The sequence below is a fragment of the Castanea sativa genome, chromosome 2, assembly GCF_040712315.1.
Source record: "Castanea sativa cultivar Marrone di Chiusa Pesio chromosome 2, ASM4071231v1".
NCBI lineage: Eukaryota > Viridiplantae > Streptophyta > Magnoliopsida > Fagales > Fagaceae > Castanea > Castanea sativa.
Window position 1 is genome coordinate 721,842 of NC_134014.1, and position 71,553 is coordinate 793,394.

Below are 71,553 nucleotides of genomic sequence, written 5' to 3' on the forward strand. Positions count from 1 at the left end.
AGGCCAGCATGGTCTCCACAAATTCCTTTGTGGATTTCTTCCAGGATGTATTTGGCTTCTTCTTCGTCGACACACTTCAAGTAAGGCATGGAAAAGCCCCTTTTATATAAAGTTTCATTTAGGATCGTAAATCTGGCTACCCTCTTCTTGATCTTCTTGGCCTCCTTGGCATCCTGAGGGAGGTGCCCATCTTGGAGAAAAGACACGATCGGTGTCATCCAGTTGTTTATGTTTTGGATTGCAAATGTTGGAACTTCTTTGATGTTGGGGAGTTTTTGAATCTCCATGTCTAACTCCATGCTCGTTGACCCCCCCTCTGACGAGGTCATTTTCGTGATCTCGTCTACTGCCATGTTCTGGCCTCTTGGGATCTGCACGAACTCGAATTTATCAAACTCCTGGGCTAGATGTTTCGTCAGCTTGAGGTATTTCTACATTCTTTTCTCCTTTGCTTCAACTCTTCTTTGATCTACCCTACTACTAATTTCGAGTCGCTCTGGATGAGCACAGGTTCTTAGCCCTGAGTGCTTTCCCGAGTCTCAGCCCCGTCAGTATTCCTTCGTACTCGGCCTCGTTATTGGTGGCTGGAAACTTCAGTTGAACTCCATATCTAGGCATTTCTCCATCAGGGGTGTTTATGGTGACTTCTGCTCCCCCTCTCTTTTGGGCTGATGAACCATCAGTCTGGATCGTCTACTGTTCTATCTAGTTGTTGGAGTTGTCATCTTCTAGAAGGGTGAACTCAGCAATTAAGTCCACCAGAACTTGTGCCTTGATGGCTATTCTAGGGTGGTACTCGATGTCGAACTGGCTGAGCTCAATTGCCCACTGGACCATTCTCCCTACTGCCTCAGGCTTGTTCATGAACTTCTTGATGGGTTGGTTCGTCATCATCACGATGGGGTTTGCCTCGAAATACGGCCGCAGCTTGCGCGAAGCTACTATTAAGGCGAATGCAATCTTTTCAGTCCTGGGATATCTGGATTCTGCCCCTTGGAGAGCTTGGCTGACGTAGTAAGCTAGGAGTTGTTTCTTGTCCTCTTCTCAAATCAGGGCTGCGGTCACGGCTAAGGCTGACGCTACCAGGTATAAATATAAATTTTCTCCCTCCTTGGATGGGTTTAAGAGGAGTGAATTGCTCGGGTAACGTTTGAGTTCTTAAAATGCTGCTTCACATTCGTTAGTCCAGGCAAAAGCTTGCTTTAATGTCTTGAAGAAAGGTAGGCATTTATCTGTTGCTTTAGAGACGAACCTATTAAGGGTTGCAATCCTTCTTGTGAGTTTTTGAACCTCTTTGACGGTCTTGGGCGATGTCATGTCAAGTATGGCCTGAACTTTCTCTGGGTTGGCTTCTATCCCTCTTTGGGACACCATGAATCCCAAGAACTTCCCCGAGGCTACACCAAAAACACACTTGCTAGGATTCAACTTCATCTGGTATTCTCTGAGGTGGCAAAAGTCTCATTCAGGTCGTCCAGTTGACCAAACTCTTCTCTACTCTTGACGAGCATGTCGTCCATGTACACCTCCATATTTCTGCCAATTTGCTTGTTGAACACCTTGTTTACTAACCTTTGGTAGGTTGCCCCTGCATTCTTTAGCCCGAAGGGCATCACCCTATAGCAATAGAGTCCTTGACTTGTGATGAAAGCAATTTTTTCTCGATCTTCTTCAGCCATTTGTATCTGGTTGTACCTTGAGAAAGTATCCATGAACGTCAGCAACTTATGCCCGGCCGTGGAGTCCACTAGTTGGTTTATCCTTGGTAGTGGGAAGCTATCTTTCGGGCAAGTTTTGTTCAGGTCCGTGAAGTCCATGTACATTCTCCATTTCCCATTTGCTTTTTTCACTAGCACGACGTTGGCGAGCCAATCAGGACAATAAACCTCCCGGATAAAGCCCGCTGATAGCAGCTTATTAACCTCGTCTGTAATTGCTTGATTTTGTTCTAAGGTGAAGACTCGTCGTCTTTGCTAAACAAGCTTTTTCTCGAGGTCCACGTTCAGCCTATGCTAGATGACTTTTGAGGATATGCCTGGCATGTCCTCGTGACTCCATGTGAAGACGTCCAGGTTTTCTTTGAGAAATTGGACGAGCCTTGTTCCCATCTCGGGTCGTAGTGTCATCCCTATTCTTGTCGTCTTGGTTGCTTCTCCTTCGACCAGTTCTACTGTCTCTAAGGCTTCCACTTTATCTTCTTATTTCTCCTCGATCATCCATGTATGGTTCTCCTTCGTAGCCAGGATGGCTTGGTAGCATTCCCTGGCCAGTATCTGATTTCCTTTTACTTCACCAACACCATTCTCAGTTGGGAACTTTACCTTTAAGCAATGAGTGGACGTGGCTGACTTCCATCGGTTAAGCATGGGTCTCCCAATAATCACATTGTAAGACAAGGGGCATTCTACCACCAAAAAGTCCAATTGACGGGTCAACCGCCTCGGGTAGGTCCCTACTGTGACTATCAATGTCACTATGCCCTTAGAGTATACCCTGTCCCCACTGAAGCTGACGAGGGGGGAGTCAAATGAGCGTAATCTTCCAGGATCTAGCTTCAGCTACTGGAAGGTAGGTAAGTAGATGATGTCTGCGGAGCTTCCATTATCTACGAGAATCTCTTGGTATTGAACCCTTCAATCGTGAGCATTATGACCAAGGGGTCATTGTGAGGCTATTTCACTCCCCTAGCATCCTCCTTGTTGAAAGACATGTCCTGGTTCGTCTGTCTCTGCTTGAACGGGGGTATCATGCGGACGCTATTTACCTGCCTTTAGCATGCTTTCTTAAGGGATTTGAATGATCCTCCTGCAAATGGCCTTCCTGCGATCGTATTTATCTCCCTGATCAAATCCTGTGGTGGTTGGAACAGACGATCCTCCTTCTTGGACTAGGATTCTCGCTGGCTCTTATTGTTGTCTCTGAATCTACTAGGTTCTCCCTTCTTCACATACCTCTGCAATTTTCCTTTCTGTATCAATTCCTTTATTTGCTTTTTTAGGTCCAGGCAACCCTCCGTGTAGTGGCTATGATCCTTATGGAACCGGCAGTATTTGTTCTTGTCATGCACGTTGGGGGATGAATGTAATGGCCTTGGCCACTCGAGGACGTGCTCATCCTTAATCTGCGTTAAAATCTTATCAATAGGCATAACTAAAGGAGTGAATTTTACCATTCATGGAGTTCTTTCATCTTTCCTTTTGTTCCCGTCAGTAGGCTGTCGATCTGGACGCTCCCTTTTTCGTCCTTTGCAGTCGTCCTCCCTCTTTCCCTTCTCTTTTTTTTTCTCCACATCTTTTATGGCGGCTAGCGCATCCTCAGCATTCATGTACTTTTGTGCTTTAAGAAGCATCTCTGCCATCGTCTTGGGAGGATTCTTTGCAAGTGAGACTACGAACTCCCTAGATTTCAACCTAGTTTTAAAGGTTGTCAGCTGCACTTTGTTGTCTGCTTCGTCCACCTCTAGTGTTTCCCGGGTGAAGTGTTTCACGTACGACCTCATGGTCTCTTTCTCCCTTTGCTTGATGGTGAGCAAGTGGTCTGTTGGTCTCTTCAGGAGTTGTCCGCCGACAAAATGGCGCAAAAAGGCATTGCCCAACTGTTTGAAGCTATCAATAGATGACGTTGGGAGTTTTGTGAACCACTCCCTGGCAGCTCCTTTGAGAGTGGTGGAGAAGGATCAACACAGGATCTCGTCGGGGGCTGTTGGAGGCCTAGAGTCGTCTTGAAGGTGTTGAAGTGATCCAAAGGATCTTTCAAACCATCAAATGGTTTAAGCTGAGGCAATTGGAACTTCGATGGTACGGGGCACTCCAAGATTGCCGAAGTGAAGGGTGAATTTGTCGTCCTGACCATTCTGTCCAAGCTTTGGTCCGTTTTTCCTCTGATGGCATTTCTCAGCTCATCCATCTCCTTCCTCATTTCTCGAAGGGGATCCAAGTTTGATTCATCCGGAGTGGTGGGCCTTCGGCGGTCGCTCCTTCTATGGCTATCTCCCACTTCTTCGAGATTGCACCTGGATCGATCCTCCTCCTACTGAAGTATTTGCCTTATTTATTGATTCTGTCTGGTGAGCTCCTCGACGGTAGCTACAAGAGCCTGGATTTGCATAGCTAGGTCTGCAGAATCTTGGTTGGACTCCATTTGAATGTAACAGTTGATTGGAAACTATGTACTTGAATCTGGATAAGAGAAAGTCGTTCCCATAGACAGCGCCAAACTGATGAAGCAAAGGTTCGTCAGTTGTAGTGAGTTTGTCCAGATGGAGCCGGGTGTTCGCTTGCATCGCGGGGGGAGCAACAATTCCCTAAAACGGTTACCGGTGTGGTGCCTGCCACAACGCCTCCAATGCCAAAGTCAGTACAAGAGAGTTTATAACAATATGTAAGAATAATTTAGTATATCTTGTAAGTGTATCTGTACCTTGTGTTGGCAATGTGAGGACTTTATATATGTTGCTCTGGATTCTAGCCATTGTGGTTGATATTGTGATGTTAATACCTTTTTTGGTAATGCTTTTAGCTGAGTAATGAGGTTTTAATATGCCCTCAACGGTCTATCCAGCTGGTTTTGTAACTGTTTGGGGCATTATTGGTGGTGTTGAATGATCCTGATATCCCCGTCGGTGACGTGGACACTTGCTTAAGCTCGTCTCAGAGAGCGGTCTCGTCTGTTGTATTAAACTCGTCTGTAGTTTATTTCATCAGTCCCATCAATAGCAAATGAATTTATAATTGAAAATATGAAAAAAGTGGAGTCATATGTTACTTATGGGTAGGAGACACAAAACCTTTTCTTATTGCTATGCAATAAATATAAACACTTGGTCTCACTATCCTTATCTATTATGCCTCTCTATCTTCTTTAGAATGAACAAAAATATCACCAGTCTCAAGAGGATTTTCATAGACCCGATTGGGAGTTACACAATGATATATAGGAACCAATCTCATTGCATGTGATACAATACATGTGCTATAAAACTCTTTCTTTTGGAAGTTAGTGTCATAATCCAAAAAGTAGGATAACGAAAAATTATAACATTAAACCCAAAATTAAAAAATAGCCTCATCATGCGTGTCATGAGAGTGGTATTTATTTGTACTACTATTTAAAATGCTTCACTTATTTAGATTTTAGATTTCTATTTTTGTATGCACAAAATACCCTCAAATTCACCTTATTGGACTCCTATTTTTGTATGTCAAAAATACCCTCAAATTCACCTTAGGGTTAGACATGTAAAATTGCTAATTTTAAAAACTCCTTAATTTTAGTTAAATTTTTTTTAAAAGTAAATAAAATAATTTTTTCTCTCACTCACTCTCTCACGCTTTAAAAAAAATATTAAATAACCTAAATTTTATCTAAATTTTAAACAATCCATTTTTTCTAACTATTTCCCATAAAACTCTTCTACTCACAATTTTTTTTTTAAAAAATTTTAAATTAAAAGAAAAGATAGTAGAGCAGTTACTATTTTTATATATATACAAGATAGAAATTCTATTTTAGCCTAACTTAAGTGTATATATGTGTGTAAAGCTCCTGTCTGGAGACTCTCACCCCCTACACTCCACAAGTACCCCACAAATACTTATACTTGTGGAGTGATCACCGCACCAAGGGTGCACAGTGGTAACAATTACTAAATTTAAAACACTAATTCCTTATCCTTATCCCTTAAAATTAGGAACATACTAGGTATTTTTATTTTATCAATCTCTAATAGAAGTGCAAAGGCAAAAATTTCATCTGAAATAATAAAAAGCAAAAGCAAAGGTAATCTCTTTTTCTCTCTCTCTCTCTCCACTCCACTTCACATTTCCTGAATCTTTATTCCTAATACAAAAACATTGATGGTTATGCACATAGTTTGTTTGCTTTAAAGTAAAATTCAGATAATCCTTTCTTTCTTTTTGGTTAGGAACTAGACCTCATAAAATTGAAACAAAGCACAAAGAGGAAAAGAATAGATTTGACAATTCCAAATTGCTTTTTGCCATTCACATAAATGGGTGAGTTAACAATAGGGGTGTGCAGAAAACTCACCAACCTGCCAAACCCGACCCAACTCGACCCGACCCGACCCAACACACCAGGTTGGGTCAATTTTTAGGGCTTGGTGGGTTGGGTTGGGTTATAATTTTTTTTTTTGGTAGTAGGTCGGGTTGGGTTTGGGTCATAAAATTAAAAACCCGCCAAACCCGACCCACCCATATTTTAATATATATATATATATATATTTAAAATGTATTATATATTTGATAAATATTTTTTTAAAGTTAAAACCTAGCTGTAGAGCACTTCATCGATTCCTACAAACATATATAATATAAAATCCTATTAATTTCTTTAATATATATTTAAATATATTATATAATTAATAAAAAAAATATGGGTTCAATTTAATAATAATAAAAAAAAATTGTCCAACCCATGGGTTCAACCTGACCCATGTGGGTTGGGTTGGACATATGTGAAGGGTTGGGTTGGGTCAAATTTTTTTTGACCCACCATAGTGGGTTGGGTCAAAAAATTCCCTCAACCCGACCCAACTCGACCCATGCACACTCCTAGTTAACAACATTTGTGACTATTTTCTTCATTTTATCTATTGTTAATATTTTTTCCCCACTTTAATGTCTATGTTTCCCAACAAGAAGGAAATGCATCCAAGAACTAGGAAGCTCTTATACAACTCAAGATTGAGTTCCTACTGTCTCGATGAGCCGTGCAAACTCTGTTGTGTTGTCTATTTCTTATATTAATTATAAAAGGATTCTCCTTTTTGGATTGAACTTTTATGCGGTTTAAAAATACCCATAAACCTTAGTTTTACAGGGAATAAGCTTGAGGACAACCCGGTAAAAATATATCTCTAACTCCGCTTAAAATGTCTACAAAAGAGGACACTTTTCTACTAATCTATGTCTTCAAACACAAATTTTACGATTGTTGGCCCAATATTTGTAGGCCCATGGGCTACATGTCAGGAAATAATCCCCAATTGGCCTGATCCATGGTGCTTGGTAGATTGACCGTGGACTGTCTAAATCTCGAGGTCCGAACCTACTCGGGATTATCTCGTGGTATCTTAGTAATGCCTTGCGGGATATCGCCGTTGAAAAACATCTAGTGTCTATTGCAAGTCCTAAAAGCAGTAATTCCTGTTTCCAAGGTGGGGCCCAAGTTTTCTAGGAATAATCCAAATGGCCCCACTTGCACTAAAAATACTAAAACCAATCATTACTGGCCCACTAAGGAAGGCTACAAATAGGAAAAGAGTGGGAGAGGAAAGGGGTTAGACATTGGAGGGAGAGGAACTAGAGAGTGAGAGCAAGTAAGAGAAAACCTAAGAGCAAGATTGCTCGGTAGGTCTAGTTAATTGCATTTTCAGTGAGGATTTTCGCCCTCAGGAGCTTACCATTGTAGGATATCCATACACCCACTAAAACAAGTAAATTGTGAGCCTAACGAAATAGTTAGCCCATTAACCGGGATCAAGGCAAGCACAAAAACTATTATCCAAAAAACTTTTAAAAAGGGAAATTATGACACTAGACCAAAAAAAGAAAAAAGAAAAAAGAGCCTCGTCGCATGCGCAAAGCACGTGATGAGGCTAGTCTTTCAATAAAGCCTTCGTTTATGTGCACAAATAAAAAAAATCTTGAGATTTAGGAAAATCTTCAATGGTATCTTATTTATAGTAAATGAATTTATAATTGAAAAGCTGAAAAAAGTGTAGCCTTATGTTTTTGGGTAGGAGACAAAACCTTTTCTTATTGCTATGCTGTAAATATAAACACCCCAATCTTACTATCCTTATCTATTATGTCTTCCTATTTTCTTTATAATTATGTAGTAAATATAAACATCCCAGTCTTACTATCCTTATCTATTATGCCTCCCTATCTTCTTTATAATGAACAAAAAATTCATCCGTCTCAAGAGGTTTTTCATAAACACATTTGGGATTTACCCAATGATATTAAGGAATTAACCTCATCTCATAAACACATTTGGGATTTACACAATGATATTTATGAATTATCATCTTAAAAATTATGATACTAAACTCAAAATAAAAAAAGAGTCTCGTCATAAGTGTGTGATGAGGCTAGTAGCATAATAGGCTTCAAAATTATCAAAATTTTATAATTGGCCTTTGGATGAGTCTAGTTTTTTTTTTTTTTTTTTTATGAACGAAAGGGGGGGTGGGGGCGACCATGTGTGACTCATCCCCTTAGACGTGACCATAGGGGCACCCCCGCTAAGAAATGTTAGATTGAGCAATAGCTACTGTGACTGAGATGCCACAAACCTCACCCTAAGAGAACTAGCAGCAAGGCTTAACGCATGAGTGCTTCCACCTCACATCCCCGGTACCTGCCAGGGTTCGAACGAGGGATCATTGCGCATGCACGCGGGATGAGTCTAGTTCTAGTATAATAGGCTTCAACATTATTAATACTAGCTTGTAACCTTATGCATATGCATGGATATACTTAAAAGATACACATTAATATGTACAATATAATTCTTACATATATAATTTAAATATTATTGATAGTCATTCTTATATTTTTTTTAACTTTTTAAAATGTCTTGTAAGAATGTTATTAGGTAGAAAATGTAAATTATCCATTTTTTAAATATTTTTATGTTAATTAATTCTAGACTCTTAGGTTTTTGTATACAATAACTCACATGAATAGATATTTATGATATGGTCTCATATTTGATTCACAAAATTAAGAAATAAAACTCTCTTTAAAAATAAATAATTTAAGACACATGGCGCAACATTGGACTTCAATTATAGAATCTAATTGGATTTTCTCTAAACTTTACCTAATAATATATATATATATATATATATATATATATATATATATATATATGACTTATAAGTTTGAATTGTTATTAGTTATAAAAAAGGTTTATAAATATAAAATCAGTCACTCTCTTTTCCTCTAATTTTATATATAGTCTTAGATATATGATTATATTTTTTTATAATTTATTTATATTAGACTCCTCATTTTCTACTCTAAATTAACTCATTTGACATAAAAATTAAAATACTTCGATTAGATAGGACACATGCCGTAAAATTAAACTTTAATTGAAATCTAATTTTTACACAGAACTAACTAATTTCGTACAAAAATTTAAAATTTTTGATTAGATAAGACACGTGACACAAAATTAAACTTTAATTGAATTTTAATTTAAAATCTAATTGAATTTTCTCTCAACTTTACCTATTAATATATATATATATATATATATATATATATATGACTTATAAACTTAAATTGTTTTTAGTTTTACAACAAAAAGGATCATAAATATAAAATCATTCAAAAATTATGTTTTTTTTATGGTTATATTGGACTCCTTGTTTTTTACACTAAATTAACTTATTTGATACAAAAATTAAAAAAAAAAACTTAGATTAAATGAGACATATATCACAAAATTAAACTCTAATTGAAATTCAGTTTTTACATTGAATTAACTCACTTAGCATAAATATTTAAAAATTTAGATTAAATGTAACACGTGGCACAAAATTAGACTTGACACGTAGCACAAAATTACACTTTAATTAAATTTTCTCTTAATTTTACCTATTATATATATATATATATATATATATATATATAAATTTTATAACGGGATATTCGATGAGTGTAGAACCGCACCGAATACGCCCGACACAACCAAATTTCAAAAAAACATATCAGGCTTGAAAAGAGTGATTTGGGTCCAAATCTAACTTTATTGGTAAGCCGTATATATTTTGTCTAATGTGATTCCTTTTTCTTTTTTAGTGGGAATCTACCAGAAAGAAATTCTAAACCAAAATTATTTTGCCCAATATCTAAAAGGCCTAATGGACGAAAGTCTCTGGTCACTTAATTTGACTTCACACCCACAAGTTGAATCAACCAACAATTAAAATCAAGAATTGTGCTACATGTACGCAATGTTCTAAAAATACCGAATCGGACCGGCCAGTTCAACAAAGAACTAAATCTAAATAAGCTAGTAAAAACCAAGAAAATCGGTAGTTAAACGGTAACAACCACCGGTTCAACCAATAAAAACCAAACCTATTTTCAGTTCTTTGATTGTTCCCATTTTTAAAACATGTACGGATGCACACTTTTTGAAAAAGCTAAAATACAACCAGCAACACAATTCTTATTCCATATTTCCATCTATATGTAATGTCTATCAGTTTATTTTTTTAATCCATATACAGGAAATGGCAGGTAAAGATACAGTTTATATTTGTAAGTAAGCAACTGCATGCTACACGAGTATAGTAGATATAGAGGCCAGCCAAGGTAACCACACATGCATACCATACCATACCAAACCATACACAGGTAAATTTATTTTAACGAAGACATGTTTGTTTAAGCCAATTTTAGAAGCAACTGAAGATATTAGGCTGCTGCATCAACAGCACGATCACCAACTTCTTTCTCCACAAAATTTTTAAGGTATTCCTTCCTGCACAAAAGAAAACCACTGTAATCAAGGAGGCCTTTTCAATGCCCTATTGGCCACAATATACAAATGGTGCTGTTCATAGAGTAGAGAATAGATGACAACATACCTTGCAGGCAGATCATCATGAGGACGATTGAATGGAGTCCAAATTGGATCACCAATAAAGAGCCGCATTGCCTGAATAAACAAATTTATAAGAGAGATCTCACATTTATTAGAGAGTAAGATACCTTTCTTTTATAGGTATAAATAATTTTATTGAAACGAGACTGCCTAGTGAAATAGACACGAAGTAGCCTAGAGAATTATAAGAGAGTAAAGATACCATGAGAAACGTGAGATAATAAGATACGAAGAGAAACATTCAAATCATTAAAAGCATGGCCACAGGGCCATAGTGACCCATCCAAGGCATGTAACCAATGCCTTTGGATATTATAAGAATAATTAATCTTTTTTTAATTTATTTGATTACTAATTTATACAAGCAACCAATGGGTCTAGAACACCTGACAAAAGGAGGGAGATCATATTTGAACTACAGCTCATCAGCCATATAATTAATCTAATATTTCCAAAATGTACAAGTCATATGTGCAATGTCCAAAGTCTTGCTGTGTCTGTCCCAATTAAATGTTGTGCAGCATAAGGACTTGGTCAATAGTAAACTATGATTAACTAAAATACATGAGTTTTAATTTTTCAAACTACTGAATCACTAAAAAAAAAGGGGGCAGCAAAAGAAGTGAAGATAACAAGACCACTCAACAATATTCCATGTTAAGAAATACCAATGTCTCTTGACATAAGTGTAAACATATTGGCAACAATGGTGAATATGCTAATGCATATATTGAAAAACAAATAAGAATTACAGGAAACAAAGGTGTACTGATGGACAGAAGGGAAGAATAATGGAGTATGCTTGGTGGTTCATCGGTAGATTCTAGGTTGTTGTCAAACTGTTTTTTGTCAGAACAAGCAGAAGCTACTTTTTATGCTCATGCATGGATCATACCAATACCTTGATATAGTTGTCTGAATCCAGAGTAAAGCGGTGATAAATTCCAGCAGGCAAAATGATCATGCCCCCCTTCTTTACCCATACACGAATCCATTTTTCATTATGATCCCTAACATCAAAATAACCTTCACCAAAGAGAAAGCAGTCAACAACCTGAACCTTTTTGGTAATGTAGAAATTGTAAAGCATATTAAGGAACAACTAATCCTACCACTTCCTGCTACAGCATAGCGGATCTCCTCATCAGTGTGAAGATGTTCCTCAAAAAAGCTTTTGATCTTCTCTTCATAGTTAGGCAGCTTTTCTGGGGAAACCTCACAGAAGTCCTGTAGAAGAGGTTTATCTAACTAAAGTTTATTTGAAGAAAGATATTTTCAATCTGTATGTTTATTGGCAGATACCCAATTATGAGCATTCAAATGGAAGAATGAATGGGACACATATTAACACCCTTGTTCCATAGGGCCAACAGGTTCTTAAATGCAATGTCTGGTGTTTTACATCATCGAGCTAACAAATATATGTATTTAATAATTTAATTAGTTTTATTAAATAAAAAAGCAAACTCAAATACATAGGTAGTGTATTAAAATTACTCCAAAAGATTCACATATCAAATTCTTGGATTTATATAGAATAACTTTCTGTATTTCTCTTCAACAGTCAGAGAGATAGACCATGTAGAAAATCAACATATGATTCAAGCACAATATTGTCTTGCAAGAACACTCAACACACACACACACAAGGTATAAAAATGTATGCAGTGTGAAACTAAACAACTATAGTCACAAGTTATTTTGACAAACCATGTAGGAATAACCACGAGATTCACGAATCTTCTTTAACTCCTCATCAGTTTCATAGTTATCAGCATCTAGTCTCCAGCTGAGTACTCCAAGTTCTACAAGTCAACATAATGGCTCCAGCAGAAGTCAGAGACCCAAATATTAATAATTGAATGATTAACCCATTCTTTAAAGATTCTCACCAGCAAGTTGGTCTAGGGACACAAATTCCTTTGGTTCCTTGTGATGGGGGAGTCTCTGGTCTTCATCACTATCATCCATGTACCATGCCTGGAGAACTTCCTCTCTAGGATCCTGTGGATATTTAGAGTTAGAGATGATAGCTTATGACAGCGAAAGGGGACCATGTTAAACAATGAATTCAAACAATTTTGTTTAACATGAAAGTTGTGCAGTTCAAAGAACCACAAAAAAACCATCTGATGCAGGGACTCCTCAGTCCTCATTCTGATGAACACCCTTTGAATTAAAGCACTGTATTACCATTTATCATAACAAGTCATTGTGTTATGATGTGGTACACATTTAGGAATGCTTTTGAGTATAGCAGGATAAGAATTTTAGTCACGAAATTAAATGTTTTGTGGGTTTAACTCAAAAGTTCCAGCCCTAGTTTGCTGCAGGCAGCCAAACAGGTTGAGGTTCAAATGCTTCAAGACAAAAGAAAATAGAAGAAAAAGAAAGCAATTATACATAGGTTTCTTATGCAATCACACCCTCAAGAAGCTTCAGAAAAAACTGCTGGAATTAAAAAGAATGCAGCTATGACCTTAAGTCTTAATCACTTATAAAAAAAAAAAATGACCTCAAGAAATCACAATGTAAATAAAAATTTTAAATTCCTTCAGTCTATGCGCTTGCAATTCCATGAACTTCTTGCTGCCTGTATTACCATCAATCCTCACATAAAACATCTCACAGCAAAACTTTCCTAATCAATTTGTTCTGCCCATTCTTTCTAAACAACTCATGCCAAGATTAAACAGCTATAATTCCATTGCATAAACCAAAAACACCATTTATTAGCAGTATCAACAAAATACAGTGATTGATACTTGTAAATTTAAAACAACAAATACACTGCTAAAATGTTTCTGCACATTATATTCATTGGGATTTATTTGACCTAACACCTGACATCCTCGCATAAAAAAAGAGAGTTTTCAAGTCCAAAACACCTGATTCTGAACTAGGTGTACCTAACTTAAAACTACCTTAGAAAATAAAAACTTAATCATTTTCATTAATATCTGTCAAATTGATTGTAGTAGTAAATTATAGAATATCTTAACCTGCTGATCAGGTTAAGGACCTAAGATGTTAATTTTGAAGTACTAAGACAACCAGTGTTGATAACTACATAGATTTAGAAAACTAGACAAAGAGTACTCTAGGAAGGGGAAAAGAAGAAGAAGATGAGGGAGGTACATAAGGTCTTCTTTGCAATCAATATGGAGATTCTAGATCACATAGGGGGTTGATAAATCAAATCCAAACCATCCATGTTGTCCTGGTCCATTGTACCCAGGGAAGAGGATTGTTCCCCTGTTCATTTCAATCTTACATCTCACCATAACATTTATATAAATGCCAGATGTTAAAATATAAACATGTAATCTTCCCCACTATTGCATTAAGGCCCTTGACATGAGAGAAATGCTCGCCATGAAGTTGTGACTATGGCCAATAAAACTGAGCCAAATGCAACACGTATGACCTAACCCGATGACCTCATTCACATGAACAGTTTGTTTGGATGGAGGGGTAGGAGAAGAGAGGAGAGGAGACTAGAGTGAATGGGAGGGGTATGGTTTAAGGAAACTTGTTTGGATGTCAATTTATATGAAATTCCCCTCCCCTCCCCTCTCCCTACTTAATTTTTTAAACATCCAAACAAGGGGGAGGGATATCAATTCCCCTTCCCCCCTACTTAATTTTTAAAACATCCAAACAAGGTGAAGGGGTAACCATTCCCTCCACTCTCATTAGTCTCCTCTCCTTTCCCTCCTTACACCCTCTACTCTTCTCTCCCTCCAAACTTCCAAAAGTAGTGGTAGTGCAGACGGCAGAGAGTGAATCTGCTGTTGTGTTCAGCAAGCACTCCTTCAAATACAATGTATATGGAAAACGAAAATATTTCACAAAACTATGGAAAGGCTTCAAATTAAGAATAACCTTCCAAACACAACCAGCATCATCATATGTGACCGATTTTAACTTTCAGATTTACCGCATTTCATAGACAAGCAAATAACTTCAACAACAATATTAAACAAAAAAAATAACTAAGATGAAAAAGCTGTCTGCTTGCACCTATATTGATAAAGAAGCTGTCTTTTATTATATCCAAAGTTACTTTCTTTTGTTAATATTCTGTTACAATTTATTTTCTAAATTTCCAATTAAGCAACTTGTCATGCATGCTCCATCAAAGTTAATCCAATGCCAACTTTTAAAATCCCCCCAAAAAACTGATCCAAGCTGTTCACTTGAAACAATCCCATAATTTGACACCCAAAAAACCACAAAATACCATAATCAAGTAAAGTATCTCAGCTATCAAACAAGTTTCACAGCAATAATGAGCTGAAACCAGAACATTTGAAATCATAATAACACAGATTAAGCACTACAATTCATCAACTAATCACTTGAATAAAAAGCATCAGCTAAAAAACTATATGGGTTTTTGTACCATTTCCAAAAACACATCAACCCCCGAAAAAGCTTTTAAAAAATTAAGCCAAAAAAGCAATTTACAGAACATAATTCAACCAATTCACACAATCCTACATAATTCTCAACCCCAATAAAGTAATTCCCAGATACCAGATGTATCAAAATCATCTAAAAAGTAATGATCAGGAAAAAAAAAATATCACTCTTGGAGAGAAAAAAATTAAAGGTACAAATTCAATTGAATGAAATTAAGATTATATTTACAAAGAGAAGATTTTTCTCGGGAAAAATTAAAACTTTCTAGAGAAACAAACAGAAAGATATGAAATTTACAGAGGTTACCTTCTCTGGGACACCCATGGTCTGTAAATTCTTTTGAAATCTTTGTGAGCTTTTTGTTTTTTGATAATCTCTTTGTGAGCTTTGTGGCTCCGCCAGAAGCTGAGAGGGACATATAAATATTGGGTGGTAATTTTTGGAAAGACGAAAATGTCCTTAAGTTGTTTACGAAATGTGAGGGCCTGTGGTTGTGGGCTCGTCCAGGTGAATTGAATCGAGTTGGGTAAGTGGGGGTATTATAGTCATTGTGCGTTGAAAGAAAGCTATTGAGTTTGACTCGTTTAAGGCTATGTCTAGTAAAGCCCACTGAATTAAGATTATCCCAAATTCTAATCTTTGGTTTTATTTTAATCTGCGTGCAAATTGCAAAGAATCTTAAGTAAGCCTCTCACGTTGACATTAGGATCTCTCTTTTTTTTTTTCAAGAAATATTTCTCTCTCTATTTTGTTTTGACTAAATAGGCAGAAGGATTTTTATATTTTTATATTGTTAAGTTTGAGAGCTGTAGGTATAAGTATAGTTTTAAAATTTGGACCGGTTAAAGAAGTGAAAAGAAAAATAGTTTTCAGTTCAACTGGGGTCGAACCAAATGTCCAACCAATGACATTATAAATAATTTAATTAATAAATTGTAAAATTAAATAAATGTATAATATTAATAACTTATGATATTTGATAAATATATATAAATATTTAAAAGAGTTTTCAACTATTCATACCTTATGCTAAATAAGTATAAACAATAAATTAACATTACAAAAATGATAATTATTTTATAACAATATTCCCTTTATGATCCTTTACAACAATTTTCATGCCTTCTTTTTATAAATTAGTCTACTATTCTGATTTGTCAAATGTTTACGCAATTACGCTTCACATATTATAAAGAGTCTCACCCGGAAGAGTTTTGAATTCCATACATGTGGTAGCTAGTTTTATCTCGACGGGATTATTCTTGCATCCCTCTCTCTCAAGTATTTTATGAAACTTACTCAATCAATGCCAATATCGAACTAATTCGCATTAGCTGAATTGTTTTTGAGCTGCTTCTTAACCTTATTTGAATAATTATCTCCAAGGTCATTTCACATTGCAGATAAATTGAAGGTGCTATTATAATGAATTTTGTTATTGATTTTAGGGTTTTTTTTTCTCCATTTGTTTCATATTCGGTTCCTATATTGATTTATTCTTTCTGAACCCTTTCTTCAGTGGATTCAACTTCAATTCGGTTCCAATTGATATCCACCTTCAGAAGTATGTATTTGATACATTTTATGAATAAGACTCTTAATCAATCATAGCTAATCTAAAAAAAAAAAAAAAATTCAACATCTGTGTTTCTTTCTAGGCTAAATTAAGTATTTGGTCCATATCCTTTATACTATATTTCAATTTGATCCCTAACCTTTCAGTGTTATGTTAATGTAGCATTTTCTGTTATCTCTTGGATGAAAATTGCTGATATAGTCAACTGCTAAAATTAAAATAAAATAAAAAAAGTTTATTGCCACATCAATAGAAATTAATTTTTTATTTTGGCTACTAGCCATGTTAGTAGTTTCCGCCCAAAAGATAACAACATTGACTAAATTGACACGTTACTGAAAGGTTAAAAATCAAATTAACACAATTAAAAAGTTATAAACTAAATTGAAATGTGATATAAATAATAGGAACCAAATACATAGTTTACCCTTCTTTTGATTTGACGTGTTGCGTGAATGCATGCATACATGGGTGTGCAATATCAAATTTTTGTTAAGCTGTTACTTCTTTCCTACCTTATGCTACTTTTTTTGGTTTTATGAGAAAAACACAATTCATCCATTTTTGTAGTGTACCATAATTTTATGAGAAAAACACTATGTGATCGCAACCTCTAGTTAGGAGTCCAGTCTTGTTGAGGGTGCGTTTTTTGACGAGGAACCCAAATGTGAGGTCTGTCTCATGTCGTGCTTTTGGTTGAAGGGAGTCTCATTCCATTAAGATACTCAGTTTGGTTCAACTTGAGGATACATGCAGTTTCCGTTGCATGTATCCTCCCCTCACAGGTGGGTGAACCCCACAAGTATGGGCCAAAGCACCACAGAAACTGAATGCTTATCGGTGGGGGAGGCCTTTAGCAAGACTCTGATATTCTTCTAGAACAGAAGTTGCCTGCTTGAAAATTTCCTCTAGGTGGGTCTGCAATTAGTAGTGAAAAACAACACACATGTACAGCAATTATGCTTCACATATGAACAAGAGTCTCATCCGGAAGAGTTCTTTATTCCATACGTACGCAGCTAGTCTTATCCCGATGGCATTGTTCTCGCATTTCCCTTTCTCCTCAAGTATTATTTTATAGAACTCTACTCAACCAAAGCCTATGTCCAACTAATTCGCATTAGCTGAATTATCATGTCGATTTTGAGCTTCTCAACCTTATTTGAATAATCATCACTGAGGTCATTTCACATTGCTGATAAATTGAAGGTCATTTTGTATTTTGGAATGAAAAGATGATTTGTAATCAAGGATGCCTATGATTTATAATTTGTACCTTGAGAATTATTGATATCGTATTTTGTCCATTAAAACTCCAAAATGGTGAAAATCATGATTTTTAAAGCCAAAAGTGGGGAATAAATTAAAATATCTATCAATATCACATGATTATACTCAATAGAGGATAAGAATGCTTCGAAATAAAATTTAATAAGATCGGCTAAAGACTAAGGCGAAGCTAGGGTGGCCAAGGAGGTCGTGATCCCTAGTTTTTTCAATTTTCCATTAGAGATAGTATTGAAATCACAAAAAAAAGAGTAAAATTACAATAAAAATGTAATTATTGGCCCCACCTAGATTTTAGAATTTAGGCTTTAGCTCCTCAAACCTTTTGAATTAGTCTAGAAAAACCCAACAAAATAGTACTTAAAAATTTATAATTACTTTTCAAAGTTTTGAATTAGTCCAAAAAAATCCCTAAATAAATAAATTAAATTTGTAAACAAAAATACCCATTAAACACATTTTCAAAAGTTAGCCCATTTCAAAATGAAATTTTGATATCATTTTTTAAAGATTTATATGAGAAGAAATTTATTTGAAATATGGTATTCTTCCTCAAATTTAGTAGTTTTTGCAACAAGTGAAACAAAGTCCAAAAAAAGAAAAAAAAAATGTAATAACACGCAATTAAGAATGTAAATAAAATAATTAATTATTTTATTTTATGAAACAATTATTGCATTCTTGAGTAGGTAAGAAACATGCCCATCTATATCAATAACTATATCATACACTTTTAAATTTGCAAACACATATAGTATGATCAAAACACTACTTATTGTCTTTATATTTTGTCTATAAAATAAGAGATTAAATATTTACAAAATTTACAAAAAAAAAATTTATTGAAATATTGGAGGAAATTAATAACACATAGAGTTGTGATTAAGAAATTAGGAAAGATTGAGAATATCCAACGGTTGCAATTACAATAACAATTAATTAACTTAGCTACACAAATAATAATTAATATCTTGGGTGAGACAATGTATTAGAGTAATTAATATCTTTAATTGTGAAAAAAAGGAAAATAAAGTGAAGATGAGCGAGTATATGGTCCTAATGGTTTATTCAATATAGTTGATGCAAATTACTAATTTGACACCAATCGAGTAAGAATTTCCATAGCTGAGCTGCTTGACAGGGAAATGCTAATGGTAATTCCTTGTTTGTTGGATGGAAATGGAATTTAGTTGGATCAATAGGTCACCTTCTCTTCTTCGTTATTGTTTCTTGGAATTTCTTTCTTCTTTCCTTTTGCTGAACTAATTATTGTAAGTTGAGACTCTGCATTGCTTTGGCCAAGAAAGTCATCATCTGTTGTTGTTTTCCTTCTGTCTTTCTAAGTCTATCCTCCATTGATTGGATGTAAGTTTTAGTGTTTTGTTGTTGTTGTCTAAGCTTCACCAGTTCCACCATTAGAACCTGCTTGTCACGCTTCAACCGATCAACGTTTCTATCTAATCCAAACCTTCCAACTTCAACACAAGAGTACAGAGCCTGCTGTGAAGCCTGAAGTTGAAATGTCTTCCTTCTAAGAGGATTTCTTTTGGTTGCTTAACTCATACTTCAAAATGTTTTTTTTAAAGAAGTTCAAAATGTTAATGAATGTGTTGTGCCATCAATATGAGAATTTTTCAAAGCATTTTTTTTTTGTGGTGATGCTTGGTAATTTCATTGCCACTCTGCTTGAGACAGAGCCTAGATGGGAATGGTTGCACTTATTAGGAACCTCTCTTTCAAATATACTTCTACAAGTGATGTATGCAGAGATGAGTGGCTTTGGTCTCTTTTGATCACTACCTCTTAGACAATCTTCTTATTTAGACTACCTCTTTCTTACACACATTGAGTTATTCAAGATGTTGGTCTTTTTCTGCAGTTACTTTTATGCAGAATGATCCTAAATTCCAATCCAAGGGGACATTGCTTACATATAATGTTCTAATAATAATTAAATAAAAAGAGATTAATTTTGCTAGTAGGACTTGCAATTAAATCTTAAAAAAATTTATATACTCAGACACTTCTGAAGGCCTTGTCTGAATTACAAAAACCTAGACTTGCAAATTTGTGTGGAAATTGGGGGCTCTCATTTGCCTTTGTGATTGTAGAAACAGTTCCTGCAGCTTCTGATTTAAAAGACTGACAATTACAGTTTAGTACTTAGATTATCAATTTATCCCCATTCATTTCTCTTCATATGTATCTTTGTTTATATATTTAGGCAAGATGTTCCTCTGTATCATGATGAAGAATCTAACCCATTTCATTCAACTTCATGATTCTCAATGATTCACATATAATGTTATTGATATTCAATTAAATATCAGACAACTACTTTTGTAATTAGGAAAGAAAGCCCAAGAAATCTAAACTTATTAGTAAATGTGAAGAATGCATATGTGGTGAATGATATTAACAGGAGAGACAGAAGAAGTGAGAAAGAAAGAAGCTGACCTCCAACCCATGACTGCCAAGTTTGACTCTTGGAATTCCATTCTCGACAACACAGGAGCAGGAGATGAAGTTCAAAATGTTAATGTATATGTAGTGCCATCATTTTTTTTTTTTTTGTTAGGAGTGCCATCATTCCTAATCAGGCTTGATTGATTATAATGAGATATGTTACACTTTTTTTACATGTAAAATAATAAAAGAGATAGAAGTATATTGATGTAAAAAAAAAGTTACAAAAGAAAGTTTGGTAGAAGAGTTTAAGCTAAATAAGAAAAATGGCCAAACATAGTGGCCCGAAACACCCATAAAACCAAAACAAGAGAAAAACAAATTCAACGAATGTGTATCGGCCAAAGCACCACAGAAAACTCAGTGGCCCGAAACTCCCATAAAACCAAAACAAGAGAAAAACAAAATCAAAGAATGTGTACGGGCCAAAGCACCACAGAAACTGCATGCAGCATGCTTATCGGTGGGGGAGGCCTTAAGCAAGTCTCTGATATTCTTCTAGCAGAGAAGTTGCCTGCTTGAAAATTTCCTCTAGGTGGGTCTGCAATTAGTAGTGTAAAACAACATACATGTATGGCAACATACATATGAACAAGAGTCTCATCTGGAAGAATTCTTTATTCCATACGTACGCAGCTAGTCTTATCCCGATGGCATTGTTCTCGCATTTCCCTTTCTCCTCAAGCAATAGTATTATTTTATAGAACTCTACTCAACCAAAGCCAATGTCCAACTAATTCGCATTAGCTGAATTATCATGTTGGTTTTGAGCTTCTCAACCTTATTTGAATAATCATCACTGAGGTCATTTCACATTGCTGATAAATTGAAGGTCATTTTGTATTTTGGAATGAAAAGATGATTTGTAATCAAGGATACCAATGATTTATAATTGAGAATTGTTGTATTTTGTCCATTAAAACTCAAAAAGGGTGGTAAACCATGATTTTTAAAGCCATAAGTGAGGAATAAATTAAAATATCTATCAATATGACAATATCACATGATTATACTCAACACATAATAGGAATGCTTCAAAATAAAATATAATAATATCGGTTAAAGACTAAGACGAAGCTAGGGCGGGGCCAAGGGAGCCGTGACCCCCTAGTTTTTTTCAATTTTCCATTAGAGATAGTATTTAAATCCCAAAAAAGAGAGTAAAACTACAATAAAAATGTAATTATTGGCTCCATTTAGATTTTAGAATTTAAGACTTTAACTCCTCAAACCTTTTGAATTGGTCTAGAAAAACCCAATAAAATAGCACTTAAAAATTTATAATTACTCTTCAAAGTTTTGAATTAGTCCAGAAAAATCCCAAAATAAGTAAATTAAATTAGTAAACAAAAATACCCATTAAACCCATTTTCAAAAGTTAGCCCATCCGTGGCCCCTCCAATTAGAAAACCCCTTTTCTCCTTTAATAAGTAAATATGAAAAAAAAAAAAACCCTAAATTAGTCTTACGGATCACAGAGATTAATTAGAGATGCAATTATTGTGTATATGCACTAGTGCCCCACTGCCAACTGCCATTGATGTCATTTTTTTAATTAACTTTATAAGGGTCTGTTTGGTAGGGGAATTTTTGTTTTTATTTTCAAAATAGTGTAAACATTATTTTTTTAAAATTTAATGTGAAACTAATTTTCAGATAATAATATTACATTAGGTGTGTTTGACTCTCACTTTTAAGAAAAATTTAAAAATTATTTTACAAGTAATGTGCAAATGATGATGATGATGATGATGATGATGATGATTATTATTATTATTATTATTATTATTATTATTATTATTATTATTATTATTATTATAAGCTTTAAAATTGAAGTGTGTGAATAAAAATAATGTACCCTTCTTTGTTTTTTTATTTTTTATTTTTGGATAATGATAAACTTCAAATTTGAAACTTGGGAATATTTGTATGATAAAAATAAGCTCTTAAATTTACTAGATAAAAGAGTTTGGACAAATCTGTGGAGTCCATTATTTTCAATTTATTTACAACTATGTCATTAAAAATATTTCAAAATCATGTTTTGAACATGGAAAATAAGAAATGATTTTCTGAATATTGTATTTATGGTTTCCAATTTTTTTTTTAAAAATTCTCTTACCAAACAAGGGTTAAAAATAAATCTAAACATCCCTATCAAAATAATATGTTTTGAATTATGATAAGGGTTGATCATTGGTGAGAGCTAAAAAATCAACAATTTATGTACTTGTTGATAGATTAATTAAACTTGTACTTACTCTAGTTGTTTTAACAACAACCATGAAATATGTATTTTCAGCATGAAACTAATCAAAACGAAGATTCTTACCAAGATTGAAAATGTATTTCAAGTTATTACTTAATTGTGTATATAAAAAGAGGAATTGCTAAAAAAAACCTTACTTTGGATTGAGGGGGAAGGAGGGAGAATAAAGGAGAGTAGAGTAGAGTTAGCTAAAAATAGACTAATTATTTTGGGCCAAATCTATTTTATTCTACTCTATTTTCCCTTTTTCTCTTCACTTCAAACAGACTATTATAGTTTATACTAGTTGCTAGCCCATGCGGTGCACGGGATAGTTAAATAAAAATTAAAAGTATTTATTTTGCTTAAAAGTCTATAACTTAACTTAAAAAAATGTATAACTTGAAAATGAATGAAAATAAGTAATTTTTTGTTCAATATAATGATTTAGAATTTTTTTTTTTCATATCATTGGTTTCACATAACACATCCTGACATGAGTTATTCTATGGTGATGACTTCACATAATACTCAACTGTAATTAAATCTATTATCCACCACCAATTTAATTTATGTTATCTTGATAGTAGATCTATAAATTGCATTCTCATATCCTTAGAGCTTGCCACATAATTATTATTCTCTATATATAATATAAAAATCGAAATCTTTGACTTTTTGAGAGACTTACATTAGAATTAGAATTAAAAAAAATAATTAGAATTTTTTTAATTAGACCTCACGTTAGAATTTAAAAAAAAAAAAAAAAAAACTCACTTTAGGTTTCAAATTTTTATTTTTGAGAGACTTACATTAGAATTAGGAAACCATGTAGACAACTGCATATTTAGTTAGATTTCCCAACAAATAGAAACGAAAGACAATATGTTTAAAACAAGGCATTCCCAGAACAATTAGAAACCTAAAATAAACTTAAAAGCTCAAGTAACCAACACTCAATCGTGCATAAATTATAATAAGAATTTAGACATTGGCAGTTGTGGGGGGTAAAAATTCCCGAATAAACATTTGGGCTTTGGGTTTTATTGACGAGTACCAGTTTGTTTTTTATTAAGGCCTCCAGGCCCACAAGTTAGTCTATGCTGTAAAGGTCCGAGGAGGAATGTCTCCTCAGACAGGCCCGGCAATGACCCTGGGACTTGCCAAGAAGGTTAAAGGCAGAACTCTGGAAAAACTGATGGGTAAGAGGATGATCCAAGCACTCTCTAAACGCAAGGATGTGATAGAAATATCTAGAGAAAATGCTGCTACCTCCACATTAAAGACCCTGCATCTACCTTCCTGATCGCATTAAATGAGAAAATGACCTCTGAACAATAGAATTGAACCTTCCTGCTATTAATTAAAGGACTTCAAGAAGGTAGTGGAAAAAAAAGTATCTAAGGGAAAGATTTGTACATGTGAATGAACAGTGAAGAGGAAGAAGTATATATGGAGACGAGAGAGGAAAGAGAAAGGGATCGGCACTTTCTGCTAAGAATAAAATAGGAACTAAGGGCTGTAAACTTTGGCCTAAAGAGAGAATATTTATACAAATCATCCTCGGCTTACGTCCGAGGAGATCTATTTGTCATATTTGTTCATTATTTGCACAAATTGTAACACTCTAGCCTGTTAATCGAACTTCCAATATCTCGAACCTAGGTTTCAAACCCATACTCTACAAATTTTATTGTATAAGGCTCATTGGGCCTGAGCCCAGCATTCGTTTTTGGGTCCAGGTGTAATTGTGCACTTACAGCAGTCATACATGAACCCATATAAGAATTCACAAAATTAAATCCAATAACATGAATTAGACCTCATGTTAGAATTTTTTTTTTTTTAAATGACTCACTTTAGGTTTCAATTTTTTTTTTTTTTTTGAGAGACTTACATTAGAATTAGGATTAAAAAAATAATTATAATTATTTTTAATTAGACCTCACGTTATAATTAAAAAAAAAACTCACTTTAGGTTTTACAAAAAGAAAAAGAAAAGAAAGACTCACGTGTAAAAAAAAAAAAAAAACTTTGAGATTAAGGAAAAAAAAGAGAGAGACTCTTGTTAGGACTCTCTCTTCCCTTCTCAAATTTTCTGCAATTTGGTGCTATAAAATCGAAAGAATTCTATATATAATATAAAACTAAAGTCTTTGACTTTTTGAGAGATACATTAGAATTAAGATTAAAAAATAATTATAATTTTTTTTAATTAGACCTCACGTTAGAATTAAAAAAAAAAAAGTCTCACTTTAGCAAGGTTAAAAAAAAATATTTGACAGACTTACATTAGAATTAGGAAACCATGTAGACAATTGGATATTTAGTCAGATTTCCTAGCAAATAGAAATGAAAGACAATATGTTTAAAACAAGGCATTCCCAGCACAATTAGAAACCTAAAATAAACTTAAAAGCTCAAGTAACCAACACCCCATACATGAACCCAGATAAGGATTCACAAAATTAAATCCAATAACCCGAATTAGACCTCACGTTAGAATTTTTTTTTTTTTTAAAGGACACACTTTAGGTTTCAAAATTTTTTTTTTTTTGAGAGACTTACATTAGGATTAGGATTAAAAAAATAATTATAATTTTTTTAATTAGACCTCACGTTAGAATTTTAAAAAAAAGACTCGCTTTAGGTTTCCAAAAAAAGAAAAGAAGAACGACTCACAAGTAAAAAAAAAAAAACACTTTAGGATTAAGGAAAAAAGTAGGGCTATAAACAAACCAAGTTGATCGTGAACAACTCGGATTCGGCTCGATAAAAAGCTCGTTTATATTTGTTTGTTTATAAATAAGCCAAGCTTGAGCCTTAGTTTTCGGCTTGTTTTATAAACAAGCCGAGCCTAAACAAAAAAATTTGTTCGTGAACAAACTCGTGAACAATCGGGCTTGATACAATACAAATCAAGCTTAAGCTCGTGTATAGCTTGGTAAAAGGCTTGATATATATTTGCTAAATATACTAAATATTATTACATTACACATATTTTAATAATAAAATTCCCCACATGAGACCACTTTTCATTATCCATTACTTTAATTTTTTTTCTTTCCTCTTTTTCTTTTTTAAAATATTTTTAGCAAAAAAAAAAAAAAAGAAGACTTGAGACTTCACTTTTATTAATTCACGCTTTTTCTAAACTTTTCAATTTTCACTTCTAGTGTTCTCTAGTACAGTAGTACTTCATGCATGTTATGGACAGCTGGACTTCACCATTTTAGGTGTCCCTTTGTTGTCTTTTCCAATTCTTTTCGTGTGTTAACAGTTTAGTCATTTACTAAGTATCATTTCCCATCTAGTTATCTGAATACACTATATCTTAATACAGTTTAGTTTCTTCTTTCTACCGAAACTTCACAATTTAGTTCTATCATTGAACAAAAAAAAAAAAAAAAACCCAATTCAGTGTTATTCAAACTGAAGTTCTCGGCTGTCACTCAATGAGTCCATGTCTATCCTATTCAATCTACAGCCTAAAACTCTTAGGCTCTCTTGGAAGACCGAAGCTTCTTTGAGAAGCTTCAATCTTTCTCTCTTTTATCATCAGTTTCTTTCTTTTCTCCAAATTTTCACAAAGAATTTATCAGCTCTCTCTCTCTTGTGAGGCCAAGAAATTCCACCAGATCTGCCCTATATCTCTTTGCAACAAATGAACAAGTCCTAGGTTGGGAAGAGTTAGATGCTAGCAAAGAGGATTTAGAGTCCGGTGTTTACCGAATCACCATGTAATTTAAGGGTTCTAGTGGGTGTGCAAAGAGCTCCGACAACAGCTCTAGATCTGGTGTAGTATTTGGCATTACTACCATTTGCTCTCTACCTCCATCTTCCAAGATGTTCATAGCCTTCTCTCACCATAGGTAAATTTTCATGTTTATAAAATTTTTTTTTATATTTTTATAGTTGTTTGCACTATAGTTTTTTTATATTGCAAAATCGTTTTGATTTCCAAGTTATGGTTGTTTATGAAATTTCTATATAACTTAGAAAAATGTTGTTGGTTGAATTTGTTTGATAATAACTTAACTTTGTAATTAGTGGATTGTGGTTGTGGAGTTTGGTATGTAGTTTGGAATGGGTTTGTGCTTTTCTTTTCTTTTCTTTTCCTGAGGTGCAGAGTCCTCTGTGGTTAGCTACTAAAAATGTTATAGTTTCTTTGTACTTAGCTTTGTTTTGTGCTATGTGCTATGTGTTTTTAGATATCAAATTTGATTTCTTGTTTATTCATATAAACTTTGGAATGTTAATTTATTTAGATTTGTGAAGTGGAGAGTCAACAAATGGATGCTCCTGCTACTGAAAATCTAAATGTAGTAATTAATATTGAAGAGAATGAAGAATCTATAAAAAATAATGATGTTAAACTTGAAGAAGTATGAACAAATGAGTATATTATTTTCTTATTTTTGTTTACTTGATTGTCAGAGATTTGAGCACTTGATAATGCAATTTTGTTAGATTCCAAGCAAAAAAACTTGACTTGAGCTCGAGTTTGAGCTTGATGTTAAGCTTGAGTTTGGCTTGGTTTGATAAATTAATCAAGTCAAGCTGAGCTCAATCTTTTGGGTTTTCCCACGAGCTTGAGTTCAAACATTGTATTTAGACTTGTCTCGAGCTCGAGCCAAGCTTGAGCATTGATTTTTACTGATGAACCAAACTCAAGCAGGCATTACTCGCTTGAGCTTGGCTCGTTTATAGCCCTAGAAAAAAGAGAGACTCCTGTTAGAATTCTCTCTTTCCTCCTCAAATTTTCCACAATTTGATGCTATAAAATCGAAAGAATCCTATATATAATATAAAATAGAAGTCTTTGATGAGAGACTTACATTAGAATTAGGATTAAAAAAATAATTATAAATTTTTTTAATTAGACCTCTCCTAGCAAAGACAAAGCCGGATAGCATGACACATAAAAAAACTCCCAAAACAAGTAGACATCTTTTTGCAGTAAGAGAATATTAACCGACATAATTTTTTTTTTAAAGATGAACCGACTTAATGGCTTGAAATTTAAGCGACCGATATATATAAAAGGGATCCTCGCTCACACACACACACACACAAATTCGACCCACTCAATTCTTCTCTAAAAAACCCTAATTACAATATCCTCTTCCTTTAGATAAGATCTGCAAACTGCTTCTTCTAAGCATATCCCTATCTGCCAATATGACGGTGAAGGAGTCAATCACAGACCTTAGTTTGGTTTCTCGCAGCAAAAGAAGAAAAAAAGATGATCGGAATGAAGAATCGGAATCGGAACCATTGTACGAATATGAATATGAATTTATCAACAACAAACTTCCCGATGCTATGTTGTTGGAGATCCTTTATCGGCTTCCTTGTCAATACGCTGTCCAGTACAAATCCGTCTCAAAGCACTGGCTTTCTCTTATTTCCGACCCTTACTTTATTCGCGGATTCATCCACCACCGCCACCAGCTCTTTGGCAACAACTCACAGTCATGCTCCTTTACTCATGTGTTACAGTATCCAACTGAGTCTGACAATCCCAACGAAGATGATATCCGAGTTCTTTCATCTGATAATTCTTCACTGTTCAAATCCGATCGTAAGGGACTCGGTTTTCTCAACTTTCTTCCTGGTGTAAGATTAAAATACCCAACTCACATCGAGGCATCGTTTGACGACTTATTGCTGGTATCAGTATGCAGCCAAGTTCCAACGAATAGAATGGAGAAAAGAAGTGGCTTTTACAAAGAATACTACATCTGCAATCCGCTTACAAAAGAATGGCTCAAGCTCCCTCGTCTTCCAACTATCAACAACGACGCAATAGTTATGGTCGGGTTTATATGCCTTCCCAATAGCTGTGACAAAGAGCAAGGATGTATTAACAATGCCCATTACAGATTTAGGGTGGTACGCATTCGTTGTCTACATACTGAATCCAGTACTACCCAAACTCAATTACAGGTGCAGATCTTTTCTTCTGAGACTAATGAATGGTGCAACTCAGTCCTTTCATCCCCACGAGGTTTGAACTTGAATCCCTTCCTATCTATGTCTTGTCGATCTGGTGTTATTGCATGCAATGGGATGTTGCATTGGGTTTGGGTGGAAGGAGAAGGAGAAAACCAAACTATTAAAGGATTTGTGGTGTTTGATCCATTCCACAGTTCAGAGCAATGCCATTATATTGATCCACCTATTGACCTTTCGCCTCAACACTCTGTCATCTCCTTTGGATCCTTCCAAAAGCGTCTCAGAATATTCCAGAAATCTCGCTACTCTCTAGATGATGCAGGAAGTTACACTATTTGGGAACTCAAGGATTACAGTAATTTAGGTACATGGTGCATGAAACACAAAGTTCACTTCAAGGACATAGTTTTAGAAGAATTTGGGGATCCATTTAAGGAACATGGGAGATTGAAGTTGCTCTTTCCGTTCGTAATTTTCCTAGCTTTCCACCCCAATGATAGCGAAATTGTCTTCTTACGATATGCCCCTGCATATAGACGTGTCAACTACATTCTCTCGTGCAACATGCGGACAAGGGTGTTAAAAATGGTCGACATTGACAAGCGCATTCGGCCTATACCTGCAACATCTGTATTTCTACTTGTGCAACAGTTGTGGCCAACTCCAGTTCCTCCTCTCCCATTGAATGCCCTCCCGATATCAAACTCAAAGCTGGAATGCATTGGCTTAAGGGATTTATAACTTGGGCTAGTTCCACTTCACAACATAATGATCTTCTCATTTGTTAGCCTGCTTTTCAAAGCACCTCATTCCTATTTCTTCTTGAGTATTATTACTGTGTTCTCCATTTGTTTATGAGTTTTCTTTTAGGCGTTTATATATATATATATATATATATATATATATATATATATATATATATATATATATATGTTTATTTTTTTGATCGTTTTGGGTATAACTGAGGAGACATATAGTGCTCTTTTCCTTCTTAATAAAGATGATTTTTAGCTTACAAATAATGCAAAAGACACCTAGCTAACAAATTGCGAAGAAGTCATGCAGACCAAAAACGAAAGTCTAGAATTCTAGACGATGATCACTGAAAAAACTAACTTAGCAATCTTTGGTATTTAAGTATGCATTGCAGTCAGAAAAAGCAAATTTTTATGCATATCAAACTTCACATGGAGTTCATTTGATTTGTGGTGGAATAAATTATAGATAATTTGTGAATTTTAGAGGTAATTGTGCTTATGAAATAACTTTATTTTTATTATCATTTTTATTAATTAATTTTAAATTAATAAAATATTTTCTTTTAGCAATCGGTAAAGAAAAGTGTAACTGTGTAGGTTTAGTTTCTTAAAGTAAAATTTCACATGGAGACATAGTTGTCAATATGAGAATTGTATTGGGAATTAATTTTTATTTTTTCTATATTGTTTATCATATCTTATCTTATATCATAAGATACACAAATACCTAATCAAATTTATAAATATAAAAGATATATTCAACTAATGTCTAATTTAATCCTCACGTATCTTATATTATTATTATTATTATTATTATTATTATTATTATTATTATTATTGACATTTAATGCCTTTTGCATAGTATAGAAAAGAAATTCATAAATATGATTATAGTTTAATCCAAATTTTGTAGGAAAAAGAAATTAAGAGGTGAAAGTAAAATAAAATAAAAACTCATGGATGTTATATTATTGGGTCAATTAAGTAGCTCAAAAATTTTGTATTAAAAATAAGTCTATGGACTTCTTGGGGTAACATAGAACTATAAAAGCATAAATTTTAATGAAAAAAATTATTTTAACCCACATGTCTATATATATATTACACAAAACAATTCATACAATATACAATTCCATGACGTACAATTCATGAACATTTCTAATGCAAATTTTTTTATATATTATAAGTGTCTTATATCATACGATACTAACAACTATAACGACAAATTTCTTATACTGAAGCATAACTTAACCATTTGTCATTGTCAATATTGTCAATGGAGATTTATTGTTGAATATAATCGTGTTTCAAAATAATATACCTAAAATAGTATGTATTTTTTATTGTCATCAGTATAAAAATTTATGTTACAATGTTACCTATTTTATTTGCACACTTTATATTAAATTTATAAGAGAATCTGATGGCTTAGGAGGATAACGTTGCCATGTGTCAAAGATAAATAAAAAGATGACATGCCCTGAACTATTAATTTCGTGAGATGCACTACTAATTTTTTATAGGTTTTTTTTAACCAATATTTTTGTTTAAATTAGCCCATTCTATATGTATGTATGTATGTATATATATATGTATGTATGTATATATGTATTTTATTGTGTCATTTACTTAATTACTACTAAAAATGAGGTGTTGAAAATTTTAAAGGGCGATGTACCATTTTCTCAAATTGCTTAAACGACTAATTACAAAAAACCTAACAAAAATATTCTCTTAGAAATTGGAATTACACTACACGACTAATTATATATAATAACAAATAAAAAATAAAATTTTCCAAACATATTCCGTTTGGAATTTGAAAGTATAAACTACATACAAACAAACAATCAATCAAATTAAATATTTTACTTTACTTATGAGAGATTTGCTAAAACTGAATTTCTCATTCTGTAACTTAATGATACACGACCTTATATACAAAACACAGTAACTAACTTAGCAACTGTAACAAACTCTTAACAAAGCAACTAAACAACTAAAAGCTCACATGTGCAGTCACGTGCTTCACTAAACAATATACAAACCAGTAAACTATATGCAGTATAAGCTATATATAATTCTTAACTAAACTACAAGTAGCTTAGCCTAGTACAGTATGCCTTTTGCTCTGCCTTCTGCTCTGCCTCTTCATGCCTTGAATCTTGATGCTGCTGCTTTGATCTATGATACTCCCCCTCAAGATGGACACCATTGGAATGAATATTCAGAATTCCCATCTTGTTAATTAAGGTTGTGAATTGAGTCAAGTTCAAGGCCTTTATTAACAAGTCTGCCAACTGAGATTGACTTCTAATGTTCATCAATCTTATAACCCCATCTTGCACCTTATCTCTCACAATATGACAATCTATTTCGATATGCTTTGTACGCTCATGGAACACAAGATTAGAACCTATGTGGACTGCTGCCTCACTATCACTGAACAACAGAGCAGTCTTGTCATGTGCAATATTCAAATCTTTTAGCAAATAGAGAATCCATGTTACTTCACATACAGCCACAGCCATTGATCTGTACTCGGCTTCTGCAGTGGATCTAGAAACAGTATTCTGTTTCTTAGATTTCCAGGAAATCAAGGAATCACCTAGGAAGATGCAAAAACCAGTAATGGACCTTCTAGAATCAGGGCAGGCAGCCCAATCTGCATCTGCAAAGGCTTTTATGTGCAATGAAGTGTTTGATGGAAAAAATAAGCCTTGACCAACAGTCCCTTTAATGTATTGGATGATCCTATAAGCTGCCTTCAAATGAGGTTGTCTAGGCTTAGACATAAACTGACTTAACCTATGCACAGAGTATGTAATGTCTAGCCTAGTGATGGTTAAGAACAATAGTCTACCTATTAACCTTCTATACATCCCAGCATCATGCAATAACTCACCCTCATCCTTGCTCAATTTCAAGTTTACTTCCATAGGAGTTTTAGTAGGTTTGCAACCAAGCAACCCAACATCATGAACAATTTGAGATCTTCCACAGTTTGAGTAGGTTTCCTAAGTCCTTCAACTTGAAGTACTTATCCAAAGACAACTTGAGATCTTCCACAGCTTTAAGATCAGTACTAGCAATAAGTATGTCATCAACATAGACTAGAAGTGCTATAAAAAGCTTACCATGTTGCTTCACAAACAATGAATAATCTACTTTGGACTGTACAAAACCAAGCTGCAGTAGGGTAGTTGAAAATTTGGAGAACCATTGTCTTGAAGCTTGCTTAAGTCCATATAATGATTTGTGCAATTTGCAAACTAGGTCCCCCTTGCTGTGCAAACCAGGAGGAAGAGACATGTAGACGTCTTCATTCAGATCACCATTAAGAAAAGCATTAGTAACATCCAACTGTTGAAGAGCCCATCCATGCACAGTAGCCAAAGCCAAGAAAAGCTCGACTGTGATCATTTTAGCCACTAGGGAGAATGTCTCAGTATAGTCTAAACCTTGTTACTAAGTATACCCTTTTGCCATAAGTCTAGCCTTATACCTTTCTATACTACCATCAGCCTTATACTTGATGCGAAAGACCCACTTACATCCAACAGCCTTTATGTTGGGAGGCAAAGAAACAATAGACCAAGTGTGATTTTTTTCTAAAGCTTCAAATTCAGCGGCCATGGCAGCTTCCCAATTAGGATCACCAACAGCTTGATGGTAAAATTGAGGTTCTTTGAGAGCAGAAATGCTATTGCAAAAATGAGAATAGCTAGGGGATAACTTGTGAGAAGAAACAAAATTAGCTATAGGATACCTAGTGGAAAGTGTATTACACTTATAGGATTGAAGATAGGCAGGAGGTTTAGACACCCTAGAGGACCTTCTAAGTGAAGAATCAGAAGGATTGGGTAAGGATGGAACAGGATCAGGTTGCAAATGAGGATTATCAACAATATCATTAGGTAAAAACACAGATAAGTCTTCAGGAAGATCAGAAAAATGATCTTCAAGAAGCTGAGGAGGAGGATGATCAGTGTGATCAGCAAGGTCAGGAACATAATTAAATGAAAGACCATCAACAACAGGAATAGATTTAGAGTGTAAATCATCTATAGGTAAGGGTGGAGCATTTGGAGTACAAAGTTGAGACAAAGGATCAGAGGGAGAGGGAGAAGTGGAAGAAGGAAGAGACTGAAAAGGGAAAACAGACTCATGAAAAACAACATCCCTCGATATAAAAATTCTCTTAGAATGTAAATCAAGCGGTTTGTAACCTTTAACAGCAAAGGGATATCCCAAGAAAACACATTTGATAGCTCTAGGATCAAATTTAAGTCTATTTTGAGCCAATGTAGAGGCAAAACATAAACAACCAAAGACTCTAAAAGAGCTGTAATCAGGAACTTTGCCATAAAGCAATTCAAAAGGAGTTTTATCATGGAGAAGAGGTGATGGAAGTCTATTGATAAGGTGCACAGCAGTGAGAATGCAATCACCCCAATAGGCAATAGGAACATTAGATTGAATTCTTAAAGCTCTTGTAACACATAAAATATGTTGGTGCTTCCTCTCCACAACTGAATTTTGTTGAGGAGTGGCAACACAACTATGTTGATGGATAATGCCATAAGTCTTAAAGAATTCAGTCATTTGAAATTCAAGGCCATTATCAGTTCTAAAAATTTTGATGGCTGTATTGAACTGAGTTTTAATCATAGTGTAAAAGGACTGTAAAATGGATCTAGTGTTAGACTTGGACTTCATGAGATAAACCAAGTTGATCTAGTACAATCATCAACAATAGTAAGAAAATATTTATGTCCATCAACAGTAGAAACACTATAGGGACCCTAAATATCACAGTGAACAATGTCAAAAGAAGAATCTGATAAGTGATTAGGAAAAGGAAAAGGAAGTCTTTTGTGCTTTGCAAGTGGACAAATCTCACAATCCTTAGTAAAAGTACAAACAAAATCATGAAGTACATTCTTTAAGGAAGAAAGTTTAGCATCTGAGGGATGACCTAATCTAAGATGCCATATAGAAGAAGGTACAATAGTATTATTGAGTACATGAGATTGAGGTTGACTAAAAACAGACTTGAAAACAGAGTTGAAGATGGATTGAAAAACCTTGGAGTTGATTGGAAGGGCACAAGCATCTGAAGGGCTGTGTTATAGCAAGTACAACCCATCATGAACTTCACCCACACCAATCGTCCTCCAACACATAAGGTCCTGGATAAAACAGAAATTTGACAAGAAAACAAGACAACAAGAACAAGTCTTAGTGAGTTGGCTAACTGACAAAAGATTAAAAGAAAAGAAAGGAACACAGAGAACATTATGAAGGATAAGAGTGGATGAAAGTGTAATAGAACCTATGTGAGTTACCACAGCTGTTTCACCATTAGGAAGTGCAACCACACAATTGACAGTAGTGAATTCAGTGAATAAATGAACAGAATGCACAATATGATCAGTTGCCCCAGTGTCAATAACCCAAGCATCTCCATTAAAGGCTGTTCTATTAACTATACTAGACGCAGACCCGCGCAATGCGCGGGAAAAAAAAACTATTTACTATAGTGAAAAATACTATTTTAAGAACTCAAACGATAAAGCTAAAAGCTAATGATTAATTAAACCAATATAATTTTTTCCTATCAAGGGTCTTAAATTTAAGTATGAATTTCAAGTTTATGTGCTTTCTATAACAAGATGTCTCAAACAATAGGATGATTAAATAAAGATGGATTGAGTATAATATTATTAACATATATAGTTTAAAATTTTTTTAAAAAAAAAAACCAATAAGATGGACCGAAAATGTGATTGTAATAAAAGTTGAAAGTGAAATTTCAAGTTCTATTACAATCTCTCACAACATATTTGGTTCACAAACTACAATCATTGTTACTCATACGGAGTTTGGATTGTGCACCTATACTTGCAATTTAGAATTTTGACATTGAAATTGATAGATGGCAAATTCTCTTTAGAATCATGTATATCCTTTAAGACCTCAATTACTGCAAATACTTTGGAGACGGAGAAATCAGGAATGAAACAAAATTCCTATAGAATGCAATATAGAAAGAGAGGCAGAGACAAACCAACTCTTAAGAACAAAAGTGCAAGAGAGTGTCAACAAAGGATTAAGACTTAAAGAGATGCCCAAAGAACCAAAAGAGAAGACCACGATGCTTGATTAAATTTAGATTCCACTTACAACATTTACAAATCACTTAGCTACCAAGTGCCAATACTCACAACTTCAACAAATACCTACTGCCCACCAAATTGATACCAAGAGAAGGCCTAAGGCCTTGGCACAGCAACTTTGAAAAGTATTACAGGTCCTATATAGTTTATGTTTCAACAGTTTGTACCTATTTAAAAATATGCCAAGGGGAGTACAACAAACATCTATTAGACAAAATAAATACCTTACATGAAACCTAAGTCCAAAAAAAAATATATAGAATAAAAAATAAAGAAGCTTGTTCTACAAATTCTCTCATGACTTTGATAGGGAGAACCCTCAAAGATAACAATTTAGTAGTAGTCTTCCTAAGCACTTTTCAACTTTGACAGCCCATGAACATATTGGAACTTCTTCAAATTCTTACACCAAAATGAAACACCAATCCATTTGCTTTTCTTAAACTTTGAAGCTTCCATGAGGACCATGTTTTTCTTGAGAATAGGAAAATTTTTCATCTGTTTCAATGTTGTTGCATACTCTGTTTCCTAGCATTTCTCTCCTTCCAAAGGCAGCAACAGAGAGGTCCACCCCAATAAGAAATTGATTAATAAAGTCTCTTAGTTTCCGTTTAGTTAGCTTTGCCCCCACTTATTGAATTATTGTTTAAATCTATTACTGGAGAAAAGAAGAAGCAACTATTAGACAATATTGAATAAAAATAAAAATGCTATATTTTTCATCTCAATGATTTGACATACAACATTGTTCATTTTGCACGGATGATAAGTCCTTGACCCTAATTGCACAAAGATTAAACTCACATTGAATAAAGTTAGGTAAGACCCACATTCTTTTTTGCTAAATAATCAAGTGAGAGTGGCCCTTACACACACTTCAATCATTGAATTTTTAATTCCATTTTAAAGAACAAACCACTTGAAAGATAAATATTCACATAAAAAATAGGCAGGGAAGGGAAGAAGTTAGTTTAAATTGTTAAATTTTTTTTTGTATAATTGGTCTTCTCTCTTGGTTTTTTTTTTTTTTTGTGTGTAAGTTATTCTATCCTACTAATGATCTTCACACATTTCAAGTCACAATGAGAGTACAAAAATTTAACAGAAAGTCTCAAACCCATTAATCTTTCTAAACTTCATAATGAAATCTGAAGGGCATCAATAAGATCAAAATTAATTTAATCCTATAAAAGATTAAAAAAAATGTATAACCACGTCACTTCAAAAACATTTAAGGAGCAACATGATTCCTATCAAAAAAAAAAAAAAGGAGCAACATAATTGGCAATTCAAATATCACAAATAAATTAGAAGAAGATAGATGTATATTAAGTAATGAAGCACACTTGCAGCCCATGCCTCAATTCCAATATGGCAACAAAAAGAAGCCAAATTCTCAGCCTCAATACTTAAATCAAGGAGCTAATTTACCACAGATAAAGCATGACAGATTGCCCCGTAATATCACACCCAATGTCTGACTTTGTTCTTTGCAATTACCTTAGGAATATATCTTTCATTTACTTTATAACTTTTCCTTGTACAAATTACTTTATATACATGATGTAAATAGAATTTCTCATAAACACATTTCAAGCCTGAATCACTGTCCACGATTCCAACAGTATTAAAAGCATGTAAAATTTTCAAATTGATCATACCCTTTCTGGCAGAAACAATGGTGTTTTTTGTATTGCATGAACATGGCAGTAATCACTTGGACTTCTTCTTTCTAGAGCCGCTAGATACTGATTTGTAAGATGGACGCCAAAGCTAATTCGTCATATTAGTATAGTTGATTCCTGTTGCAAAAAGCATTGAATGTTTCTTAAGAGTTTAGCAAAAAGCATTGAATGTTTCTTCAAAGTTTTAAGTAAAAATTTATTTAAAATTGAAAGCGAATAAAAAAAAACCTAAACAATGAGAGATGTCAATAAGGGATTCACCATCATCGTCTAGTTTACGATTTTAATGGTGACCCAATCATCAGACCTAATAATGTTCATCATTGCTACATCTTCATGATCAACTTGAGCCCTTGCATCACTATAACACATGGCATCAATTCAAAAGTAGAAAAAAAAAATTAAGACAAACAATTTAGAATGACTGAAAAGAATATATGGCCAACCCTCTGAAGATCTATAGCCTAAGAAGCATGAGCACTCCAAAATCCCTACACTTAAAATAAAGATAAGGTACACCTAAATATATTAATTGATTTAATCACTATATCCCCAATGTATCATGGCTTAATTTTTTTAAAGAATCGACATATCACTGTGTGGTCCATGTCCATATTTCTTAGTCCATAGCCAACACCAAAATTTTGGGACTAATGCTTGGTTGATGTTGTAGTTTTAGTAAGAACAAACGATTTATGTGCACTCGGTGTGTCCATAATTACATCGAATTATCAGTTTTTGCTTTGCATATAACATAAAAATACCAACACATAAATGAACAAATCAATGTAGAATTTGATTATTAATATGAAACTAAAATTCATTTCAAAGTTAAAACTTAAATAAGGCCAAGATTAGATAAAAGTGGACATATATGTATATACCTTGCATTTCTAGGATTGGACCGTAGTTCAACATCATCAACAGTGCAATAGTGGTTGAGTTTTTGAATGTACTCATCAACTATCAATTGTACTCCAAGGGAACGCTTTTTCCCTACCGTTAATATCCATATAGGAACAACTCTCTGCCCAAAATGATAAAATCAATTAGCATTTAATTAAACTCAGAATTTGAAGGAAAAAATCAAAAATAGATTTTATTTACCACAGATTGGCCCGTGTATTTGCCTCCTAAAATATGAAAGAGTAAAGTAAAGAAGTGGAAATTATTAGTAAGATAAGAAACGGTGGTAAATGTAAGAACCTGAAAGAGGAGCAGTCAGATTGGCATAGATTGAGATAACCATCCTGCCTTCCTTTTGCTTTTGATTTTGCCTAAAAGGAGGAGGGGGAGGATAGAGAGGCAAAATTGAATCAGTTTTTTTTTTTTTTTTTTCATAATGGAATCAAAATTTTCATACGGCAAAAAAACCTAAAATAAATATCAATGCAACATTCAATCCTATGCTTATTTAATCCCAACGATTTCCTTAAGATTAGAAACAGAAGTACCCAACCTAAAATTAATATTTTTAATGATTTTTGTAATCTAAAAAAACTATCAAAAACAAAACAAAAGAAAATATCTAAAATTGAGAAAACAAAGATTTTGATAGAGAATCCAAAAACCCAAAACAAAAATGAATCAAATCTAAACCTACCCAATAAAAAAACTCAATTAAAAGTAACGTTTTATACCCAAACCTACAAAATTGAGAAAAAAATGTACCTTTGTCGATGTCAATTCCGGCAATCTGGTGGTCTAAATCTGGCAAGGGAACAGACAGTGGTGATGCAGCTTTGAAGTTTTCATTGGGAAGTGATGCGGCTTATTTCACCATTAGCGAGTAACACAATCATTTCGATTCTGAAATCTAGAATGGGAACAATTGAGAGAGAAATACATTGAAATCGGAACATTCAAAGTAGAGTACTAACAGCACCAATAAACAAAAGCAATATATTCATCCAAAGCATAGATGATAAACCCTAGATCCGAAAAAATCGAAAAAAATAAAATAAAAATCAATGTAGATCTAAGCGATCTGGAATCTAATCGATTTGAAATTGGTACCTGGTTGAACTTGAGAGTGTGCAGATAAAAATGTCAAATTGAAAAGCAAAGAGAAAAACTTAATTTGAATACCAAAATCGAAAACAATCCAAAAAAAATATCAAAACCTAGTCATAATTAATAAACAAACAAAAATCGAAGATAAAACACACCGGTGGAAGAAATTAATGGACAATTAGATGAAGAAATATGACAGGAAGTGAGAGACATCTTTTCATTCTTGATTGCAAACTGTGGAATTATTTCAATGGGCTTCTGTTTTTCCTTTTTTATCAGCAGGGAAAATCTTTTCTTTGGGTCGTTTGTGTATTTTGGGTTTCAATTTTTAGAGCGTGCAGTTTTTGATCTCTCGATCTCTCTCTCCTTCTCCGATCTCTGCCACTCTATTTCTGTCTCTCTTTGCTCTCGGTCTCTCTTTCTCCTTTCAATTGTATTTTAACCAATTAGTTTTCCTTTTATACAAAAGGTTTTTAAACGATGTTATAGCTTTGCTAAACAATACAATGTATCGCTTTTTAATTGCAGACGTGACAGGATTTAAAAAGCCAAGCGTCATAACGTGCGGTTGTACTTTTTAAAAGCTGTATACGTGTCTGAATTTTAAATAGGCAGTTATCTTATTTGTCAACACGTCCTTAAATGTAGGAACTAACTTTCTCTCAGCTTCGTCTATTATATATATATATAGATGTGCAGAAAAGATAGAATGTCTCAAATCAGAATTCCCAAAGAAGGATATACCTGACATAGTGAGAGCATTGTTAGGTTTAGTAGCAGTTGTAGAAGAAGCTGCTGGTTGATCTGAATGAGGCTTGATCACACTATTGGCCATATGAACATCTTTAGAGAGGTGGGCAGCAGCTTGTATCTGATTGCCTAGCATAGTCAGAAATTGTTGGCATTGCTCCTGAGTGAAAGTGAACTGAGCAACATCATTGGATGACTGTCCATTCTTTGTAAGATCATCTTGAACACTCACTTGATTCACCATTGAAGTCTTCCCTTTAGGCTTAAAACCAGGAGGGAACCCATGTAGTTTGAAACACTTCTCCATGGTATGACCAAGTCTCCCACAGTGAGAGCAAACAGGCCTATCCTTGCCTTTAGAATTCTTTCCTCCAGAAAAAACAGAATTGAAACCTTTCACGGCAAGAGCAGTGGACTCAACATGAGCATTGGAATTTCCCACATTCTTCTGCCTCTCTTCTTGAATCAACAAGGAATAGACTTTGTTAATGGATGGAAGTGGCTCCATTAACAAAATTTTTCCCTTGATTTGAGAATAAGAATCATTGAGCCCCATCAAGAATTGCATCACTGAATCTTGAAAATGAAAATTCTCAATTCTCTTGGACAGATTAAAAGTGCATTTTCCACAAGTACAAGTTGGATTAGGCCTAAAAATCTTGAGTTGATCCCAATACACCTTTAATTGAGTGAAAAAGGTAGTAATCGAAGAATCACCTTGATTGATTGATGCAAATCCTTTTGCAACTGAAAAATCCTAGGTTCGTTTCCTTGAGAATGTGTATCCCTAAGGTCATTCCAGATTTCCAGTGCTGTGTCTCTGTAGGTGATACTGATTCTGATTTGAGGTGAAACTGCCTTATTCAACCAAGAACCAACCATAATATCACAGTGAATCCACGCATCAACAGCTGCTGGAGTTTTTATCAATGGAGACGAAAGAGTGATAGAGCCATCAACAAAACCAAATTTGTTCTTTGCAATCAAGGCTTTCTTCATGGATCGAGCCCAGGCATGATAATTCTTACCGGTCAAAACTTCAGATACGAGCATAGCTCCAAGACTTTCAGATACAGAGGATTCGACATGTCTTCAACCAGCGCTAGATCTTGCTCAGATGAAGGGGATGAAGAAGAATTTGACATAGACGCCATTGAAGTAGATTCAAGCTTTCAAGAATGAAGCTTCGAGCTTTCAAGAACGACAAGAGCGAAGAAACACGAAATCTTCAAGCTTTCAAGAACGAAGCTTCAAGCTTTCATGGACGACAAGAACGAAGAAACACGTAACCTTCAAGCTTTCAAGAACGAAGCTTCAAGCTTTCATGGATGACAAGAACGAAACCCACGAAACCCTAGAAATTTGGGAATTTTGAGAGAACGCTCTGATACCATATGAGAGATTTGCTAAAACTGAATTTCTCATTCTGTAACTTAATGATACACGGCCTTATATACAAAACACAATAACTAACTTAGCAACTGTAACAAATTCTTAACAAAGCAACTAAACAACTAAAAGCTCACATGTGCAGTCACGTGCTTCACTAAACAATATACAAACCAGTAAACTATATGCAGTATAAGCTATATATAATTCTTAACTAAACTACAAGTAGCTTAGCCTAGTACACTATGCCTTCTGCTCTGCCTCTTCATGCCTTGAATCTTGATGCTGCTGCTTTGATCTGTGATATTACTCTTCTAGAAGAAACTTAACTTTATAGTAATTATGTAGTTATGTGCTTACCACTCTTTTTTTTTTTTTTTTGATAAACACACACACACATATATATAGAGGAATAGAGATGAAATAAAGGAATACAGTCATACGCCAACACTAACTGATATGGGATGACTTGACAATACTGAGTATTTTTTTTATTTGATAAACACACACACACACACACACATAAGGGAAAGGGATGAGATAAGGGAATACACTTATACGCCAATACCAACACCAATAGCAGTTAGTGTCACGCTTACCTATTGTACATAGGAGTTAAGTTTAAGGGCTTTTCTTGGGGATTAAACTCCTAAACCGTAATTAACCACTAGTACATTTATATTATCATTGTTTTAATTAAAAATGGCAAGCAAATAAAGCGGAAAAGAAGTTAAAGATGAGATCAATGCACAAGGATATACGTTGAAAACCTCTAAAAAACCACGGTGAAGTAAACTTTCACAAGGTATTCCTTTCTTTTACAAAAGCTTTCTATTCTCTCTTCTATTCTATTGTTGTTTTTCCCATTTTCCAAAAAAAATCCTGGTTAGCCTCCCTTTCACATGACTCCATTGGATGCTGAATATGCCAAAATGCAGGTACATTAGAGGTCGTGCGTCGTTGCTGCCAAGGGAGTGCAATGTCACGCCTGACCCGGTTGTCCTTGGCCTATGGTTGTAGCTGATGAGCCAAAGAGATTTCTGCACACATGGTACTATTCTATCCATGCAAGGAGGAAGTATACCCTCTTACGGGTGTATGTGTTTCCTCCATCCAGCAAGCTAGTGGGTCCCACTAGCTATGAGAGGAAAGAAACATAAACCCGTAACAGGATATATTTTCTCCCATGCAAGGGACTTGCCAATGCGGGCATGAGCTCAAAGTCCTTTAATAGCTGCACTTAATACATGGTATGCATAGATTGGATTGGTTGAGTTGAGAGGTTTTTTTAATCTGACTCATCATAGTTAGATTGAAAAAAATTAAACGTGGGTCCCACTATGAGGCCCACCTCCTTTGTGAGAGTCCAAAGCATTACTCTGAGACAATCTAAGTAGTCGCCGACAAAGAAGTGATAAACAAAGCTTGGCAAGAATGTTTTGAAGGATTCCAATGCTATAAAGTATAAACTAGTTATAAAAATTCATATTAGTTGCACCATATCCGCTGTAGCTGCTTGGAACTTGCATTTTGCAACATTAAGTTGCGCTTGAAACTCATTTTAATTTCACAAAGTTGAATTTCAAACGAGGCTATTTAACTAAATAACTTTCAAATGAATTTTTTTTTTGATAAAATAATTTGGAAAAAATGCATTATTTAGCAAAAAAGACCTTAAATCCACCTATATACTCTCTCATTTTACAAAAAAACAATCATTATATATATATATATATATATATATATATATATATATTATACATACAATAAATTTGAGCTGACATCATGATGTCTCCTATATTTTATTTTTTTTTATCATCAGATTAATATATTAATTAATTTTTTAATCTAGGTTCTTTATTCTACAATAAAGGACTTCATCAATTAGCTATTAAGGTCAAATGACATTTATTTTTTGTGTGCTTTCTTTCTCTAATCTACTCTTTATTTCTTCTTCTTCTATAACACAAACCATACTGATAATTTAATAACAATTATTTAAATAGATAGAAGGAGAAAGCAACCACACACCTTACAATAAAATAAATAAAATTTTAACCTTAGAAAAAACATTTAATTTGACTAATGAAGGAGGAAGCAACCACATCTCTAATTGTACAAATTTAAGCCAAAGTGAAACAATTAAAAATCAAGTTACAAACAACTCTATTTCTCAAGAAGAAAAAAGTTATAAGCAACAGATAAAATGAATAATAATTATGAAATACTAGTCTCATCGTATGTACGAAAAGGTTTTTTTTTTATAGTTTAATGTCATAATTTTTCATTTGTCCCAATTTGAGATTTACACATTTTTCCATTGATATTATACATTTAAAATTACTAAAAAAATTAGAGGTGTGATGAGATATATAACACGAAAAATTTATTTCATTCGTAAAAGTATAATATGAGTAGTGTTATTTTTTAGACTATCAAGGCAAATTATAAAAATTTGCATAAAGTGAAAATGTATAACTTGATTTTGTAATTATAAACATTCTAAAACACCTTGCGCAAATATTTATGGAAGTCATTATTATGAAGTATAGAAAATGATATACCGTTTGGTATTTACAAAAAATGATATACAGTTTGGACTTAACATTAATTTTCAACAATATCAAGTTTAAAACGACGTCGTGTTAACATCGGTTTAAAAAAAACATCATGGAACGACATCATTTTATACTAGGTTAAAATTGTACCTCTCTCTCTCTGCCGCCATTCACTAAGTGCCCCCCTCTCCTCTCTCCATTTTGTAACAACAATTTTCTAAAAATTGTTTTGATTCTTAATTCCTAGAGGCTAGGGCTATAGGTTACTATGCTTCTCCAATTCTCATTTGCTACTAGGTTTGTGAATTTATTTGATGCCTACTATGTTTTTTGGTTTTTGTGATTATGAATATGTTTGTTTCGTAATCTGACATTTTCATGTCAAACCACCTGGAATGCAGAGACAAATTCTTGCTGTTAGTAGAGAACTTCTATTAATTATGATTTTTAATGTTTCAGATTTACTAATGATCTGTCCTTCCCCCCTTCCCCCCACCTAAAACTACACAATAAAATAGAAACAGTCAAAGGGCAGAAAAATAGACATCTGCTTCCTCCATTAGGGAGATTGAAGAAGTTTGATTATTTAATTTGATTGCGATTGTTAATTTGTCATGTCTTGTTGTGATGAAAATCAAATACTTTAGAGGGGTTTTCAAACTTGGGCTACTTCCTCAAAGATTCTAGGTTTTGGATTTCCATTCTGGATATGCATTATTTTGTTATAATTATTTTAATGTGTGATGTGTAGAATTGGATCATAGGTGAGTTAGAAATTGAATTCATAGATTGATGGGTTTGAATTTGTACGAGGTTTTTATAATTCAAACTATTGGAACATTAAATTGTTATGTTCCTATCTGTGTTGTGATTTTGATTTATGTATGTTTGTTACTTTGGTTGACTAAAAATATTGTGAATTTTATATCATCCAATGAATTAGGAATTTCACATATAGAATTTGCAACCAAAAAAAAAAAGAAAAAAAGAAAAAAAGAACACAATCACAAAATCCAAGGTATCGCAAAAGATGTTCTTGAGACACGAGTATAGATATCCCAAAATTATGGAAAGGCTTCAGATTAACAATAAACTCCCAAACACAACCAACACCATCATATGTGACCAATTTAACTTTCGGATTTACTACATTTTATAGAAAATCAAATAACTTTGTTAAGTTATGATTTTTCTCATAATATTAGTGTTGACTCATTCCATGAAAAAAAATGTTGTAATTGCATTAATTTATTTCCTTGTATTTTTGTGGGATTTATTTGTAATGGGTTTAGTATTAAGTGGTGAAGATTTGATCATGACAGCTAAAGGTCACATGAGAAGTACATGCAGGAAGGTGAACAGTTAGGCTAAGTGTCCAGCTCAGTACAACCTGTCCAGGAGGTTAACTCACGACTTGGATTCATGACTGGCCCCAGTCACAAGGTTACACTGAGGGGTTCACGACTCACTAGCGAGTGAGACTTCTAGTTGTGAAAAACACTTGGAAGTTTTTCAAAAATTCTGGGTTTTTTTTTTAATTTTTATTTTCGCAACTCATTTTTGCGACTACTTTGCGAGTAGAAGTCCAGTTGCGAGGTTACTTAGAGAGGTTCGCGACTCACTGGCAAGTGGAAGTCTCAGTCGCAAAAAAGACTTAGTCAAAATTTTCAAAATTTTGTATAAGGGATTTTGGCAACTCGTTTTGGCGACTTGCTCGCGAGTCATTGGAGTCACGAAAAACGCGTGTTTTGCACAAATAAGGTTAAATTTCAGACAGTTTTCAAAAACTTTTCAATTTCCCTCGCATTACATGCATAACCCTTCGTCTTCTCCGCCTTTCCATCTCCCAAAACCGTCATTTTCACTCACAAAATCTCCATTTTCTTCTTCAATCCTCTCTTAATCTTCAAGAAAAGGTATGGGTTTTCTTTTATTTTCACTCTATTTCAAGTTTATAGCCTTATTTTTCTTGGATTTGTTGTTTATATTGAGATATTGATATATGGTTGATGAATATGGTTTTTGATGTTTTTGTTGAGTTTGATATATGGGTTTTGTTGGGTTGCATAGTATAGGGCTAGTTTTACATGTTTATTCTACATGCTCATGCATTTTGCTATGATTTGTGCTGTGTTGTGCATCATGTTGATGATAAATGTCTCCATTGAGTACAAAAATTGTGGGGATAATCATGTTTCTTTGTTTTGGAAACATCAAATGATTATGTGCTTTCACACATTTCCCTTTGCATGTTTTCATGCCCTAATTTGCACACTTTTGTGTATGATGCACACACACACACACCATTTGACATGTTAAGTGTTTAATGTCATAATTGTATCATGCTTTGATGTTTAACATCTTCACAAGTCTTTTTTTTTTTTAATTGCTCTTTAAATTTCAGTTTTTAGGGTTTAATTCGTAGTTTCTTATTTTGGTACTAACTTGTTACTAATCAAGTTTGCTACCGGCTATTATGAGCAATACTCCCATCACTTTGAAATGGCCCCAATCATTCAGGAGAGATATGTGAATCTTGTTGACCTCAAGGAATCCTTCATCCCTAACTGTTTTGAAGGACGAGGTAAGGAAAAGCTCCTCTCGTTGATCTCTCTGGAGTTTGTGAACCTCTGATTAGAGAATTCTATGCAAATGCTACACTCAAAGAAGATTTCATAGAATGCTGGGTTAGAGGTCATGAATTCACTCTTGACTTGGGAAACATTGATCGTATCCTTGGACATGGAGAACTAGATCATGGAGATTTTATTCCTTACAAGGACAAATGGTCTCTCTAGAAATGGTACAACCCCGCATTAGTGGTGCTAGGGAAGGAAAATGTCTCAATACAATCACCTTTCCTCCGGATTTGAGGTGCCTTGCCTATATCATGATGTTCAACTTGTATCTAGTAAAGAAGTTGATCACCATCAACAATGCTAGAGCCATCTTTCTCATGGAGCTTCGTGAGAAACTCTACATTGACATTGGTGCTCATATGTACACCATCATTTCTGAAGCTACAAGGACATCCTCAAGGGTAAAAATTATTCTCCCAAGTCTAATTATGAGGATCCTTCATGAAAATGGTGTGAAGACTCCACAAGACATAAGCATAATGAGTGTCTCTTCTTCCATCAACTCTCAAACAATCACAAGGAGCAAAGTGTGTCTTTCGGGTGATGAAAAAGCTGAAGAACTTGAACAAGCACCTCCTGCGGACACGAAAACTGAAGCGGAAGGACAACAACCTCCTCCAAGAAGAGGTGGCGGTCGAGGTAGGAGTGGAGCTTTATCGCCTTCACCAGTGCCTCTAGATGCTTTTCAAATAATTCTAGAAAGGATTGAGGGTCTACGGGACGTAGCAACTAAGCACTCCACCAGCTTTGCAAATATTCAAAATCAAATCAACTTGTTATCAACCAAGTTTGATAGCTTTACTCTCTAGCCTTAGCCCTTTGGCCATTCCTATCAAAAATGGGGAGTGGTATTTGGTAACTCTTGAGGGGGAGCTTATCTTGAGGGGGAGAACATTGGTTTATTGGTTTTAGATTATGTTTTCATAGCACTTTATTTTAGCATTTTATGGTTTTAGTATTTTGGTTTTAAAATACTTGGATATTTTGTGTTATGGTCACTTTAATATTTTAGACTATGTTATATGTACACTTGCTATTGTAGCTTAGTACTTTTAGTTAATGTTTTGCATTTTCTTTAGTACTCCACTCTTGTGCCCTTGTTGGATCTTGTATCCTTGATGCAATTCAAACCTAAATGTTTCATGCTTTAGTGTTCTTGCATCGGTTGTGTATTAGACATGCATACATCCTTATGCTATTATGCTTCATTGAATGCATGTTCAAATGATTATTTGCTTTGCTATGTGATCATTTTAGTCATTTCTATATGATTTTTTTGGTGTATGATCAAGTTGCTCATATGTTTCACATCATATTTATTTGATCACAATTTACTTGTTACATTATACTTGTCCTTTTATTACTTACTTTACCTTGAGGGTCTAATGTGTTTTTGTGCAAGTGTTTCAGGTTACAAGTATATATGTTCCAAGTTCATCACAACTTCTAAATTTAGGTGTGAGTGAGTTCTGCCATTGTTCCCAAACTTTCGTTTAAATTTAAAGTTTGTTTTAGGGTGTTTTGTCACGGAAGAGCCAAAGGGGGAGATTGTTAAGTTATGATATTTCTCATAGCAATAGTGTTGGCTTATTCCATGACAAAAAGTGTTGTAATTGCATCAATTTATTTCCTTGTATTTTTGTGGGATTTGTTTGTATTGGGTTTAGTATTAAGTGGTGAAGATTTGATCAAGACAGTTGAAGGTCACATGAGAAGCACCTGCAGGAAGGTGAACAATCAGGCTAGGTGTCCAGCTTAGTACAGCTTGTCTATGAGGTTAACTCCCAACTTGCACCAGTCACGAGTGACCCGCGAAGTTCCCTTGTTTTACAGAAAATTGTGACTTTTTGTATTCTCGTCACTCATACTATATATACCCTCATCAACCACAGAAATGGTAAGGAGCCTATTAAGAGAAAAACCCTAAGAAAGGTTTCTATAACACACCCACCTTATTAGAGAGAGAGCTACTCATTCTTGGAGAGAAATTTTTGTAGTCTCTTCTCCTTCCCTCTCCCATTGTTATATCCATTAAGAGGAGAGATTTTTCGCCAAGTTCTTCGGTTTCCTCTTTGATAACACGTGCCGTTATTATCTTGTGTTTGCATCTATCTAACCCTTACTCTTTGCTTTTAATTACTATTGTGTTGTGATTAAATTATGACTTAGAGTAGTTTGTTTATTTGGGTATAGCTTATATTTGTTATTTTGCACATATATTATTTGAATATAAGCTTGTGTTGGTATTTTTGAAATTGGGGGTCTAAACATTCACTAGTGTTTTACACACCAAGTAAACTTTCAAACTTCAACATCAATGTTAAACAAATAAATGTGTGTGTGTGTGTTTCTCAAAAAAAAAAAAAACTAAGTTAAAAAAGCTGTCTGCATGGACACATATGGATAAAGAAGCTGTCTTTTATTATATCCAAAGTTACTTTCTTTTGTTAATATTCTATTACAACTAGTTTCTAATTTTCTAATTAAGCAACTTGTCATGCATGCTCCATCAAAGTTTATCCAATGCCAACTTTTTAAAATTCCCCCAAAAAAACTGATTCAAGCTGTTCGCTTGAAAGAATCCCATAATTTGACACCCAAAAAAACACAAAATACCCATAATCAAGTAAAGAATCGAACCTTGTATAAACAAGTATCTCAACCATCAAATTAACAAGTTTCACAGGAATAACGAGCTAAAACTAAAACATTTAAAATCCTATATAAAACAGATTAAGCACTACAATTCATCAACTAATCACTTGAATAAAAAGCATCAGCTAAAAAACTATATGGGTTTTTGTACCATTTCCAAAAACACATCAACCCCCAAAACGATTTTAAAAAATTAAGCCAAAAAGGCAATTTACAGAACATAATTCAACCAATTCACACAATCCTACATAATTCTCAACCCCAATAAAGTAATTCCCAGATACCAGATGTATCAAAATCATCTAAAAGTATCAGGAAAAAAAAAAACAAGCACATCACACGTGGAGAGAAAAAAAAAATTTAAGGTTCAAATTCAATTGAATGAAATTAAGATTATATTACAAAGAGAAGATTTTTCTCGAGAAAATTTAAAACTTTCTAGAAAAACAAACAGAAAGATATGAACTTTGAGAGCTTTGTGACTATGCGAGAACCTGAGAAGGACTTATAAATATTGAGTGGTTATTTTGGGAAAGACGAAAATTTCCTTAAGTTGTTTACAAAATGTAGACATGGCAAAATGGGCGGGTCGGGTCTAGTCAAACGGGTGATTTTAAGCGCGTTAAAAATGGGTTCAAGTCAATCGAGTTGCAAGTCAGGTCGATTTAACTCGTATTTTTCATATGAATTTTTTTTTCATAAAGAAAACAACATGTATTTGCCATTTGGAGAGTCATGCAACAAATTACTTGATGTAAAATGCATTACTTTAAATTCATCACTTATATCAAGAATGAACTACACTTATTAATACTTATTCAATAATTTTGAAATTATACAAATTCTAACATTACTATCTAAAACAAAATAACACAAAGATAAGTAAAAACAAATACACAAGGTTTATTTCTACACAATATTAATATCCCAAAATATAAAACAAAATTACAAATGACTTATTGGATAATTCATTTGACAAAGAATTAAAACATATAAGAAATTTACGATCTTGAAAATTAATTTTGTAATCTATTGTCAATTATGGTTGACACTCTATTTCAATTTGAAATATACATTAAAGTTTAATTGTTTACTTATTTATACATGGTTTCTTTTATGAATATCATATCATTGTTAAACAACACATACTCTAGAAAATATCATAATTTATTTTTAAAAGCCATTTATTTTGGACATAAATTGTTAAAAATAGGTCTAAGCATTCATAATTTATGTTAATTTGATACTTTGACTTCATTATTTTCACACTTGTGAATATTTTTCACACATGTCTACAATTTTAAATCTATATTTTTTACTGTATAGTAACCAGATTATCTTGGTATGTACTTTGCTATTTAATATCTAAAAATTCTTACTCATTATAGAATGTTCAAGCATTCATTTTTCGATTAATTTGCATACAGTTATGTAAATGTCTCAATTGTTTCCTTAAAGCTCACAACAAACAATTAAACCAATATTGCCTTAACTTTTTTTTTTTTACCAATATTTATAAAATATAAAAAATAAAAAATAAAAAGGTTCGGGTCGGGTTGACTCGCAAAAAACACGGGTCGGGTCACAAGTTAACCCATTTTTGCTGCAGGTCAAAAAATTTGGGTTCATGTCAGGTATTTTTTGGGTCAAGTTTTGACCCGTTTTGCCATGTCTAACGAAATGTGAGGGCTTGTGGTTGTGGGCTAGTCCAGGTGAATTGAATCGGGGATGGATAAGTGGGGGTATTATAGTCATTGTGAGTTGAAAAAAAGCCATTAAATTTGACTCGTTTAAGGCAATGACTGGTAAAGCCCATTGAGTTAAGATTATCCTTTTTTTTTTTAGGGGGGAATTAAGATTATCCTAAATTCTAATCTTCGGTTTTATTTTAAGTTCATGCTCATAAATGCTCTTAGAGCAATTATTAATAAACTATAATATAAAAGTTTTGAGATTACTTTTTTTTTTTAATATGAAAAACATCATTTTTTATGGGAAATATAAAAAGCTGTCAAAACTATTTACACTCTATTGTTTCAGAGATGATGTTTTCTAAAAAATTAGTCATTTTCCAAAAAATATTTTCTATAAAACTATCTCACTTTCCTATAATTGGCAGCAACCTTAAATGATTTAAAAAACAATCTCTTAACTTCTCTTTATTTAGCTTGTTGTGAAATAGAAATAGAAAACAATCTCTAAAAATAAGTCATATTTTTTATGTTGACTAAAGATAGTTTTCCTTTAACTTATTTTTTCTGATGCTACCAAACACCGAAAAATACAAAAAATTATCTTTACATAAGGCTTTTCATCGAAACAAACAAGGCGTTATTAATTTATCATTCTCCTAATAAAATATTTCTAAAAATAGTTCCTAAACCAATGCCCTCATGACGTTAGTTAATATTTCCCTTTATTTTAATCAATGTGCAAATTGCAAAGAATCTTAAGTAAGCCTCTCACGTTCACATTAGGATCTCTCTATTTTATTTTGAATATACATATAGCTGCAACAAGGTATAGAGCACTAGCATGTGTGCCAAATGCCAAAAATTGAGGTTTTGCACACCAAACACCAAAAAAGCTCCCACATCAAATGTTCTATAAATGCTAAAAAATTTAGCATTGATGAAAAATACAATTCCATGTTTGGAATTGTACAGGCATAAAATGTTATATGTGTTAAACATATTTTGAAGTTTATCACTCCATTTTCTCTCTCCCGCGTTACCTCCCCAAGTGATCTCCCACTTTCTTTCTCTCTACCTCATTCTTTGTTATATAAGGCCACAATAAAATATATTTGTTTTGTTAATATTTTAATATAAATGAAGTTTTTTTTAAATTATTTTAATGTGTTGTAATCTTAAAATAAAAGATGTGATCTAGAGTGTATTATAAAATGATGTGTTAAAATAGATAAAGTAACTTTTTGTTGTCAACTTATTTTAATGTGTTGTAATCTTAAAATAGAAAATGTGATGTAGAGTATATTGTAAATTTATGTGTTAAAATAAATAAAGTAACATTTTTATATGTTGTAATCTTAAAATAGACAGGCAAGAGGATTCTTTTTATTTTAAGATTTATAGCTGCAGCCTGCAGGGTATAAATTTTACAAAAGTATTATTTTAAGATTTAGATTCTTTTAGATTGTTTATTTTGCTTAATAAATTTTCATCGCTTGTAACTTATCATGAACTTGAAGCGGGGTGTGTGTGTGTGTGTGTAACTTTTACAATATTAAATGTGAATTTTGATAAATCTACCGTTGAATTACATTATCTTTGTATATTCTCGATACTTACAACATTTAAAAATGATTAAAGATTAATAGTCATGTCATCAATCAATTGTTTAAATTCAAGTTTTTTATAATTTAAAATAATACATAAAATATGAGTTTATGGATTGAATGGTAAAAATTTTAATTATATAGTATATTTCAATTATAAGTACCTAAAATTTTTATTATATAGTACACTTTATTATATAGTATGTGCTATTAAAATTACTTGAAAATTTTTGGTACTTAAACTTCAAGTGAATTAGAATTTTAGATTTGTTGAAACTCAGATAATAGATTTTAAGTAAAGTAAACTATTAGAAGTTAAGTTTAATATAGTATATAAACTATCTTAACATTATCAAAAAGAGAAAGAAAGAAGTATTCGTAATAATAATAATAACAGTTGTAAGAATACGAAATTAAGCAGCCCAAGCCCACCAACAATAGTGATATTAGACTTTTTAAACCCGGTCCAAAACAATATATATTTGTATAGAAAGTGAGATGGACAAATGTGGGCTTCGCCCCGAGGACAAAGATAGGAAAAGAAAGACCAAAACCTTAAGGTTTTGATAGATGAATAGATCTTTAGAAGCTTGCTCGATGACAAAGTTCTTAGGTGTTACAAATACTGTTCACTCTCTCTCAACTCCTATTCTCTATGTAAACTCTTTCTTTTAATTCTTTTTTGATCCATTTTTTATGAGAACCTCCTTCCTTTATATACTCCATGGCATCTTGCATCCTAACCCTCCATCTTTAATTCTCCTAAATCTCCTTAGGACACTTGTCCCACTAGATTCCTAGTGAAGGTGGTGGAAGGAGCTGCTGAGCTGTGGATCCACTATTCAGGTTACTTCCTCATTAATGCAGCTGATAAAACTGTTGCCAACTATTCAATGCGGAGGAACAAGTGGTACTTTACAAGAAACGTCCTACAAAGATCCCATACAACACCTGAAGCACCCATCTGCACCCATTATATCCCCCACGAGCGCTCTATCACTTCCCATTCTTTCCCTTGACCACCTCACTCCTCTGGCCGTGGATGCTCCTTCCAGAGAAACAACTGAAAGCTACAACAATACTTCCCATCTTCGGTCCCCAGGTCCCCACAATAATAATAATAATAATAATAAAATGAGTGTAAGTACTAAACGTAGAGAGAAGTTCACCACTTTGCTGCCACCACAGTTTCTAAGATCCGACTTTTATTATATAGTATATAATATTGCCATAAATTTTCATGCACTAGTTCACAATCATATTATTTATCAATATCACATGATTAGACACAACGGAGGATAGGTATGCTTCAAAACAAAATGGTGGAGTTTTTTTTATGATGTAAAACTTCACTGAGGTAGAGGGCCCTTCAAACCCATCCCTATGGTGTAAATCCTAAATACACAACCCGACCCACCACAACCATGTATCAAATAATCTAGAGAAACTCCTAGTGAGAATTCAAATCCAAGATATCCAGGTTTATAACTCATTTTAAACCTCCCACCACTAGGCTGCACCTTGACTGATCATAACAACAATATATAGAGTTATAAGTAAATATGCATTGCTAATTTTTAAATAGAGTTCTATCTATATTGTCAAGTGCGTAACTCAATTATTTGCCAATGTAGGAAGGACTTTCCAACTATAGTACATACACAACAAATCGTGCACACATCACGGTTATACTTGTAAATAGCTAGGCTCTCATCTTCCTAGCTAACCATACATATAAGTAGATGAAAAGTAACCTAGGACATCCGATGCCTAGTGAGCTTCCAATGTCATTCCCACTTTTTCAGTCAAACTCTTGATGTACTCCTTTCTAGCTGGGTGTTTCTCCTGTGGCCGATTATATGCACTCCACACCGGCTCTCCCACAAACAGCCTCATCAACTGCGACACCAACAAACACCAAATTGCCGATCAACCAACAAGGGCCATTATGTCAAAATGCAGTAGTTTAATTTGCAAAATCAGTCAAAAACATAGTTGTGGATTGTACCATATATTTATGTCAAATTAGCGACAATCAAAAACAACATAGTCTCATGCTCTAATAGATTTAGTAGGGACTAGCTGTTAAGTAATAATTGATATTATTTCAATGTTACCTTAGTATAGTTTTTGGTGTCAAGAGTGAACCGGTGGTAGATTCCAGCAGGCAAAATGATAAGATCACCAGCCTTGATCCAAATGCGAATCCAACGGTCATCCTTGTCTCGAACATCAAAATACCCGCTTCCTTCCAAACAGTAACGTATCTCCTCGTCAGCATGTATGTGCTCTGTGTAGAAATTTTTCAGCTTCTCTTCATAGTTGTCCACTTTCTCAGGGCATAAATCAAGCAAATCCTTCAATACATCCACACGAAAAGGATCAAGTGAGTCACAATAAACATTTTATGATGTGCCTGCAGGCTGTATAGGGCTAATACAAATCCATTATTCAACAAACGGGCATGACTTTCTTCCACTATATATATATATATATATATATATATATATATATATATATATATATATTTCATCCAATTAAGTAAACTAGAACTCAACAGAGAATAGAAGAATATGTTGGTTTTTCTAATTTACAGCCCCAAACCAAAATAATTACACAAATTTGTAGTGGTTTGTGAATGTTCAAATCGGTTAGTTTTTCTTACGACACCTTACTCCCCCTCCCATCCACCAAAAAAAATAAAACTTTAACCCAATGCTATATTTCTTTCTATAGAAAATTTTTTCTGGTAAGTTTTCTGCATTTTTTTTTTCAGTATCTGGTGTGATAGAAATTTTTGGCCGTGAAAGCAATTTCCAAAGTTTATGCCTTTATGGAATATAACCCAACAGAGGTCTATGTAAAATGTTTTCCACCATGTGCCCTCACTTTCTCCATTCTTTTAGGTAAGAAGATCACACTTTGAGTTAGAAGTGGAAGAATGAAGAAAGGATTTGGATTGAGAAAGGCATGTTTTAAATTTTGAGTGTGAAAAATTAAAGACTAAGGCTTACTCAATCACAATATTACACCCAATTGTGTAAGTTCTTATGTTTTAAATTAAAATTACTAAGCTCATTTCTATATATTAAGAGGATTTAAAAAGTTATAGTTTTAAAAAATGCCAAAAATACCCCTAATTTAATTAGAAAGAATGAAGAAAGGATTTGGATTGAAGAAGAAACATTTTAAATTTTGAGTGTGAAGAATTAAAGACTAACACTTACTCAATCACACTATTACACCCAATTGTGTAAGTTCTTATTTATTACATTAAAATTCCTACACTCATCTCTATATGTTAAGAGAGTTCAGAAAATTAGTTATGGTTTCAAAAAAGCCAAAAAAAATTCCTAATTTAATTAGATAATACTTATTCTTAACAAATAAAAAAAAGGATTAAAATTGTAATTCAACAAAATTTAAAACAAAAAACTACCAAGAGAAATTTTTTTTCTAAAAATTAGCACATTCTTTATTTAAATATATCTCATGCACATTTTATACATTTTTTCCTAAAAACTAGCACATACTAAACCCAACAATTTATTCCATTTCAAATCCTAAATTTTAGTTTTTTGAAAATCTATTTCTTTATAGCTAACCTCACTAACAATAAATAAATTCAAATTGAAAAATCATGTACATTAAACTCAAAAAAAAAAAAAAAAAAAAAAAGAGCATCATCACACGTGCGAAGCGTGTGTGATGAGGCTAGTGTATATAAATATAATCAAAGCCTCCGAAACTTTCACAATTTTTCATGTCAGTATAATATTTAAATAAAATTATCATTTTATTTAAATAAAATTATTTTTGTTTAGTCCAAACTTAAAAATTAAAATAATAATAATCCCTTAAATTAAAATTTGATAGGTGTTTTATAAGAAAAATTAGAAAGGGATAATGATAAGTTAATTAATAATAATCATAACCTAAAAAATAAAACTAGGCAAAAAAATTAATGAATTTTGAAGGGAAAAAGTAATGAATAATTTCATTCCAAATTATATAGATTTGATAAATTTCAAATTAAAATGTTACCAAAAATGATAACCTTGGTAGATTTAAAAAATATAGTGTTTGAGAATTTGAAAAATGTAGTTGCTAGAAATGAATAAACGAAAAAAATTCACAAAAGAAAAAAAATGAAAAAAAAAATTACCCTATACTTAATTTCTTGAAAATAAAGTACTATACAAAAAGAAAAATAACTCCACAATCCACACTTTAAATTCTAATTACTATCTTAAATATTTATAAACCATTTAATAATACAAAAGAAAAAAAAATGAAAAAAATTTACCTAGTACTTAATTTTTTGAAAGTAAAGTACTATACAAAAAGGAAAATAAATAAATAAAGATAAATCACCCCACAATCTAAATACTAATTACTATTTTAAATATTTATAATCCACTTAATAATATAAAATTTACAAAATAAAAAAGTGAAAAAAATAAAGTACTATACAAAAACTAAAAAATTTAGAATTAATGAACATAAAAAAATTAAAATATAAAATATGGATAATTTATATTTTTTATTTAATAATATCCTTACAAGACTTTTTAAAAGGTTAAAAAAAAAGAGTGATTATTAATAATATATTATACCATGCATTTTAATGTATATATTTTTAAGTGTATATGTGTGTGTGTGTGTGGGAGAGAGAGAGAGAGAGAGAGAGTGAGAGAGAGAAGTTACAAGCGTTAAGATGAACAAATAGCGATAAACGATTATTTGCCTGAATTTGTGGACTTTTACCCGAATATTTTTTTTCCGTTTTAATTAATTTGGACTCTTATTAAATAACACTACCAAATAATTTTTTTTTCTTAAAGGAAAAAATAAAATTTAAAGGGTAGAACTAGTACCATGTAATTGTATCCTCTTGCTTCTCTGATTCTCCGCAACTCCTCATCGTTCTCGTAGTCTTTTGGGTTCAAATGCCAGTACAACACTCCCAACTCTACAAAATTACCATTTTTCATCAACAATATTTTTCAAACCAGAAAAAAAAAAAAAAAAAAAAAAAAAAAAAAAAAAAAAAATAAGAGAGAGAGAGAGTGTGTTTTGTAAATTGTGACCTGCCAATCGGTCCAATGAAACGAACTCTTGAGGATTGCGATGGTGAGGAAGCCTTGGATCTTCATCGCTCTCATCCATGAACCACGCCTTAATTTTTTTTTTTGGTTTTGTTTTAGTTATTAACTATTCATACATACTTATAAAAAATAATCAATCATATATATATATATATATATGGTCATTGATTTTAACTCTATCGGTGGAAAGAAAGAACTCACCTCAATTGCCATAGAAGCCTTGCACTTGGAGCTTAATTGGACTCAACAAGCTGAAGCTGAAGCTGAACTTTGTGGAGTTTTATGTTTTCTCCAAGAGATGAATGAGTGGCCGTTGCTATTTATATTGTTATTTTTGCTACCTTCTCGAACTTCCTTTTTAGATTATTTTCTTGCTATTCGTGTGTCAATGTCTGCCACGTGTACTGAGTAGTTTTCTCAAGTTATTTTGTGGTGTATGCTGGCCTTCCCCAAGAATAATATCATACATTCTTGGCAAAAAGGGCATTTGCTCACTTCCGCCCAATTAATCAAAGGGTTGGCTCCCATGCACAGCCTAGTTCTTATTAGCTTTTTTGTTTTTAGTCGAGACTCTTATAATTCAATAGCACTTTTAATAGAGATTAGGATTCAAACTCATCGTTGTGATTGTAACTTTCAAATTAGTTGTCTTGAGTAGACACAAAACATATCTATTTAAATCAATTGAAACAAAGTCCAATAAAAGAAAAAAAAAATTAATAACATGCAATCAAGGATGTAAAAAAATAATATAAAAATATTTACTTTTTTATTTTATCAAAAAATATTTACATTCTTGAGTTGCCATAATTCTCAGCTATTAAAGCTAAAAAATAGAATAGATGCAATCAAGAATATAATTATGATTTTGTTGGACTTTGTTTCACTTATCAGAAGGGCAATTAGACTGGTGAGAGTTCTGGGCCATTTGAATCTTGGTCTGTTCTTTGAAATCGGTTGGGCCATTAGACTTGCATTGTAAAAGTTCCTCAACCCCATTTGAAAATTGCTTTTTGGAATCGGATGGAACATTAGACCTGATTCATGAGAAATCCTGGCCATTTGAATCTTTCTTGGAATCGGATGGATCAGGGCCATCATACAAGATGGTGAAAGTTGATTCTTGTTGTGGATCAAGTGAGTTATATGCGTCCAAAATGGATGCAATCAGAATTATATAGAGCTTGTTTGGATATCAAGAAAACTGAGTGATACACTCAATTTTCATGATCTATTATCCAAACCGAGGGGGTCCCATGGATGACCATCTGTTTGGCTTAGTTTTGGATTACTGTTTTCATGACTCAAATACTAAAAATTTTAGATGTGGATGATGGAAAATGAAAACAGGATTATGGTGTTTTCAAAAGTTGAAAACTGAAACTCAATGGCAAATGTGGTAAATAAGATGACGTTGTGCCCCTTACCAAAGTCAGGCTTTGGGTTATTACCGTTGCAACTCCCTTATTTTATTTCATTTCTCCCCCAAATTTTCAGCAAAACTTTTCCCTCTTCTCACTTCCCTCTCTTAACCTCCTCTCACATCAGAGTCAGGCCTCTTCTCATTTTCACTTCCCTCTTCATCCCCAGCGAGCTAGCTCCATGACGAACACTCCGTGATCGAAGCACTGAACCAGGCCTGAGAAGAACACTGCATGATCGAAGCACTAAACCAGGCCTGAGAAGAACACTGCGTGATCGAAGCACTGAACCAGGCCTAAATCTTCAGCAGCGAGTCTACTGAGCTCTGTCACGGGTGAGTCCATATCGACCTCTGTCACTGTGTCCATACCTCTCTCTCCCTCTCCCAGGTGCAATATATATATCTCTCTCCCTCTCTATTTTCCATGTCCATTGTCTGATTTGGGTTTTTTGCTGGTATTATACTTTGGATGTGAAAGGGGGTTTTTCTCCTTAGACTGATGTTGGTTGTGGCTTGTGAGACAGCATTCCTCGTAATCTTTTGAAATATTATGAATTTCTTAATTTCTACCTTCCTTTTGAACCTAGAGTGTTAAATCCTTTGGCACTTTCTCCCTCCTTTTCAACAATTATGTAAAAGGCATGAATTGCATGATTGATAGTGTTATTAACCCAAACTTATCAAACAACAAGTCCTCAGCTAGGTCCATTTACATTCAAAGCATAGTCGTTTTAGCTATAGCACATTCCAAAAATTTACAAAAATGACAAGACACCAAAAGAAACAAAGATATACAAGATGAAACCATCTGGAATGCAGAGACTGTGCTAGATTTCTAATTGGTACCTCACCTTTTTCACTAGTTGAACCATGTGTTCCGTTCTTATTTTCATGGGCGTGATAGTCCAGATGAAAGCTGGGTGTGGGAATAATTTTCCTGGGACAGAACCCCATGTTTGCAGAGTCTATTTTAGAAAATACCAATTTTATGTTAATATTCTCTCTTGGATGCATTAATTGGAAATACTCTCTAGAGATTTGCATTAGTAAAGGTGAGGCTAGAGAACTTTTCGATCTGTTCTTGGAGAGAGTGAATCTTATACCTTTTCCTTGCTAGAAATATCATTTTAGTTCTTTGGCTATATAGAAGAGAGTGAATTCTTTAATCTATATTGAATGAAGCCCTTTAGGGCTTTATTCACATTGTTTGCTTTGTTTCTTCTCTGTTTCTTTAATTATAATAAGCTCTTCCCATCTTAAGTTCTTCCTTGTCTGCTCGTTTAGTTAAATTGAATTAAATTTTGGTGCCACCCTTACCTTTGATGTTTACAAATTCATGTTTTTAAAGTTTCCCTACTTTTTGTTTATACCAGTAATTACATATATCAATTAACTGAGAGCATCTAATTGAAAAATTATTGTTGAAAAATTAACTGAGTGCTCTTTATATGAGCTTTCTGTTGTATCTATCAGAACAGAAAATTAGATTAACACAAACAGCAACATTTGGATCATAAAGGGTTGCAGCCTCAATTCCAATATGGTAACAAACACAAGCCAAATTCTCAGCCTCAATCCTTAAATGAAGGAGTTGAATTACCAAAGATAAAGCATGACAGATCGCCTCCCAAATCCAAATATCAAGCCCAAGGGCTGACTTTGTTCACTGCAATTTCTTTAGGAATATATTCTACATTTACTCTAGAATCTTTCCTTGTACAAATTGCTTTCTATATAGGTTTTCTTGTCTTCTTCACCTAAGTTGAGTGGTTGGTTAAAGATTCAAGTGGTCCATTCATAAAACTATTAATATACATATATATTAACATATGCAACTGTGTTGGGAAATTTGTATTAGATGGCCCAAGAAACTCAGGATGCTGACGACAAAATGTGGCCTCCCCACATTGAACAAATTTTCATTGACACTATGGTCGATAAACAGCAAAAGGGGAATATGGAACATGGTGCATAACACCTTGAAAATATGTGGCAGAAACTTATCATTAAAGTTAAAGAATGAAATACTTGTCAATGATTGAGCATCTGAATTTGATAAGCTCATACGGATATCAAGATCATGGAAACAATAGCAAATCATTCTGGTTAAATATATCAACAATGGAACACTTGGGGGACATGTAGATCATAAGTCAAGCAACTATAATTTATAAATCTGACGGTGTTTTTGGGTGAAGAATTTGCTAATTACATAAAAATTAGCAAATGAAGGGATTTAAAATCCTAGGAATCACAAATTTCATTGTTTGGATAAAATGATGGTATTGTAAGTTTCTTTCAATTTAGAAATAGGAATGGCATCGGGCCGGGATTTTTCATACCCGTACCCAAACCGCGGGCTTGGATCTTGTCTGTTTATTAAATGGATTTTTTTTCGGGGCCCAAACCCGCCCCGTCGAGCCACATTTAGGCCAACCAAATTTGGGCCCAATCCGCGGCCCATATCGTGGCCCAACCCAAACAAAATTGAAGCCCAAATTCATTTTTGCCTAGATTCAAGCCCTATAACGTGTAGATTCAAGCCCATATAACGTGGCCCAAATGCCAAATTAGTCCAAATCATAGGCTATTAATCATAAATCACATGTTAATTATAAATCTATAAATCACATAGCTAAAATAACCATTTAATCATAAATCAATAAATCATAACTAAAATCACCTGCTAAACATAAAAATAAAATAAATCTAACAAGTCCAAGAAATTAAAAAGTTGCAAAATAAATTCCACAATTTTGGAATAATTACAAACTAACAAATTAATCCAACTAGTCTAAGAAATTAAAAAGGCTACTAAATCAGTACAAAAAGTCTAATCCCCACAGCTATGACACAACTCCCGTCCTCTTCTTTAAGCTCCCCATCTTCATGAATTGATTGAAGTGTACAATCTCCAGGCATAGTTGAAGAACCTACAACAATGAATTAAAGAATGAAATAAACTTCATCAAATTTAATGGGAGAATGTATGTGTATGTTCCCTACAATTCAGTTTTTTGGGAATCTAAAATTTAATGAGAATTTAGGACATCAAAACTATTAGGGGAATAGTTATAATGCTTTTAATTCAACAATTAAGCAACAATGTAGTTCAAAACAAGTCAACACAAAGAAGAACAGTTATAAATATAAACGGAAATTACTAATTAGAGCAAGCTTCTCAGTTTACAAAAATTCAAGCTACAAAGATGGATAAATAATTAACTAACCATATAATTTTAAGCAATCTATAAACAATTAAGCCAAAATTACGAACAATAAAGTACCTAAAAAAATTGAATCGGAATATGAGATAGCAGAACAGTTTTAAATATAATCAGAAATTAGAGAAAAAATATTTACAAATAAAAAGAACATAATCAATCTAAAGAACTTGATTAAATCAAAATCCAAACACATGCTGAGGCCAAAAAACATTATAATCAATCCAAAGAACATTATAATATAATTAAGAAGGAATAACAAAAGGGAAGAAAGGAAAATCTTGTTCTATAAGTAACCGTTGAAATCATTTTCTAATTTATAATGTTATAATTAAACCTATTAAAAGATTATAAATATACCTCATTTAATAATAACAGTTCCTAATAAATAATAAATAAGCATAACCAACAATCTGCAAAAATAGCAAACAACAACGTACCTTAGATATTAATCGATCATATTATCAACAATAGCTTTAGTAGCAGCAATCCTGACAAGCTCATAAAAAAATGCTCCAATTTTTTCGAAAAACTTCTTAAACATGCTAGTTTTCTCCTGTGGCTGCAACTGCTGGAGCGGATATCCAGCATAACCCGGTGCGGGTGGATACGGGTACCCACCAGGAGTAGGAGGAGCGACAACACTAGATCCCGGTGCCGAAAAGTTCATCTTAAAGTAAGAAAAGATGAGTTTGGAAAAGAAGGTCAGGTGAGAATTAAGTCCAGAGAGACAGCAGAGAGGAGTTTTAGGGCCTGCAAAGCTAGAGAGAGAGAGTCGAGAAGAAATAGACACAAAGAGATGAATCTGATTCTAATATTTCCCTTTGTATTAGGAGAGCAGCAAGGTGAAGGTGAGCATTTGCCGCTTGGAACATTTATAGAAAACTGAATTCAGCGTAATTTGACTTATTACTGTAGTACTCATAAGTAGCAGAACAGTTTTAAATTATATTATATTGAATCGGAATCAATCCAACGGACTTGATTATATTGCTACAATACCAAGTGTTATAATCAATCCAATATTGGATTGATTATAACACTTGGTACTGTAGCAATATTGGATTGATTATAATAAATCCAATACTGTAGCAATATTTGATTGATTATATTACTCCAATATTGTTGCAATATAATCAATCCACTACTGTAGCAATATTGGATTGATTATATTGCTATAGTACGAACAGACTTGATTATGTGTGTGTGTGTATATATGTGCAAATATAATTAATCCAATATTGCAGCAATATTGCTACAGTACAGTGTAGCAATATTGGATTGATTATATTGCTCAAATATAATCAATCCAATATTGCTACAGTATTAGATTGATTATAATCAATCCAATATTGTTACACTGTACTGTTGCAATATTGCTGCAATATTGGATTGATTATATTTGAGCAATATAATCAATTCAATATTGCTACACTGCACTATAGCAATATTGCTGCAATATTGGATTGATTATATTGCTGCAATATAATCAATCCAATATTGCTATAGTAGTGGATTGATTATATTGCAACAATATTGGAGCAATATAATCAATCCAATATTGCTACAATACAATGTAGCAATATTGCTACAGTACAATGTAATCAATCAAATATTGCTACAGTAGCAATATTGGATTGATTATATTGCTCCAATATTGTTGCAATATAATCAATCCACTACTATAAAAACTCATTCGCGCGTGCGATGAGGCTAGTTACATTTAAAGAAAGTACTATCGAAAATGAAATATTATAATAATAGTCTAAAAATATGTGTGTGTGTGTGTGTGTATATATGTAAATATTACTTCAAGATGTGTGTGTGTATATATATATATGCAAATATAATCAATCCAATATTGCTACAGTAGTGGATTGATTATATTGCAACAATATTGGAATAATATAATCAATCCAATATTGCTACACTGTACTGTAGCAATATTGCTACAATATTAGATTGATTATATTGCTAAAATATTTGATTGATTATAATGTGTGAGAGTCATTATCATATTATTGTACGAAATATAAGAGAGTCATTATCATATTATTAAAGTAGCAATATGATAATAACTCTCTCACATTTAAAGTGGGCACCTGTTGCCATTATTTATAGTATGATATAATTTCTCATTTATTGCTTGTAATACTATTACGGTAACAATGGTACTTGCGTGACTAAGCCTATTGAGAAGTCTGATAAACCTTCCTCACCCTCGTCTCACTTCTCTCTTTGGTTTATATATCAGAATTAGATTTGCCTATTTCTTCTCGACTCTCTCTCTCTCTCTAGCGTTGTAGACCCTAAAATTCCTCTATGGTGTCTCTATGGACTTAATTCGCACCCGACCTTCTTTTCCAAACACATCTTTTCTTACTTCAAGATGAACTTTTCGACACTGCGTTCTAGTGTTGCCCCTCGTCCCCCCGCGTCAGCTTATGTTAGAGATCCGCCACATCAGATGCAGCCTCAGTTTAAAACAAGCATGTCTAAGAAGTTTTTTAAAAAACTTGGAGCATGTTTTTGTGGGCTTCTAAAGGATGTTGCTGCTGATGCTATTGTCGAGAGTATAATGGATTAATATCTAAGGTACATTGTAGTTTGCTATTTTTGCAGATTGTTGGTTATGCTTATTTATTATTGATTAGTAGTTGTTATTATTAAATGAAGTATGTATATAATGATGTTTGATAACAGATTGTTGAAGTAAGAAAAGATGAGTTTGGAAAAGAAGGTCAGGTGAGAATTAAGTCCAGAGAGACAACAGAGAGGAGTTTTAGGGTCTGCAAAGCTAGAGAGAGAGAGAGAGAGAGAGAGAGAGAGAGTCGAGAAGAAATAGACACAGAGAGATGAATCTGATTCTGATATTTCCCTTTGTATTATGAGAGCAGCGAGGTGAAGGTGAGCATTTGCTGCTTGGAACATTTATAGAAAACTGAATCCAGCATAAGTTGACTTATTACTGTAGTACTCATAAGTAACAGAACAATTTTAAATTATATTATATTGAATAGAATCAATCCAACGGACTTGATTATATTGCTACAGTACCAAGTGTCATAATCAATCTATTATTGGATTGATTATAACACTTGGTACTGTAGCAATATTGGATTGATTATAATAAATCCAATACTGTAGCAATATTGGATTGATTATATTACTCCAATATTGTTGCAATATAATCAATCCACTATTGTAGCAATATTGGATTGATTATATTGCTATAGTACCAACAGACTTGATTATGTGTGTGTGTGTATATATATATATATATATGCAAATATAATCAATTCAATATTGCAGCAATATTGCTACAGTACAGTGTAGCAATATTGGCTTGATTATATTGCTCAAATATAATCAATCCAACAGTAAGCAATCCAATACTGTTGGATTGATTATATTTGAGCAATATAATCAATCCAATATTGCTACACTGCACTATAGCAATATTGCTGCAATATTGGATTAATTATATTTGCACATATATATACACACACACATAATCAAGTCCGTTGGTACTATAACAATATAATCAATCCAATATTGCTACAGTAGTGGATTGATTATATTGCAACAATATTGGAGTAATATAATCAATCCAATATTGCTACAGTATAGTGTAGCAATATAATTAAGTCCGTTGGATTGATTCTGATTCAATATAATATAATTTAAAACTGCTCTACTACTTATGAGTACTACAGTAATAAGTCAGATTACGCTGAATTCAGTTTTCTATAAATGTTCCAAGCGGCAAATGTTCACCTTCACCTCGCTGCTCTCTTAATACAAAGGGAAATATTAGAATCAGATTCATCTCTCTGTGTCTATTTCTTCTCGACTCTCTCTCTCTAGCTTTGCAGACCCTAAAACTCCTCTCTGCTGTCTCTTTGGACTTAATTCTCACCTGGCCTTCTTTTCCAAACTCATCTTTTCTTACTTCAAGATGAACTTTTCGGCACCGAGGTCTAGTGTTGTCGTTCCTCCTACTCCTGGTGGGTACCCGTATCCACCCGCGCCGGGTTATGCTGGATATCCGCTCCAGCAGATACAACCACAAGAGAAAACTAGCATGTTTAAGAAGTTTTTCAAAATAATTGGAGCATTTTTTTATGGGCTTGTCAGGATTGCTGCTACTAAAGTTATTGTTGATACTATAATAGATTAATGTCTAAGGTACATTGTAGTTTGCTATTTTTGCAGATTGTTGGTTATGCTTATTTATTATTGATTAGTAGATTTTATTATTAAATGATGTTTATAATCTTTTAATTAGTTTCATTATGAGATTATAAATTAGAAAATAATTTCAACGGTCACTTGTAGAACAAGATTTTCCTTTCTTCCCTTTTGTTATTCCTTCTTAATTGTATTATAATGTTCTTTGGATTGATTATAATGTTTTTTGGACTCAGCACGTGTTTTGATTTTGATTAAATCAAGTTCTTTGGATTGATTATGTTCTGTCTATTTGCAAATCTTTTTTCTCTAATTTCTGATTATATTTAAAACTGTTCTGCTATCTCATATTCCGATTCAATTTTTTTAGGTACTTTATTGTTCGTAATTTTGGCTTAATTGTTTATAGATTGCTTAAAATAATATGGTTAGTTAATTATTTATCCATCTTTGTAGCTTGAGTTTTTGTAAACTGAGAAGCTTGCTCTAATTAGTAATTTCCGTTTATATTTATAACTGTTCTTCTTTGTGTTGACTTGTTTTGAACTACATTTTTGCTTAATTGTTGAATTAAAAGCATTATAACTATTCCCCTAATAGTTTTGATGTCCTAAATTCTCATTAAATTTTACATTCCCAAAAAACTGAATTGTAGGGAACATACACATACATTCTCCCATTAAATTTGATGAAGTTATTTCATTCTTTAATTCATTGTTGTAGGTTCTTCAACTATGCCTGGAGATTGTACACTTCAATCAATTCATGAAGATGGGGAGCTTAAAGAAGAGGACGGGAGTTGTGTCATAGCTGTGGGGATTAGACTTTTTGTATTGATTTAGTAGCCTTTTTAATTTCTTAGACTAGTTGGATTAATTTGTTAGTTTGTAATTATTCCAAACTTGTGGAATTTGTTTTGCAGCTTTTTAATTTCTTGGACTTGTTGGATTTGTTGAACTTGTGATACTTATTTCTTGGACTTGTTGGATTTATTTTATTTTTATGTTTAGCAGGTGATTTTAGCTATGATTTATTGATTTATGATTAAATGGTTATCTTAGCTATGTGATTTATAGATTTATAATTAACAGGTGATTTATGATTAATAGCCTATGATTTGGACTGATTTGGCATTTGAGCTACATTATATGGGCTTGAATCTACACGTTATAGGGCTTGAATCTAGGCAAAAATGAATTTGGGCTTCAATTTTTTTTGGGTTGGGCCACGATTTGGGCCACAAATTGGGCCCAAATCTGGTTGGCCTAAATGTGGCTCGACGGGGTGGGTTTGGGCCCCGAAAAAAAAAAATCCATTTAATAAACAGACATGATCCAGGCCCGCGGGTTGGGTACGGGTATGAAAAATCCCGGCCCGATGCCATTCCTATTTCTAAATTGAAAGAAACTTACAATACCATCATTTTATCCAAACAATGAAATTTGTGATTTCTAGGATTTTAAATCCCTTCATTTGCTAATTTTTATGTAATTAGCAAATTCTTCACCCAAAAACACCGTCAGATTTATAAATTATAGTTGCTTGACTTATGATCTACATGTCCCCCAAGTGTTCCATTGTTGATATATTTAACCAGAATGATTTGCTATTGTTTCCATGATCTTGATATCTGTATGAGCTTATCAAATTCAGATGCTCAATCATTGACAAGTATTTCATTCTTTAACTTTAATGATAAGTTTCTACCACATATTTTCAAGGTGTTATGTACACTAAAGGTATTGATCTATATTTATATTTCTAATAAGTTTTTGTCTCTTAACGACATCAAACCATTAGATTTAAACATGACAATGAGCAAAGCATGAAATAAAAAATTGAATTCAACAACTCGGTTGGTCATGATAACTTGTGAATTTATTTATTCTCTGTCATGCCTAAAATTTTGATGTTTCGTAATGAAGAATTGTTAATATTCATCAAAGAATGAATTAAATAACAACCTTAAAAGGTTTCTATCTGGTTTGCAACACGTGCTGCTGGATTTAGCTTACAGTGATGAAAAACCAGATTAAGGATTTTGCAAGGATCACACTAACTGATGCAATTTGTATCCAGATTCTGCTATACCTCCTGTTAAATATATTCACACTTCTCGAACGTGAACGTAGATTACATAAGATTTACAATCAAATGGAAATTTTTACTTTTTATCATTGTTGTCATATAAGGAACCACATTAGTTCTCTTCTTCTGCAACATGATATAGTCCAAGATGCAACTATAATAATTTATAATATTTCTTGTTCTCACTTTTATATAGTTACCTTTATTTGAGCCATGGATTGTTTCATGATAATAAATTCATACCTGATAGTAAGTGCACACAATCATAACAATAATTACAACATTTTATGTGGTTTGCCTGCAATGGAGAGGATCCATGTCATGGTTGAAATTTAGTTTTCAGAAATGTAAGCTTCTATATAGTGTTATATCATTTAAAATTGTATTCCACCAAATAAGGAATGAAAACTGATTTTAATGAGGTGGAATCATGTTATTCATTAAATATTAAATCTTCACTGAATTGGACACTCTCCTTTCTAGTATTAGAACTCTAATGTGTATTGTTGGCAAACCATGATCAAAATAGGTGTCTAGTATTGTTTTAGACTTGCTCAAAGTATGTCATTTATGTAAATTTGGAATCGAGTTAACTGCAGAAGTTACTGTGTAAATCTGCCTTACTCGATCGATCGAGAATTAGATTCGATCGATCGAGAATCGTGCAGATTTTTTTTTCTGCAGATTTTCCAACTCACCCCTAAACCCATATGACGTGTAGGGTTTTATGTTTTGCCCTAGGTATAAAAGGAAAACCCTAGTCACGTTTTTGAGGTTGCTCATATTGCTGTTTGTGTGAATCTCTTGTGAAATCTAAGAGGTGCTTGCCTTCACACAAGCTTAGGATTATCAAGAATTAGATTTCTTCAAGAGCTTGAGGATCATTTAGTTGTTGCCATAAGAGCTTAAAGATACACAAGCGGGAGTGCTTGTACTTGCTGGAGAATCCAAGAAAGAAGGAGTATGTGGTCTCGGAGTTTGCATGTGGTCGTGTCAGTAAGTTTTCTACTGGTGGGTAGCAATTGGATGTTAGTGGTCTAAGTCGCTATTGTACAAACTTCGATTCTTTCATAATGGATTCAGTTTTATCTTGAGAATAGCTAGGTTAAATCCTCCCCAGGTTTTTTATAGGTTTGGTTTTCCTAGGTTATCATATCTTTGTGTTTTATATTCCGCACTTTACATTGATATGATTATATAATTGTGTTAACCTAGATCTGGAATTTGGATTAAGTAATAACTTGGCTTGTTAACTAAGTTAATCCAATTGTGCTTTAAGGGGTCTAAATAACTTTACAAGTGGTATCAAAGCGGGTAGCTCTTGTGTGTAGATCTTTTGATCTCTGAGCTTATTCTTCACCCCTGTTGTCATGGAACACGGATACTCTCTTGTTATTCCTCCTCACTTTGATGGGAATAATTATGCTTATTGGAAAGTCAGGATAAAAGCATTCTTGAAATCCATTGATGAGAGAGTCTGGAACTCCATTGAATACGGATGGGAGAAGCCCACTACTCTTGTGAGTGAGTGATAAACTTCTCAGAAAGAAGCAACTGCCTTCAATAGCAAAGCTATGAATGCTATCTTTAATGATGTTTCTATGGAAGAATTTAAGAGAATCTCTAATGTTAAGGTTGCTCACACTGCTTGGAATATCCTCCAGACTGTGCAAGAAGGCATAAAGCAGTTAAGATCAATAAGTTGCAACAATTAACAACTAGATTTGAAAGCATTAGGATGCTGATGAAGAATCTTTTGATGAATTCTATGCTAAACTTAATGACATTGTTAATTCTACATACAACTTGGGTGAAATCTATGATCAACCTAAAATTGTTAGGAAGATTCCTAGCTCTTTAACTAAAGAGTTTAGACCCAAAGTGACTGCCATCACTGAGAGCAAGGATGTGGACTCCATCCCTATTGATGAACTTGTAGGATCTCTTCAGTCCTATGAGTTGGACCTACCCAAAACTAGCAAATCCAAATCAATGATTCTTAAGTCTGTTGATGATATTGATGTTGGTGGATTTGATGATGATCTCTCTACTACAGAGATTGCTTACCTTGCCAAGAACTTTAGGAATTTTCTTAGAAATAGCAACAGAAGGGTAAAAGGTAAAAACACTGATGAAATTAGAAACTTTAGGAAGAATGATCCCACTAAGGTTAACAAAATTGAAAAACCTAGAGAAAAAGTAGGTCAACCTTCTAATACTTCTATGAGTCTTCAATGTTTTGGATGTCAAGGGTATGGTCACATGAAATCTAAATGTCCAACATTCTTGAGGTCTAAGGGTAAGGCTATGGTTGTAACTCTTAGTGATGATGAAGTTTCTAATGATGAGTATGACTATGATGAGGATGGAAACTTCATTGCTTTCACTGCTACTGCAGTAGTCAATGAAAGTGTGACTGTTGAAGAGAACCCTTCTGATGGGGAACTCTCTGAGAATGCAAACCTTCAAGAAGCCTACAATAAACTTTGCAAAGTTGCTGCAAAGGATGCCATGAGTGTTGAATTAGGCTTAAAGAAAATTGCATCTCTTGAGCTTGATAAGAAAATTTTGCTTGTGAATTTGTTTGATGCTACTGAACTTTTGAATAATGTGAAGACTGAGAATATGCTTTTGCTTGATAAACTTAAATCTTTGGAATATGAACTATCTGTTGCTAGAGAACAAACTAATAGGTCTGCTAGTTCCAAACTTGATCAGATGTTGAGTGTTCAAAAGTCTCCTTCCGACAAAATTGGTCTAGATTTTGTAGAAAGCATCAATGTGTCTGCATCTAATTCCACAATCTTTGTTCCTTCATCTTCTTCTAAACCCCCTGTGAGTGAGGTTATGTTGGAGGTTGTCAAACCCATAGAAGTTTCACCTCTCAAAAAGATTAAGGTTGATCTGAAAGAGTCTAAACTTGAGAAGTCTACCCTTTCTAAGAACAAGTCACATGATAAGCATGCATGGGTTTGTCATTGTTGTGGA

General features: G+C 33.4%; 3 protein-coding genes across 3 annotated transcripts; all 3 read right to left on the reverse strand.

Moving 5' to 3' along the window:
- Positions 1-705: 705 nt before the first annotated feature.
- LOC142624256 (uncharacterized) lies at positions 706-1,434 on the reverse strand. Its single transcript, XM_075797784.1, has 2 exons — positions 1,253-1,434; positions 706-1,006 (listed from the first exon to the last, which is right to left on the reverse strand). The coding sequence occupies exons 1-2, from the start codon at positions 1,432-1,434 to the stop codon at positions 706-708; spliced, it is 483 nt and encodes a 160-aa protein (XP_075653899.1).
- An 8,737-nt stretch (positions 1,435-10,171) lies between these two features.
- On the reverse strand, positions 10,172-15,509 carry LOC142624246 (acireductone dioxygenase 2). Its single transcript, XM_075797778.1, has 7 exons — positions 15,379-15,509; positions 12,540-12,651; positions 12,358-12,452; positions 11,760-11,874; positions 11,549-11,673; positions 10,631-10,701; positions 10,172-10,524 (listed from the first exon to the last, which is right to left on the reverse strand). Exons 1-7 carry the CDS (start codon positions 15,394-15,396, stop codon positions 10,458-10,460), a joined length of 603 nt encoding a protein of 200 aa, XP_075653893.1. The 5' UTR covers positions 15,397-15,509; the 3' UTR covers positions 10,172-10,457.
- A 38,570-nt stretch (positions 15,510-54,079) lies between these two features.
- LOC142625874 (acireductone dioxygenase 1) lies at positions 54,080-57,969 on the reverse strand. Its single transcript, XM_075799615.1, has 5 exons — positions 57,841-57,969; positions 57,622-57,709; positions 57,409-57,503; positions 54,649-54,888; positions 54,080-54,430 (listed from the first exon to the last, which is right to left on the reverse strand). The coding sequence occupies exons 1-5, from the start codon at positions 57,850-57,852 to the stop codon at positions 54,302-54,304; spliced, it is 564 nt and encodes a 187-aa protein (XP_075655730.1). The 5' UTR covers positions 57,853-57,969; the 3' UTR covers positions 54,080-54,301.
- Between the last annotated feature and the right edge of the window lie 13,584 nt (positions 57,970-71,553).

What these genes read in the sequence shown, in the direction of transcription:
- LOC142625874 (XM_075799615.1), bottom strand. An exon ending in TTCATTGGACCGATTGGCAG is followed by an intron (nt 57,504 to 57,621) that starts GTCACAATTTAC and finishes GTAATTTTGTAG; the next exon opens with AGTTGGGAGTGTTGTACTGG. An exon ending in ACACCAAAAACTATACTAAG is followed by an intron (nt 54,431 to 54,648) that starts GTAACATTGAAA and finishes TTGGTGTCGCAG; the next exon opens with TTGATGAGGCTGTTTGTGGG.
- LOC142624246 (XM_075797778.1), bottom strand. An exon ending in GTCCCTAGACCAACTTGCTG is followed by an intron (nt 12,453 to 12,539) that starts GTGAGAATCTTT and finishes GTTGACTTGTAG; the next exon opens with AACTTGGAGTACTCAGCTGG. An exon ending in CATGATGATCTGCCTGCAAG is followed by an intron (nt 10,525 to 10,630) that starts GTATGTTGTCAT and finishes TCTTTTGTGCAG; the next exon opens with GAAGGAATACCTTAAAAATT.
- LOC142624256 (XM_075797784.1), bottom strand. Translation starts at nt 1,434, where the DNA reads ATGAAGTTGAATCCTAGCAAGTGTGTTTTTGGTGTAGCCTCGGGGAAG. An exon ending in AGGATTGCAACCCTTAATAG is followed by an intron (nt 1,007 to 1,252) that starts GTTCGTCTCTAA and finishes TTACTACGTCAG; the next exon opens with CCAAGCTCTCCAAGGGGCAG.